The 72089-nt window shown below is 38.2% G+C and overlaps 1 long non-coding RNA gene across 1 annotated transcript; it reads left to right on the forward strand.

Moving 5' to 3' along the window:
• Positions 1-26077: 26077 nt before the first annotated feature.
• LOC130684385 (uncharacterized) lies at positions 26078-46506 on the forward strand. Its single transcript, XR_008998635.1, has 3 exons — positions 26078-26299; positions 44682-44877; positions 45983-46506. It is a non-coding gene; the product is annotated as an uncharacterized LOC130684385 (long non-coding RNA).
• The last annotated feature ends 25583 nt before the right edge of the window (positions 46507-72089 follow it).

The following is a 72089-nucleotide window of genomic DNA, read 5'->3' on the forward strand; positions in this document are numbered from 1 at the left end:
CAGAAATGAAACTTGATGAGAAATGGATCTAAACTGTGATAGATATTTAAGGTCTTCTCAGATCTTTACTGAGTCTGTGCTTTTCTGTGGGCATGCACAGTAATTTTCTAATTTTCCCTATGTATGCAGTTACTTTAGAATGTCCTAATATTTAATTTCCAGCTCCCAAAAAGGGTAACAGAGAAAAATGAAGTGTTTGGGAAGGTAAAGGAGTGAGTCATTTAAGTACCCTGTAAGTCCCATCCGCTCAAGACGGAGGGGCTTGCCATAACAGGGGGAGGTGCAAAAACAATGGCCGCCCACCCACCTGTCTGGACTTCTGTGATCAGAAGTAGCAATCTGAGCACAGATCCTTGATATTTGGAGGACAGGGTCCTTTGTGTCCACCCTGATTCCTGCAGGCTGTCTGCAGGTTGCTTCAGAACACATGCATGTCTGCCTGTCATGGGTCTGCGGGTGGGAGATGGGAAGCTGCTACTGTACTAAGAACCAAAATTGATCGAAATTAACTGCAATTTACTTAAGGCTTCCCCTGGAAGGTAGGAGCCTTCAATAGACTCCAGAGATCTAAAATAATTCTATCAGAGAGATTGTGCCAGTGCAATTGCTGTCTAAGCGGGGAGACTGATTCCTGGGGCTTCCTAATCAGCCATCTTTTTCTCCCTCCTTCCCTCCCTCTCTTCTTTCCTTCATTTTTTCCTGGAGGGCCAGTTTACCAGTACCCCACTGGAAAGGCTGATGATAATGTTCCTTGGGATAGGCTGGGCTGTGATCAACGGCGCCAGCTGCTCTGACTGCTCTTCCCTAATTAGTCTTCCTGCCAGTGCCCCGTAGCTGCTTCAATTCACTGACTTTGGGAGTTATTTTAAACGGAAGTGTTTGCATCCTGTGGTCCCAAATTGTTTTCAAAATCTGGATCCCACTCTTCCCTTACACAGGGTTTTCAAATATGTCCCCTTCCTGCAGACACCCATCCAAACACAGAATTGTTTTCTCCCACCATTACTGGGCTCCCCAATGCTGTCCTGCATCATCAATTTCTCATTACTGACTGAACCATTTCTGTGAGAAAACATAGATACTCCAGGACTTTCTTTCTGTTAAAAACAAAAGCAAACAAACTCTATCTTGACCCACCAACCCTGTCTGGCTACCATGCCATTTCTACTGCTTGTCTTTAACTCCTACTTACTCTTAATCCCCATCCATCACTTCAATGAAACTGCCCTTTCAGAGTCACCTATGGTTTCCCAAATCGGGTGGAGTACTAATCGTTGGACGGCTTCAGGGCTTGTTCTTGATATATGCTGTTCTACCTCTTTCACTCTCTCCACAGTTAAGTTCATCTATATCTATTTTTAAAATACAATTTAGATACTCATGATTCTCAGATTTATTTACCTAAACCTGACCTCTTCTCTGAGAATCTCAGATAGACCTTTATTTGGAATTCTTAGTAACCTTTCAAGCTCTATGCATTCAAATCTCAACTATTGATTTCTTCCCAAACCTATTCCTCTCTTAGCCTATCTCAGATTACCCATCTTTGTAGTGACCCAAGTTAAAAATCAGGGAATTATTTTTATTTCTCCCCTACCATTCATCTCCCACACACAAACCACAAGGAATTATTCTTAATTCCTCTATAATGTATTTCAAAACCATCTCCTTCTGTTCTTCTTCCCTGTATTCTAAGCCACTACTATCTATCTGGAGTGCTGCAAAGCCATCCTAATTGGCCTTTCCATAATTTCTTTACAAACTTGCATGCTCAAAACCTTCCGTAGTTGTCCAGTGCTCTTAGAATAAACTTATGTCTCTTCAGTAAGACCTGAAAGTCCATTCCAGTTGCTTACTTCTCAATTTTCATTGCATATTTCTCATTCCCTTTTCTCTAATCATATTATTTTCTAACTTAGGAACTTTATACTTGTTTTCTCTCTGCCTAGAACTTTCTCTTCTTAGTTCTATTTACAGCTGTCCCTTTTATATCCTTCTGGTCCCAATTCAAAAGTCATCCCTTTAGAGAATTTTGCATTGACCACTTTTTTTTTTGCCCTTTTTAAAATGCTTAGTGGCACTCACTGCTATCTGAAAATATCTTGCTTGATGATGTATTTACTTGCCTTTGAGACAATCTGTGTCTTCAGACCTCAAATTTCCATGAAGTCAGGGATTTTGTTTTATTCACTGTTCTATCCTGAGCTCTAGAATGATATATAGTATTGGTTTTCGAAGTGGAGTACAAAATTCCAAGACAGCCATAAACATTGGCAGTTTTGAAAGAACTCCCCTTCCAGTCCAGCTTCCATAGGTATTCTTCCCTAAAATTGACCAAGTCCATCATCCAGATTCTTGGTCAGCTCCCCTTTAATTATAGCTTCATACTACTTAAAAAATAAAAAACAAAGCCAATTTCCTGCCTATCTTAATAAAATGCATTAATTTAAGATGTAAAACCTTCTGAGTCATAATAAATGGTTCTACTGGAAATGTTAGTGACCAAATTTAGGAAGTAAAACATTCCAATATCCAGATAACTAGTAGTCTCATAATTCAGATGGTTTCCAGTTGATTGCTTTGAAACAAAGCAAAGACTAATTGCAATTAAAAAATAGATAGATTCATATATGGCTCTTTTGCTTGGTATGTAACTCAGAAACAGTTCAGAGAACTGGGTGGTATTGCTAGAGCAAACTTTGTACATTCATTTCTACTCTGACTTTGGAACAATATATTAGTTTTACATTATTTAATAACAAATAAAATTCCTAAAAAAAGAAAAGAAATGGAAATCAGTAGACTTTAAAGTAGATCATGTTTGTGAGCAGAGTGAGTTCTAGCTGACTTACTTAACAACTTTGTGCAATGCCATTTACTGGAGGTCTGTGGCAGTCCAGACATCTAGCATAGGAAGTAGGACCGAACTTCTGGAGTTTGAAGATTAAATGTGCCAAAAGCATAGGCTAAGTAGGACGGGGGAGGGAAGTCAGTCTAGAAAGCAGGATTGAAAAGGAATGGTATCTTCTATTGCAAGAATCATTTCCACAAACTCAAGATATACAGAAAGGCATCACTTCCTGAATTATCTTATATCTGGAGTTAGTATCTGTCTTGAGCCCACTCTGCTTGAAAATAGGACATTTAATCTGTCATTCTCAGGTAAACTGAACAAAGTTCAGTGATGTCTGTATCATTTTTGGTATCTAGCATTATGAGTTTCCATCTTCCCTCTCTAGTGTTACATTTATACTTCAAAGAATTTGGATTTCATCACCACATCTTGGGGTTGAACTTTGGAAAGGGGTACATGGTTTGCACTGTCTCCTGTCCATTCTGGCCACTGTTTGATTTTTGGAAGCTGGCATGTGTCCCACCACCATCTGCTGCTGACATCTGCATTCCCAGCATGGTTTCTGATTCTTTTTGTCCACAGTGCCTCTGCTGACAATGTCCTTTTGTCAAAACCATGAGACCCCTTATATTTCTCCACTTCCTCTGAGTCATCGCTGTGCTCATCTTGGGTGCTCAGGAAACACTAGAAACTTCTCATGTCCCTCTGTGAACATGAGCCAGTGAGGAAGCTACTTTGGTTCCTTTCTCCCAGAACCTTATCTGCCCTCATTTATTTTTCTGGCTGTAGCACCATGTTGGTGCATGACAGACCTCAGGCTGCCTTTTAATCTGCTTTCAAAGCACTCTAAATCCAAATCTATATGCTCTCTGCTCCCAGCACATTGGGCTCAGGAAAGATCAGCTCTTACATTAACTTGCATCCTTCCATATTCTATTATTTATCATTTAAATATTAATAATTTAACTTTACAAAGTAAAAACAAAAAAACAAAAAAATACCTTACATGTGTTTTGCATTGACTCTTGCAATCAAAAGTCCTGGCTTTCAAATGTTTGTATTTGTTAGGTTTCAAGATCCAGAAATTTGACTCTATTCTTTCCTGTATTACTTCCATGATAAAAGTGACTCTAGAGAATTCTGCATCATGGTTGATGGGAAAAGATTAGGGGTATAAAGAAATGAGGAGAGAGTTTCTATTAATTTTTCACAGTGAGAGCAATAGATAACTGACCAATCTGTGAGTGGCAAGGAGAAATGCCCAAACTAAGTTGGTAATGTTAGTTTCAAAAATTGAGACCAGGTGGAAAATATTAGATGAGAAGAGAGGTCTAAGTTTTAAAAAGAGGCTGACAGATCTAGCTTGCAGTTCAAAGGAATAAGGTACACAATAGGATCTGGATGTGGCAGAGTTACCTAGAATGGCATCGTTGGGATTTGAGTGTTGGCTTCACCATAGGAGCTTATTGTTGTTCTCAGCCCTGGTTTGAATCCTGTCATCTTTGGGCAGGTAGGAAGGGGCTAGAAGAAGTAGAATACTTCCCAAAGCAGGGCTTCTAGGTGCTTCTGGCTGGGAATTGCATTTCAGGCAGGGAAGTAGGGCCTGAAGAAATTCTTACAGTTTTAATATCCTGGTATCAAAGAGAATTTTCATAACCTGAGCACATACTTGGAGCAAAATGGGTACCTGGATGACCTCATGCCTACAGTTCATTCCTTACACCTGTGTCACTGTGCTCTGCTAGCTTGGAATTCGGGGATGGTCACTGGGAGTGCAAGCACACTACAGAGAACTGTCCTTGGTAGAGGACTGCATGGTGTGATTTGGGAATGACAACCAAGAGATAGCATTTGTTTTATTCTGTTGCTCAGGTAATAAATAGCTATGAACTGAGTACATATACAGATTATCAAGAAAAGCCAGATTCACCATCTTTCCCTAGTTTTTGACCCTTCATTTCATCACCAGTCTTCCCGACTGCCTATAAAGACCCCTCCGCTGCTTTACCCTCCATGGCTCACAGAAAACAGAAAGAATGAAGATGTGGTACTGGAAAGGCCACACTCAACTCCTTACCCTTTTGGATGTAGATGTATATTTTCATCTATTACATCAAAATCTCCTGTCTGTACTCTTAAATAACACCTGGCTTATTTTTTTAAACCTTGAAGTCAAACATTCTATCGCTCATTCTTACATTTTCTCATTTTTTTCATGTGATATGAGGTGTCTGTTTTTGGACAGCCTAAGATTTTAAAAAATCCTGAGGGTGGGAAAGGGAAATCTAAGAGCTTATGCAATGATTTTTTTTTTTTAGTAGTAATTGAAAATAAATTTTGGATAATTTTATTGCCAGCTTAAGTAGATTTTTATGTCTCCTAAGTAGGGCCATAATTACTGAATGTTTCATAAATATCTATGCACATGATTAGGCCTTTTGAGATAAACCATCATCTGTAGATGAGGGAGAGGCAGCAGACATACCACTTTCATTCCATTTTGCTAAGAGTTATTTCTTCCCTCACTGTCACTGTGCTTATGTAATGTGCTGTCTCCTGACTACTTTCCCTGACACCCACAATCCATTTGTGATATTTAATCCTGCTCAGAATCTTGAACACCAGCCGGTTTTCCTAATATTCTCCACTCTCCAGAAATTAGTCATTGTTCTCATTCCCCCTGTTCAGGCATATGTCCCATGTCACCCCAGGGGTAGCTATCATGTCACACAACATGTTGTTACTGATAATCATGGAATTATCTTTCCCTCAAACCAGTGGCTAATGTAGTGATTATTTTGGAATGTTTTTTCTTAAGCAGTAGCAATGCAATTTATCTTCAACATTATTGTTAATGTAAATGTCCATTAATAATTTACAATTTACTGTTCCTTTGGTCCAAGATGCTATTAAACAATGTTGAGTAATTAGTTTATGTACACATGCCAAGGATTTTGCAAACTTGTAAAATAGCAGCCCATTTCAAGAATTTCTCTCTTGATAGAGATATTTAGAGGTAAAAGAATGGCAAAATCAGAAATAAATTTAGTTCAAGGCCTAATGACATTCAACTAGGGATGCTGGGTTACTCATTTTTAACATCCCGAAGAAATTGCTTGGACACTTCATCAGGAATACCAAATTTTTTTCTTGAGATGAGATTATAAATTATATTACATAAAAGAGTCAGTGCCAGAGCAGATTTGGGATAGTTTTAAAGGGATGTGGGATAAAGTCCTTTTGACTAAGACGATCTAAGATCTGTCCAGTCAAAAAACAGGTTCTCATTATGTATTTGTACTAATATCATTCATTGAATTTTTTTTCTGTCCAATGACCTTTACATTTTTTATGAATGCCAAAAATTAGACATAGGCTTATTAATACAGTACATACAGAGTTCTGTTTACCAGGTCATCCACAGTGTTTCCTTATATATTGACATTCCTTTTCCTATAATAATAGCAATATTTCCAAACAAAATCATATACCAACTCAGAATCAGTAGTAGCCATTTCATACTACCTGTGGACTAAAGCTTATTTTATCTGTGTTCTTTTCAACATGGCCTACTTTATTTACCTAAGTCTAATTAAAGGTGTTGATTAATGCTCTTGCTGTTTGCTTAACAAAAGTAGAGCTATTCTACACTAAGAACAGATAATTAACTTCTGTTCAGAGCTTTCAAAAAAGAAAAGCGATTCCAGGCTGCATTATTGTTACAGAATTTCTTTTTCTCTCCTCCCGTCTGTGCCTTCTCTTCTCTTCTCTCCCTTTCCTCCTCATTCACCACCTCTTTCCTCAACTCTGACTCTCTTTCCTCTCCTCAATATGCTGCTTTCCACTTCCCTTCCATTCACCTCTTTTCCACCTTTAACGTTCCTGTCTTTTTTCCCGTCTCCCTCCCTCCCTTTATTCCTTTGTTCTTGCCTTCCTTGTAACTGCTCTTGTTGCCTTGTCTACTTTGAGGCAAAGAATCAAAGAACAAGTGACTGCTTTCTTCTAGGATTATGCACCATCTCTAAAAATATAGAGCTATTCTGTTTTACCTCTGAGAACCCAAAATTTATCACTGTATCTGGCCTGCCAGGAGCGGTACTATATATACTCCTGTAAGGCTGGAACTCTATTAATCACAGGGTGGGTACCAGGCCAAATTCCATATATGAAGTGCAGTCCTAATTCCTTTTGAGTGGGCTTGTCATACTTAATTGAGCTTTGCCTTCAAGTGTGACATTTCTGGTACAATTATAATTATAAATTAGGTTATCTAATTATGTTGAAACTATGCAAACAACTACATTAGCATGCACAGTAAAGAAATTCAGTAAAGGCACTGTGAATAATATTTGGTCTTGCTATAAAACTATTTAGAAAATAGATCAATCCACATGTTTTTTACAGAATCATCATAAATGTCATCAGTCATTTCGTTATTTACGGATATTTTGTGGTTAGAATAACTTTAGCCAAACATCTTTTAACTAAAAATTGTGATTTTTTTTAGTTCAACCCATTTAAAAATCATGCTTGAACTCCAAATATTAGGGGCATTATACTTAAATTCTTTTGAAAATCCACTAGTTTCGTTTACAATTCTCATATTAAGAACTCATAAACTTGAAAGTCTTTGTTGATTCCTTTTGGTTTCCTACATAAACAATCATATTGTACGTGAATAATGATAGTTTTACTTCCTTTCCAGTATGGATTTATTTTATTTTTTGTTCTTGCCTTATTACTCTGGCTAAAACCAATAGTACAATGTTTAATAGCAATGGTGAGAGCAGACATCCTTGTCTTGTTCTTGATATGAAGGAGAAACATTCACTAGCAAGTATAATGTGACCTACTGGTTTTTCATAAATGCCTTTTATCAGGTGAAGGAAGTTCCCTTCTATTCTTAGTTTGTTGAGAGAGATTTATGAAGAAAGGATGTTCTGTTTTGACAAGTGCTTTTCCCGCATCCATTGAGCTATCACATGGTTTTTCTTTTTTAGTTGTTTAATATGGTGAATTACATCGACTAATTTTCAAATGATAAATCAATCTTGCACTCCTGGAATAAACCTCACTTATTCATGGTATAGTATATATTTAATATATTGTTGGATTAGGTTGTTTAAAATTTTGTTTCAAGTTTTTACATTTATGTTCCTCAAGAATGCTGACCTTAGCCTTCTTTTCTTGTAATATGTTTGTCTGGTTTTAGCATCAGGTAGTGCTCTTCCTTTTATTATGAATTGGAAAGTATTCCCTCCTTTTCAAATTCCTGAAAGAGTTACAGAAGAATTGACACTATTTCTTTCTAGATATTTGGTAGAATTCACCAGGGAAGCCACCTGGGCTTGGAGTTTTCTTTGTCAGGAGGTTTTAGCTAAAAACATATTTCTTTAATACATATAAGGCCACCCAGGTTATCTATTTCTTCGTGAGTGAGCTTTGGTAGTTTGGGCCCTTCAAAGAATTCTAAGTTATTTATTCATATTTATTGGTTTTCCTTCTGTGTCATGACCTAGAAACACTATCAAAGTAGTTGGTTGGGGCAATTATGGGGCTCACCTCATTTATTTTCAGTCTTTCAAGGATCATTTTCTTTCATTGCTTAATATCCAATGTCTTAAAAATTCTTCATGTGTTTGTATGTCTTTTTTTTTTTCAGGCAGGAAAGAAATCCAGTCCTTGTTTCTCCATTTTGGTCAGAAGGAGAGGTCTCAACCCAAGTATTTTAAACCTAAGAGTAACATTTTCTAACAAGTCAGTTTTCTTAGAGAGGAATTACTGTGTCAGCCCTTGTTCATGAACTTGAGTCTATGTCTATCATTTGTAAATGTTATACAATTACTAAATTATATTCATACTAATAAATTTTTCCTGAATGAGATTAACCTAGATTTGGTTGAACTTCTCTTTTTCATTTACATATCTATCTTAATTCGCTGTTAGCATCCCTCCTTTCTAAGGGCCAGTCCTCTGTTAAAAGGAAAGGGAGTCTGTGCTTCAAGGGAGTATCAAGCTGATTTGAGTATCAAAAACACCTGGTCAGTTTATTATTTGGAATTTGGGGCCTTATCCTGGAGATCAACAATAAAATTTTTGGGGGGCAAAATATCACAGGAAATGCCAAGAACAAGAACTAGCCATATGTTGGCTGTGTTATTAATGAGAGTAGTGATATGTCATAACTACCAAAGGAATGTTAGCTTTATAGAAATGAGAAATCCCTTATTTTCCTGTTTGCTTATAATTGTTTATAATCATGACATATGCATCTCTGGACTCAATAAGACTTTTTAACAGTACACATATGCAACAGTTAGGCAGAAATCTCTGACATCTGGGTAGAATATAAAGAAAACATAAATGTTTTTGTACAGCCTCACACTGAAAACAGGCTGCGCACTCAAAGGTCAATTTTCTTTGTAAGCTACCAGTATTCACTTCCTCTGCTATACATAACTTGTCTTAAAATTTAACCTTACTACCTCCAAATGTTTTTATGTTAAATATATACACATATACTACAAAATAAGATATTAACTTTAGCTTAGTTTTAAAATGCATTTGTTCTTATAAACACATTTTAAGACAATATTTTTATTTCACTTATTTTTCCTCCTAAAGTGAATTTTAAGACAAATGTGTTTACAAATAAACAGGAGTACAAAAGTAAAAATTATCATGTGGTGACCTAGTATTTTTGTTTGATCCTATGGCTAGTGTCCTTATTTGCCAAGTACCACATCTTTTGTTGAGAAGAGAGTTTTCTATTTATTTTAATTGCTTAAACATTTCTAAGCCTTAGGTATTAAAGTTAATTAAATCTAAAGTCTTAAAGTTAATTAAAGGTTTTAGAGTTACAATTTAGTTGACATTAAAGAACAATAAATCTACATGGTATTGAACATTTATCCCCAAAATTTTACTCAGATAATACAAATAAAGTAACTCTCTGGATTTAGATAATTTATAGCATTGCTTGAAGTTTATAAGAACAATGTTTAAGATACTCATTATTTTAACTCAATATAGTAGTATATTCATACATCTTTACAATCCTAAAATCTCAGTATAATTAATGATTACTTATCTCATCTATAAGACAATAAATGTAAGTTGTTTCCAATAAATTTGACTCCCTATCAGAAAATGGAGCCATGCATGACTTAAAATGTCATTTGCACTTTATCCTACACTGTGATATTTAATTTGCCCAAGTGTTAACAGTGTTAAATATTGTAATTTCACATCTGTATTTATTAAGTGTTTATCAATAATTAAAAAATTTATATGCTAATTCTAAAAAATTCTTTGGATAATAATAAAATCTTAATGAAGAATGGTTTATTAAGGAGGGCTCGATGTCTATTTATCATCTGTTTTTTTGCCTTAGTTTTCAGGACCTGAACCATTATATTAAATTTAGTTGTTTCCTTTCTGAAGACTTTTCTCCCTTTCTATAAGGGAAATATTATTTTTAGAACCAACCATGGTAAGCTTTCCTGCAACACACTTAACATAGGGGTTTTTGTTTCTGTTTAGGCATTCATTTTTTTCAATGAACTATCTCTCTATAAATATAAAGGGGGATGCAAAGGAAATGACATTTATTGGTGATTTTGAAATGGATTAGGACTAATTTGGACATCTCTGGTATCTATATGCATTTGCATAGGTTTTCTAACTGCTACATTTCTCAAATCAACCCTTATTTTTATAGATTTCTTATTGTCTTCTAAGATGCTATATTGGCAATATTTTCATTCTTCCTGAATCTCGTCCAGAGTGGCTTTTGACAATTAAAATTTTGCTTCACTAACCTTCAGATTTCAGAATGTAATCTTTAAAAGCAGCAGCAAAAATGCTCCTATCTTTGTTAGGGTACCAGAATGTTTATACCAGAGGGCTGTATAAATCTTTACATTAAGGTAACAGAATTTTATGTCAAAGTGTTGTATAAATAACTAATACAGGCAGACTTAGAAATTTGCTGCTGGCTCTCCAGAGTTTTGAACACAGTTATATATTTTGACTGATGAAAAGATAATTTAGATTCTTTATTTTGAGAGGTAATTTCAAAATTGATTTTATTTAATCCTTTTATTTTCAAATTCCTTCAGGAATTGCTGATGAACATAGATACAAAAATCATCAACAAAAATATTAGCAAACCAAATTCAAAAAACAAAAGGATCATACATCATGATCAAGTGAGGTTTACTTCAGGGATGTAAGGATGGTTCAACATAAGCAAATCAGTCAATGTGATATACCACATTAATTAAAGGAAGGATAAAAATCATAATCATCTCAATAGATGCAGAAAAACATTTGACAAAATTCAACAGCCATTCAGGATAAAAACTTTCAATAAAGTGGTTATAGAGGGAACATAATAAAGGCTATATATGGCAAACCCACAGCTAACATACTCAGTAAAGTTGAAGTATACAAAAATCAATATACAGAAGTCTGTTGTATTTCTATATACTAATAACAAACTAGCAGAATGAGAAATTAAAAACAAATCTCATTAACAATTGCACCAAACGGAATAAAATCCCTAGGACTAGTATCAAGTAGATGAAAGATATATACTCTGAAATTATAAGATGAAAGAAACTAAACAAGACAAAGACACAACTAAATGGAAGATATACTGTACTCATGGATTGGAAGAAATAATATTGCTAAAATGTCCATACCAAAGCATTCTACACATTTAATGCAATCCTTATTAAAATATTAATGGTATTTTTGACACTACTAGAACAAATAATCCTAAAAATTTATTGAACCACAAAAGACCCCAAATAGCTGAAGCAATCTTGAGAAAGAGGTACAAAGCTGGAGGTATCACACTCACTGATTTCAAAATATATACAAAGCTATAGTAATCAAAACAGTATGGTACTCCCACAAAAATGTACTCATAGACCAATGGACAGAATAAAGAGCCCAGGAATTAACTCATGCTTGTATAGTCAATTAATCCATAACAAAGGAAGAATATACAAATGTGGAATAGAAAGTTTCTTCAATAAATGATATTGGGAAAAAGAATGGGACTGACCACTTTCACAATCTATACACAAAAAACAAACTCAGGGTGGATTAAAGAACAAATTATAGAGCTGAAACCATAAAAATTCTAAAAGAAAACATAAGCAGTAAACTCTTAGAGAGTAGCTTTATCAACTTTTTTCTGAATATGTCTCTAGGCAAGGGAAACAAAAGCAAAAAGAAATAGGTGGGACTATATCAAACTAAAAAGCTTTTGCACAGCAAAAGAAACCATCAACAAAACAAAGAGGCAACCTACAGAATGGGAGAAAATATTTGTAAATGATAAATCCAATAAGCAGTTTATATCCAAAATATATAAAGAATTCATACAACTCAACATAAAAAAGGAATAATTGGATTAAAAAGTGGACAAAGGAACTGAATAGATGTTTTTCCAAAGACAATATACAGACATATGAAAAGATGCTCAACATCACTAATCACCAAGGAAATACAAATTAAAACTACAATGAGCTGTCATCTCATACGTGTCAGAATGATTAGTATCAAAAAGACAAATGTAACAAGTGTTGGTGAGGATGTGGTGTAAAGGGAACCCCCATGCTCTGTTGGCAAGAATGTAAACTGGTGCAGGCACAAAGGAAACAGAATGGAGTTTCCTCAAAAAATTAAAAATAAAAATGCCAATGATCCAGTAATTGTACTTCCAGGTATTTACCCGAAGAAAAAGAAAACACCAATTCAAAAAGATACATGTTTATTGCAGCATTATTTATAATAACTAAGATATGGAAGCAACCTAAGTGTTTATTGATAGATTAAAGGATAAAGAAGACACACACACTGGAATATTACCCAGTCATAAAAAAGAATGGAGTCTTGTTTTTTGCAACAACATGGAGACCTAGAGGTTATTATGCTAATTGAAATAGGTCAAACAAAGTCAAATACCATACGATTTTACTTATACATGGAATCTAAAAGACAAAACAAGAAACTCCAGAAACAGACTCAAATACAGAGAACAAACTGGGGGTTGTGAGAGGGGAAGGGAATAGGGGTATGGGTGAAATAGGTAAAGAGGATTAAGAACTACAAGCTTCTAATTTTAAAATAAGTCATGGGATTGAAAAGTACAGCATAGGGAATATAGTCATAATATTGTAATAACTTTGTACTGTGACAGATGGTAGCTGTAATTATGGTAAGCATTTCATAATGTACATAAATGTCAAATCCTATTTATGTCAAACATTATTTATCTTCCTTACAATTATGAAAGAACAAGTTGACTTAGCCCCACAAGCTTGGCAAATGGCCTGACCACAGATATACTGAAGTATCATCACACCTCCAAAACAATAAAGGAAAACAGGTCAAATGAAGTTACCTGAAGGATTTCTGCATTTAAACTAATAATAAAAAAAATTTTTAATATGACTTAAAAAATTTTTAATATGACTTATTTCAGGAAATTTTTTATTTATTTCAGGAAAACTTATAAAAATTATACAAAAAACTTATTGTGAAATAGCCTTTTACAGATACTACAAATGTTAATGTTTTAAATCACACTTGCTTTATTATTTTCACTCTATATATATACATAACTAAGTATTATAATTTTGGAAGCAATTTGAGAATAAGTTGCAGACCTCTAACACCATAACACCATAAATACTTCATGGCCTATTTCCTATTAACAGGGACATTTGCTTACATAACCATTGCACAATTATCTAAAATTAGGAAATTAACACCAGTACAATACTATTATCTAATCCAAAGAACTCATTCAAATTTCACTAATTGTCCCACTACTGTCCTTTAGAGTACAGAATCCAATCTGGGAACATCAGTGGCATTTAGCTGTCATATTTTTTCAGTCTCCTTGAATCTGGAAGAGTTTGTAAATCATTATTTTTCTTAATTCCTTTAATATTTTCGAAGAGTACTTTTCATTTGACAGAATCGTCTTCAATTTGGGATTGTCTGAGGTTTCATCTTGATTAAATATCGGCTATGCAATTTGGGCAAGAATATCACAGAAGTGATGTTGTGTTCTTCTCAGTGCACACTGTCAGGAGGCACACAACATTTGTTTTCCCCATTACTGACGAAGATAGCTTTGATCATTTGCTTAAGGTCATGCATGTTTGCCAGGTTTATTCTCTCTGTAATTAAAATGTTTTTTTTGTGGGATCTTACTCTGAGACCATGTAAAAATCCCTTTTCTCATCAAGCTTACACCCACTAGTTTAGTATCTATTAGTGATTTTTGCCTGGAGGAATTATTTGAGGTGGTTGCCAAATTTTCTAGTTTTTCTAATTCCAGTATTCCTTCTACATTTATTACTGAGATGTGAGTGAGGCCATGATGGATCATCCAGCACCGCTGATACTGCAAGACAACTGGCAATATGAATGAGCTCAGGCAAAGCCAGCAGAAGAACCATTTGGCCACACCACAGGATATGAATGACAATATATCTTTTTTTAATCCTTTAAAAATTGGGATTGTTTGTTACTCAGCAAAAGTTATTACCATTGTAAATTCAAATACTCTAGTTAATAAGTCCATGTTCTTAAGTCTTTTAGAACTTTTCTCAATAATGTGAACACATATAAATAGTTCTCCTGGGCCCCAAGGCTGGAATTAGACAGCCTCACAGTCACATCAATGGCAAACCCTGAAACTGGCTGCATTTTTCAAGGATATTATTTTTGCTTGAAAGAAAAACTCAGGTTATTCAAACTCAGGGTAGTTGGCAGATCCTTATTTGAAAATGAATGCAGTGGGTCTGTCACTTCAAGGAAATGATGATAGTATTTGTTGCCAATGATAAAATTTGAACTTTCACATAAAAAATTTGAATTTTGGAAAACATATCTGTCACTAGGAGCTTCATAGCTTCATAATACTCTTTTGAGGTTGCTGATGATACTGATTAAAATGAAAAGTTTTTTTATTTTATAATCAAATTTGTCAGCATTTGGAAGGTCCACATAACTCAGTGAATCCATATTTTCCAAATGACAAATGCATGATGCTACAAAACCACACATGTCAAAAATATCCATTCAAGCAAATCAGAACAATGGATTTTAATGTAATGATATACAAAAATTTTACTCATATAGTATCAGATTCCACATGCCACCTAACCTTTTAAAAACTACCACTTGTAGGGTTTTAGTGTCAAAGAAAAATAATAACAATTTTCTGAAAAACTACTAATGGACTCTCCCTTTTCCAGCTATTTATCTATGTAAGTCCAGATTTTCTTCACTACTTAAACCAAAACAATGTATTGCAAAAGCTGAATGTAGAAGCAAGTATGAGGTACAGCTTATTAAAGACATTAAAGAGTTTTGCAAAAAAGTAAAACAGTGCTAGTCTTATCACTAAATATGTGTTTGTTCTAGAAAATTTGAGTTCTTTTTCATTAAAATATGCTTTTTATGCTAATATGAAATTGTATATATCAGTTTGCTAAGAATTAATAAATACCTAAAATTTTTCTTGGTTTTAATGTGTAATATATTAAAAATCAATGGATCTGGCTTCCCATAAAAAGCTGTTGGCATCCTCAATTTTTTTTAAGAGTGTGAAGAATCCTAAGACTAAAATTTCAAGCACTGTTGTTCTTCACATGTGGGCAACTATGTATCTAAAACATTCCTAGAGAATTTCATTGACCATAAACACAAAGTCCTACAAGCAGCTTCTTCAATACATAGACAAACATACAGAGACTCCAGAGTCAACTACGTTATTCTAGCCAAGAAGCAGACACAAATGTGTACACAAACAAATCCTGCAAGAACAAGACATACTCTGAATTCCTCAAACATCCCTAGATTCCTCAATGTAAAGTGACCATAACTTCAAGGTACCATATCTAGTTCTCCTTCCTCAGGGAATCTGGTATTCCCTACATGTCAAATCACATGCTCTTCACTGGAGGAGGTCACTGACAGGACCCACACTGCAAACCCAAACAACCTCTCCAAGCTCTTACCTTGGATGGCAAGATGTCTCAAAACCAACTCTCTTTGACAGTAACTGATGGACAATCATTTTTTTTTTAATGGCTAAATAAAAGCCTTGCCTCCACAGCAAATTTGTGAATGTCCTGATATCTGGACCCTATGAATACATTATGTCATGGCAAAGGAACAGTGCAAATGTAGTTAAGTTTACAGACATTAAAAGGGAACTTAGCCTGGCTTATCTAGGTGGTAAAATCACATGAGCCTGTCAAGGTAGAGCCTTCCTTTGGCTGGAGATGGAAGGGATGGGGCTCAAAGGAAAGAAGGAATATTTGAAGTGTGAGAAGGACACTTTCTGGTTTAAAGATGGAGGGGGCAACATGACAAGGGAAGGAAGAGCCTGGAGAGGCTGCCCGCTGACAGCTAGCAAGGAGACAGTCACCTCAGTCCTATAACCACATGAGCTGAGTTTGTTCAATAACCTGAAGGAGTTTAGATTCATCCCCAGAGCCTCTGGAAAGGAGTGCAGCCAAACCGGCACCTTGATTTCAGCCGGTGAGTCTCTAAGCAGAGTAACTGAGCCACATTCCGCCTGGACTTCTGATCTAAAGAGTCATGAGGTAATAGATTTGTATTGTTTGAAGATGCTAATTGCAGTAATTTGTTATGGTAGCAATAGAAAACGGATACAATGGCCATTGGACTTGGATCTGTGAACTCTGATAATGAGCCTAACTTTTCACATCTCAGCAACATGGTAGAAGCTCAGTGTTTGATCCTTAACTCTGAGGGGTCCTTCTGAGAAAATTCTCATGGGTCCTCCAAATCTGTTACACTTTCCTGACAATAGTTAGGAGCTGGTGCCAACATTTTACTACAATGTTGCTGCAATTAAACAGATCTCTTACAGGCTATTTAGAGATTTCTCTCAGTACTGATATTTATAGGAAAACACAAAAAAAGGTGTTGCATTGTCATGGGTGGACCAGATAGCAAGGGAAATGAACATCTTGCTAAAAGTCAACTGACAGTCAGCTGGGTTACTAGTTTCCCAAAGAGTCCTAAAGTCAATTAAAATTCGTCAGAATATTGCTTATGCATTTTATCAGCAATGCTAACTCCTTCCCAAATCTAAACTGTGAATTCTGTTACACTGAAGGTTCCGTCCAAATCAGTCAAAAGTGGGACAACTTTTCCCTTTGCAATGCTATTTCCTCCCTCTTCCTTGAATTAAATGATTCACATTTCATAGCTTCTATCATGTATTACTTCCTTGCCGACACCTACTGTGACCTTTCAATTCCTGGTTCTCTATAACGCTCTCTTATTGTACTTCATGCCTCCATAACTCTTCTCACACTTGCAGTTTTACATCTGTTTTGTTGATTATTGAAATGATGCCTCTTTCACTTACTAGACTTCAAGCCCCCATTCGGCAGGGGCTCTGACTGTTTTTGTTCATTGTTAGATCCCCACTTCCTCAGTTCTTAGTAGTGCTGGCCACATAGTAAGTAAGGGCTCAGTGAATATCTTTACATGAATAAATGAGTGCTATGCCTTTATATGTGGTGAAATATATGAATATTCTTAGTAGGAAAATTGAATGGCTTCTGTCTTTCATGGAGTTTTGCTACCACTTGGGAGGACCAATGAGATGTACAGTATGAATGTTTAAGAACAATTACTCTAGTTCATAGTATTAAAAAGAAATTTTGGCTTGATTAAATAAACTTTGTTCTGATGAGAAACTGGTCCATTTTAGAGTTGGAGAAAATTTGGCCTTTGTCAAGTTTACTGACCTCGAATAAAAACAATCAGAGGTGAGATTATAGTCTTTGGTGTCTCATTTATATTTTAATAATTACAAATCACCCTTAAGGAAAGGAAAGTTTTTACATTGCCAAGTAGCAACTGCAGGATGGTAAAAGAGGAATGGAAGTATATCTGTAAACTGAAAAATTTCTGGGAAACAAATAAGATGACATACCTGGGTGCTCTACAAAGCTCATACATGCGGGGAGGGTTTGGAAGCTGTTTGTTTTAGTGGCTTTCTATTCAGGATAAGGAACGCTCATTGAGCCCGCTGTGCCTTCCCCTTCCTTCTCTACACTCCACTCTCCTGGTCGCCTACTTATTCTTTCAGTGAATCACTATAAAATGTGGCCCTTAGAAAAATCTCTTTCTAAATGTTGTGCTTTGCTTCTTTAGCCAGGAGCCAAAAATTTCATGTGTTTCTGTTTTGGAATGTACTGAAAAGACCTTCTGAAAAATAAGGATGGTGTAATTGAGATAGGGTGGCAGTATTTTTTAGAAATACGTTTTTATAGACCCAGATGGCTTAGTATATTCTCAAACAAATATGTCACCTATAATTTGATAAATACCTTCCCAAGGAAAATAATTTTTTCAGTGGATAACAGATGGTATCAGTCAAAAGCATATCGAGGTACTTTAAGAAAAACTTGATGGCTCAAGTGATTTAACCAACAAGATTTTCTCCAACGTACCAAGGGTGTTTTAGGGTCTAAAATTTGTCATCTGCAAGTAATTCAGCCTCATTTTGAAACGTTACTCCATGGAGAATTGAATGCAAGCTGTTTTTTATGCTACCTATAACAATGATGAAAAATTCAAACCTGTTTTCTGGCTGTTTTTCAAGTATCTATTATATTATCTTTAAAGAAAAAGTACACATCTAAATGTCTTAAACAGTTTATACTGAAATATAAAAATATTTTAGTAAGACTGAGTTACATTGGGTGTAAGGTTAAATAGTGGTGAACTTTTGTTAATAGCTATCTCAAAGCTGCAGACATATGAACATACTAGAAAAAATTCTAAAGCTGCATATATGAATTATTAAGAAATACTTAGAGTATGAGTCATTTATTTTGCTCTGGCTTTTGGCAAATCATACCGTAACAAGGCATGGTTCAGAAACTCAACATACTGGGAGGTTGATAATAAGATCTAATGACGTGCACAAGCACGGGAGGCAGCAGGTACAGTGGGAGTCAGAATGTTCATTCTCCATGCCTCATACCTGTACGTAAACCGAAGTAGGACCATGTAATTTATATTTTACTTGTGATATGATTGTGAGTGAAGGAGGCATTGCTTGTGATATCAAAATGGTTTTAGACATACTATAAACCAGGGAAAATTGGGATATATATTCATCCCAGCTGTACCCAACTGGGGCCATGATAAATAGACTACTGCTTTCTGACTGGCATGTTTTGGAGTGTGGCCACGTCTAGGCTACCTTAGACATAGTTAGGTGGTTAATGCCAATGATTTTTCTATGGTCTAGAGTATCATTAATGTTTCCAGATGGTTTGCAACATTACAGGCAAATATACTTGTTTTTAAGACTATTTACAACTGTCTTTTTTAATGTGTATCTCAAATAATTAAACATGCTTGTTTAAATGTAATGGGATTGAAATTATGCTTACAAATATGATGTAAAAGATCATGGGAAAGCAACAATTCCACTGTAACACATGAAAAAAATAAGATAAACTGTGAAATTATGTTTTAAAAAGGTTGGGTTGCTGTATCAGTAAGGAGAATAGATTAAATAAAATTCCAGAGAGGGAAGAGTCTTTCCAAGATGCATTCAAGATTGCTAGCCATTTTCCTCTCCGGAGCATTTGCCTACATAGTCCAGGAAGAAGACTGGCATTGGACTAAACAGATGGTAATCCTACTGAGGGAAAAACTGGAGCTTTTTTAAAAAAAGAATGAAATATAATTGACAAACAACATTGTGTAAGTTTAAGATGTACAACATACTGATTTGATGATATGTTTATTTTGCAATAAGATTGCCATTTTGTAGCATCAGCTGAACACCTATGTCATGCCATATAATTATCATTTCTTCTACTAATGGGAACAATTAAGACCTACTGTCTTAGCAAGCTTAATGTTTAGAATACAGTTTTGCTTTCTCTAATCACTGTACTGAGATCTCCAGGTCTTATTTGTCTACCTGTTGCATGTGTGTACCCTTACACATCTCTCCTAACATTCCCCCAGCCCCTAGCCCCCAGCCCCTGCTAACTACCATTCCACTTTCTGTTTTTTCAAGTTTGGTTCTTTATTTGCAGTTCAGTTATTTTGACAATAATATATGATTAACTGAATTTAGACAAGACTCAAAAGTACAGTTCCTTTTTCCCATGAGACATAGTGTGGGGACTGGGTCAAGACTTCTAAAACACAGTTAAAATTTCTTTCAGTTTCCTCATACTAAGAGACAGGGTCCAGCTAGAGCAAGGTGACTTGACAGGGTCAGTAACCACATCAGAATATTTGACACATTGCTACATTTGATATATATTTGAAATTCTGTGGAGCAGGAAAGTATAGAGGCTAAGTTCAAAATCTAAAATGGACAGAATAGAATCTTCCATGGTTTCTCAGGATTAAAGAGACAAAGACCTTCCAGAGTCTAAAGCAAAGGTCCAGAATGCCCATACCCAAGGAACATTTTTGAACTAGTAGTGGACTACATTTTATAAAAACCGCAACTTAGACCTGACTCTGTAGGTCACTAGCACTGTGGGTAGCATACAGAGGAAGTGAAGTTACAGTCTTTGCCCTTGAGAGGAAACAAGGTTTTCTTTTATGGAAAGAGTTACAAAAGAACACAATCAAAGGCAACGCACTTACTGCAAGATGAACAGTATGGTGATATGCCATTGTGATTTCTTAAATTTACAGACACTTAAACTGGAGATTAAATGCTAGTGTTTTGTTTCCCATATATTTTTATGCTCACTTCTTGCTAGAAATCAGAGGGATTTAAGATTGACATTAGCAGTTTGAGCTCCTGTTCCAAGTATTTGAAAGTCCATTGGCATTATATGACATGTTAGGTTATTATCTTACTTTCCATCAAGTATGCCACAGGAAATTATTCTTTCTCAAGAGAAATATAGACATTAACAGTTGATATCTTTCTCATTTTGAACAGTCAGATATTGAGGCTGTATGATTTCTGAAGGCCTTGACTAGGAAAAGGTTTCCTTCATTTTTAGTCTACAACCTTCCCCAGTGATGCGTCACACTCTGGTGGTTTGCAAATCAATGGCTTTGGTAGGTGTCCTAGGGAACTCGGTGTCCCAGGTCTGTCGTCTTCTCCTCTAGGATGTTGATTCATACTCTTGACATCTACTTCCTTTTTATTCTTTTCTCTCTAGTGGGTCATCCTAGTAGCAGTAAAATTAAACACTGTCTATAGATCTGGTTTTATAAGAACTTAATGAGCTCTCTTGAATCCTCTCAAGAAACAAGGTTCTGTATGTTATACTATGTTCCGTATACCTTTTTCCCCAACTCTGGACTACTAACTTTCCATACACTCTCTAGAGTTTACAGGGGATAATTTAATATTGTTTTCCAGAAGTCTCAGGTTTTCTATTCCACTGGTCTGGCATCTACTACCAAGTAGTTTTCATTCATTAAAGGAATATGTGTGTGTTGAAAATCAGGAATAAGCTTGAGCATTCACACTCTCTCTCTTGGGCAAACATACAATGTGAACTGTAGGATAAGAGGAAAACATAGCTTATTGATTATAATAAGAATATTTTAGGCATTTGCAAGAGCTCAGAATGAATTTGTAAGTGTGTTTTTATTTTATTCTATTACTTAATTTAATATCTTAAATAACTGTGTATTTTCTTGTCCACAGTTTCCAGGGCCTGCCCATTCCTCCAGGGGTCAGAGGTGTTTCCATCACCTTTAGGAGAGTTAAGATCCTTAACATTGGAATGCAAAGAGAAAGAATCAATGGCTGCTCAATTTTTGACTTCTAAAATAGACTCTTGAAATCCACATCAAAATCATTATTTTCAAAAGCCAAAGGTTTTGCTTTACAAGAACTGAGTTTGACTGAAAGAAAAACAGTCTCTAGAGAATCAAGAGGAAAGACTCTGAAAGAGGCAGGCACAGACATTAGGACTATAACAATAAACTGGAAAGAGGGTAGAGAAGAGTCCAACTTCCCCACTCTCTAGGACATTAGATGAGCAACAACTGGCCTAACACTTAGAACTGTGTTTGGTTGCACATAACAGAAACCAGACAAAGATGCCTTAAGCAAGCATGGGTTGCTTTAAAAAAGAAGTCCAGAAAAACTTTCAAAGCACTTCCGTGATACCAATATCCAGGGCTCTATCTTTTTGTTGCTGTTATACAGTTATCTCTGCTTGGTTCTCATGTCCATGGTGATTTCATGGTCTCAGAGTGGCTGCTCCAGCCCCACATCTGTGCTTGAGGCAGACAGACAGAGAAAAGGAGGGCAGCAGTGAGGACAGGGAAAGCGAACTACTCCCAGAAGTGAGCTAAGGTATAACAGGCTAAAGCTGGTTCAGCCACACGTAGCTGCGAAGGAGTTTGGGCAACATACATTTTTAAGATGGAGTTTTCCCAGGGAAAGAATTACACTGGGTTGGGGTGGAGGAATGAAGAGTAGGATGGGAAACATATTAAGGGGATGTTAGGCAAATCAGAAACCAAAGTCCTCCCTGAGGGCACTACAGGGAGATCTGCTGAGTGAGTACCATTGTGCCCATAACATGACTTCAGGTGGTCTGCACAAAGAATCCTCAATGATTTTTTTTTTTGGTAGGGGAGTGAGGCAAGGGAGGGCTTTCTGTTGACATCTGCTTGAAGCTTTTATAAGATGTATTTGAAATGCTTCCTTGGGAGCTGGATTTTTCAATGTTTATTAGACACTCTTAGCCTCAGAAACTGAGGGTGGGTTTCATGATACTTAAAGAAGCAGGCCAGGGTACAAAGGAAAACTGCTGGCTCTAATTCTTGAGCAGGACAGCATAGGAGCAAAATTTCTCCCATTCCCTACTCTGCTAATAATGTATGTGCATGTCTTATAACATGTTTTCTTAAACTCCTGATAGCTCAGATTTCAATTTTAAGAAAATTTCAGAGATGAAAAAATTTGAGAAGGAATGGGAAAAAATGAAGAGGAAATTTCAAATGAAGCTCTGCATGAGCTTTCATACTGCAGCAAATTCAAGAGACTTTGACCAACTGTTCACACTCTAAAAGTACACAGAAGTGCTCTTGAACAGCTTTGTGAATGACTTTCATCATTGCTTTTATTTAACCTTTGTGTCTGTGTGTGCGCTTCCCATTACCTTTGTTTGATTTATATTGTTATCAAAGTTGTTACACTTCTATTGTGGGGACCTGAAGTAATGGATGTTCATGTGCTCATCATTTTTTTTAAGACAGAGTTGGGCAAACAAGATGTTTTGTTTCACAAAGACTCTCCTATAGACAACACATTGTAAATAAGTAATGCCCCCTTAAAAAAAGAAAGGAAAAAAGAATGTGTAGATTTGGAAAAATATAAACCTTTTTAGTTTTACTTCCATAGAATCAGTAAGAGACTAGATATTCTTTCTCTCCTCAAAAGGCATTAGATGGATACTTCCAGAGCTGTGAGCTTTTTATTATGCTATTTACTTGATTCATGATTCATAAAGCACCTTTGTACAAAAGCTGGCCAGTGACTAAGCCGACATACTGACTTTAAAGATGTGCTTTAGCCGTAATTCTCTGTGCTCTGACTAAACCAGCCGGGAATGCCATCAGAATTTAAATTCAGAGTCTTTCAAAGTAAAATTTGATAAAGAGAAGCTTTCCTTAAAATATTGTTGGTAAAAGGAAAAGGAAGACAGTGAACTAGGGGAAAAAAAAGAAACAATTGTTCTCTTGTACAGCTATATTTTAATAGAAACATGGTTAATATTTTCATTCTTGCTATTTAAATCTTTTCCCTACCTTCAGAAGAAATAACATTATCATTGCAGAAAAGGGCAGTCAGATGTTGTTGCATTTTAAACTGGAACCAGAACACTGTGATTCTGATTAGTTATTACAAGTTTTAAAGTCTGAGAACCTCATTTGAGCCAGGAGTACATATGGGCTTTTAGTGGGTGGGGGAATCGGCCTGTTTATGTTCTTCTCGACACAATTCCGAGAGTGCTGGGTTCCAGCAGTCGTGGTGAGCTCTGCTCTCCATTTGTTTTCATGAGCTGGGCAGTTCGCACAATACCGATAAATTCTTTAAATATTTTTCTTACACAATGGGCTTTTACTATTTTCAGTAACACAGTCAGAGCAGTAAATAAAAGCAGAGCAGAATGAAGCAGTGTAACCAAGGGGAGACCCCCCCCCATTACTTTTAGTGTTCTATCCCACTAGAGCTGAAAACTTTTAGATAAATGTTTTCAGAAATTATTAAAATCTCCTACTCATAAAAAAATGACCTCTTCAGGGGATAAGCTTCATGGTAAATAGTCACTTGATGTAAATAAGGGAGGAGGCATTTTGTGTTTGACACAAATGAAATTCTTTGGGCTGTATGTCTAGAGTTCGATTAGTAGTTGATATCATTGGTGAAGGATATGAAATTAGACTCTCATAAATTCTACTTTGCTCGGGCCTGTTGGGAAATGCCGCCTCAGCCTATGACCTTTTCTCTCTGCAACTCAGGCATGAAACATGGAAATCACCATCTAGGGCCTTCTTGATTAGCATGCAAGTAACTCTTCATTTTTTTCCCCAAAATAATAACCACCTTTAAATCATACATACCTACATAGCACTTTTATATTTTAATCTTTATAACAATACCTTATGGTAATCAGAGTATGTGGTCTTATTATTATTCCCATTTTGCAGCTGCATATGAGATCTTCAGATTTGAAAAGGTTAGATGACTTACCTGTTAGTTAGAACTTTCTATAGCAAAGACCAGAGTGTCCTCAAGTCCTCTTCTTGCTGTTAATATTGTACAGCTTTCCACACCAGCAAGATTGGATAACCTCCAGAAGCTTAGCTGGGCCAATGCCCAACACATCAGGCCAACTGGCTTGATTTCCCGTCTTGGTTGAGCCCAGCTGCTCCCTCACCAACCTGAGGGAGGGGAGATCAACAGAAAGAGAAACATCTGATTCCCATATGGAGCTCTCTCCCTCTCTTCTATAGCACTGGCTGTTTGAGAGTAGAGATCATGTCTTCTGTCGTAGTTTTATGTTTGGTACAGGTTCTGGGAAGTGTTCTAATGAAAGACTTGTAGAAAAAGAGAAAGAACAATTTACCTGTCCCTGTAGTGCTCAGATCATTCAGTTGTGTGTAAGCAATGCCTGCTTGCATGGAGATTGCCATGGGGGAGTAACTAAACCAATTCACTTGTGATGCCAGAGAGCAAAGATAACAGCAATGATATACTATCCAGTCAAGTGTAACAGTCAGTGCTTTTACCTCCCCTGCCCTGATGTGGATGTGTTGATAAAAATGACTTTCTGCTATGAGGTGTCTGTTTCAGAAGAAATGCCCTGTAGACAGGGGGACTTTTATAGTTGATTAATGAGGTGCTACTATATAAAACATTAAGAAAATCTCACTAAGGGCTCTAAAAGAATAATGTTTTCCAGCTAGTGCTACTATCAGATGGTGTCATCTCAGAGTTGGGAAGGCCCTAGGTTGCGTCAAGTGTCTGATGACATCCACAGCGTCCTGCATGCACCATCCCCAGCCTCCACCCAGATCGCAACATGGACAAAACCGTCTTCTAACAGCAGTCAGTCAGATGGTGGGATTGCTGTTAATTGTCACAGCGCTTTCTAATACTGAACTTAAATCACCTCCTTCTGGTTTCCACCCATGCCATTAGTCTTTCTTTTTTTAGTAGAACAGCTCTAAACTTGCTGGGCTGGCATCTCAAATTAAATTGAAAAATCAGTGTGTGGCGTAAAGCATGTGAGTGTTTAAATATGTGAATAGTCGTTTGAACTGGATCTTTCAAAGAATGTAAAAGGGGTAAACAAAAAACAAGAATATTGTATTTTTCTCTGCTATTTCACTTATCTAAGTAAGATAGGGAATCTTGGTTTTGATCTAAACTGGAGTTCACACATGTGCGGGCATGGTTGTCATGTGATGGGTGGGTCTGTGAGAAGTTCATCTGTATTTTAAAAAATTGGGGTGTGTGGGAGAAACTGGTTTGTTCTGCCTGGGCACCTGACTGGGGGATTGCCTGGCAGAAAGTAGCTTGGCGTTTGCCTGTCATGCTGCCCAACATGAGTCTGTAGAGCTGCAGTCCGAGGCAGAAGAACTCTGCATGAAGGCCTCCAGGCAATACAGAAAATGTGACAGTGCTTTGGCTTTACCACGAGTTATAAGTGTGACCAAGTCTTGGAGGAAGGCCTTCTCTCCACACCTCTTTGAGCCCTGGAGATTTACTGCTCTGAAAATTTTTGGGTGGGGCCACCTTTGGTTTGGAAAAATTGCACTGGATGGAATTAAACAGACCAGGAAGTCTTTATTGAAAACCATCATAAAATGGGAGAGAGGCTGAACTCAACTCTACTGAGACAACAGGTGGGAGAGTTTTTGTGCACTGGGCTGAACTAGTGGAAAAGTAACTAGAGGACATTATGGGGAGGTTGGTCTATGTGGTTAGTCCATCTGTATTTGCCAGTGGGCACTTACCTAAGTAGGTTCCTAGCCTCTCATAGAGGCAGGGAGGCAGGTTTCCTCTCTTTCAGGATGATTCTATTTCAAAGGGATGGCTCCCTAGTCCTTTAGAAAGACATTCCTGGATTGTAAAATAGGCAAGAGGCTAGGAGAAGATTTACATCTCAAAGGGGTGAAGGAAGAATTGCAAGTTTTCTAAAGTAAATACTCTAACAAGAGGGAGCTCAGGGAGTGAGAATCAGGAAGAAGTCTGTCTAAAGTTGAGTCAAGCTGAGGGAACAGTGAGGACATCGTGGGCAGACATCAGTATCTCATGGAATATGGCTGCAGCCCTGGGAGGCACTGCCCTCAAGTGGTGTCAAGGCAGTGGGCATCACTGAACAGACAGGGCTGTCTAGCACATGGTAGTGCATGAGGTATGCCCAGGACTCACCAAAGCATGGGGTGGGGTGTGCAAAGGGCTGAGCCTATGTGTTATGTGATTAGAGGCAAGACTGGTAAAATTTGGGTTATTGCCAGTAATGAGAGCCCACAGATAGCCAGCAATTGCCAAGGCCTGGGGAAATACAGATTACTGAAGTAAAACTTTTTAGCCTGATTTTGAAACTTTTTACACCCTTCAGTCCAGGAGTGCATGTACAGTAACATCTTGCTTCTCTGTCCTTTGTAAAAAGGTTGTTGTGATAGAGTAGAAACAACACTGGATAGACAGCTAAACGATGTGAGGTTTCTGTTTTGTTTGTAAAATTCTACCATTTACTAGCATAAAAGGTTTATATGAGTCACTCCTTTACTTCTTTATTAGGAAACTGGGCATAACACATCTACATTACAGGGTTGTCTGATTGGGATGAAATCATTGTATGTGATATCTTTTGTAAAGCACTATGCTGACTTTTGTTTGACCTCTAATGTCTCATTCATTACTTAAACACGGACTTAATGTCACTCCAATCATCTCTTTAGGACATTTCCATAATTGGATTATTTCTCTTCTCTTCTGTTTCTGCAAAGTCTTCCCAGTTCTCATTAATTTAAGCAGCAGGTATATGTTTTAAATAGATTTTTTTTTCTATTTCATCTGTCATGCTTTATCTACTTCCTATCTCACCAAGTCTGGACTTGGACTTCCTTCTTTTCTACACTACTCTTAGGAGGTCTTTTGTGATGAAACAGAGGTCAGTGGATTCTTCCCCACACACTCCTACCAGAATACACATGTTACTGTTCATTTCAGTGTTTGGTTAGAGGTTTTCGTGTTCTTTATGCACCTGCTTGAATCTGTCTCAATTATACCAAGTAGCCATAAGCTTCTTTGCATCAATATGTATAAATCATAAATCGATCCAGTTTATAGAATATCTAGAAAAGATGCCAAAGAAAAACTTGTACTCTTTGGTAGAAAATGTGGATGTTGATAAGGGAAAAAAAAATCATTATTTGGTGGGAAAGTTTAACACTTGCTTACGAGAAAAGAATCAGTTCCTAGCTTCAAAAGAATTGCTTATTTTTCCATTAAATCCTCAGGACAAAAAAATAACTATTTTGAGAGGACTATCTAAAGATACAGTCACAATTACTTTGGTATTTGGCCCTTGTTCTGTAGTAATTTAGTCTGAATAAGACCCAAGTGTGTGCTATTCTTTGGCTTCACAGTCCTCTAACCATAGGCACTGATGGCATTTGCGACTATGGATTAAATAGGGCCAACTCTTGTCGGTGATTTGTTAGAAAACTTCCATTAAGATTCCTATTGTGCTGCTGAACAAAGATGCTGGTAGTGTGTTATTTTGCTTTCAGAAAAGCTACAGCATTCCAACCTGGGGTTCAGTGCCTGGAACTGGAAGCCTCTTCCCTGATGAAAATTAAGCCTTGAATACACTCTGAATACGCTCTTGAATACACTCCACCTGGTATTGTAATTACCATCTGGGGACTGACCAAATTCTAATTTGTGCAATTGCAGATTATTTACCACTGGATAAGAAATATACTCTGCCATATCCTTGCTTTGTTATATAATTTTGCCTGAGGTTGTTAAAGCACCATGGTTTTCTACCACTGTGTGCAGCCAGTGGGCTTTTAGTAATTTCATCATGAAAGGCTCTCAAGAAAACATGAAAATCTTGTAACATAAGGTGATCTCCAGGAGACTATTTTTTGGTTTAGTTATGTGATTGCATTTGAACAAATATATTTTTCTTTAGTTCTACTTAGGGTTTTTTAAATTACTGGACTTTCATGATAGGTTTTCAGATCTTGTGCTTTCAATTTAATTTTGGGATATAGAAGTTTCAGAGTATAATATAAAGCATTTTTTGAGATGAATGAATTAAAATATTATCAATTAGATGGTATTTTGCTGATCTGATTTTTTTCTGGAAATAAAAAACAGTAGAAAGCTAGTATTCTTAAGAGAAAAATAAAATTTTTGGAAGACAGCTGCTGGATAGTATAATATTTTATTTCTGGATGGAATTTTTCACATTTTGAAGAAAGTAATAATTGATGTTCAGTTGAGTTCTTTGTGAAGTGGCAACAAAGGGCAGCTTGTTTATACTGGGGTCAGCAAACCATAGCCCACAGCCCAAATCAAGTCTGCCACATTTTTTTGTAAATAAAGTTTCATGGGAGCATGGCCATGCCTTTTGTTAATGCATCTCTATGTCTGCTCTTGTAGAGACTGTATTACCTATGAGGCCAAAAATACTTACTATCTGGCTCCTTCTAGAAAAAGTTTGCCAGTGCCTGGCTTACACCATTAACTTTATTTGTAATATCAGAGTTGAGTGTGCACATCCTCTAAACTATGGAAGAATCAAACCACCTATTTGACAAAGACTTTTAACCTGGGATTTTCCCATTCCTTGGACTCTAGGCAGACATTGGTGGCATCCAGAAGCTTCTCTTTGTCTTTCCTTTCTCTGTCAGGTTGCTGGGACCCAGCTCTCATCTGTGACTGTGGCACTAGCAATTTGGGCTTGGTTGACTATTGTTGGATTGATAGTGTGCATTTTTACCCAAGACCTTGGAGTTATATTTTGAACTCAGTGAAAACACTGTGCATTTTTGCAGCAGCTTTACATTTTAGGCTGCCTGTTTAGAACTGCCTCTGTGCTACAGTTTGCTCTTACACTATAATATAGAACAACATACTTCTCCTCTTTTACATTGACTAGAACTGGTCACACTTTTCTAACCCATTACTATAGACTAATCAGAATCTACACCAGCATTTTGGAATTTACCTACCCATGCATCACTTGAGAGAACAGGGGATACCTGGGATGGATATCCTCCTTTTACACCAAGAGCTACCTATTCTCTATTTGGCCATGTGTTTCCCCAAAAGCAGAACATGAGAAAAGGGATACATGAGGAAGTTACTTTGGGAAATGATGTGAGGGAACAGGTGTCAGGTGATGGAGTAGAAAAACAGAGGTGGTGGTAAAGTTAATCCAAAAGTGGACTAATTAAAGTTGAATGCTAGTTACTGTTATGGGCAACTGGGGCTCAATATGAGAATGATATGAAGAACTGTGTAGTCCCATCTCAGAACTGTTTGCTCAGGACATGGAAGAGGGTATACTTATGTGCTGGCTTCCAACCCTGATTGATTACTGGTTGCCCCAGGGGCCATTTACTTCCTTGCACAGACAGTCTGAGCATGCTGCAGATGGGTAAGCAGGCTGGTCGCATGAAGGTGGCCCACAGTGTCTTCCATGGTGGAGGCAAAGGATGCCTGAAGAACAAGGAAAATCCTGGGCAGCTGAGTCACAGGCTATTGCTGAAGCTGGTTGACATAGCAATGGCCAGAACAAAATGGTGGGCTGAGAAAAATGCAAGACAGATGTAAAAGACATGTGCTTCAGTGCCCTTCGTGACCCGCTCCATACCTCAGAGGGCTGGTCTCTGTGGCCTACATCACCTGAGCTCCCTTGCCACCTGGCTTCTCATTGAGTCTTACACCTGGTGGCATGGCAGGAAATCTGAAGGCAGGAGAATAGAATAGCTGGGGTATTTATCTCCCCAGCTTCCTCCCTCCCTGCACTGCCATCGGCTGCAGATCCTGCCGATAGTCCTGCTTCCTGCTCTGGCTCTCTTTGTGTTTAGGCAACACCACCCTCTTTATACCAAAGGCCACGCTCCTTCCATAATGCCATCTCCTACAGCTGCAGCTCTTACTTGGATTCAATAACCTCTTGTCTTTCTTTTCCTTCAGGCCTAGAGTAGGTTTTAGCTTTCTGCTGTTGCTCATCCTTGGACCCTGAGCAAACCAGTCTGAACAGTCCTTCATTGAACTTTCATCTGTTTAATCCTTTGATTGCACCTTCATTTTCTGCCTAAATTAAATTAAGGTTTTGTTAGCAGTAAAGAAGGAGGAACATTTTTGGGGGTAGCACCTAAAAGTGTCCATTATTCCTATTACGAGGCCCAAGGCTGATAGAAAGCTAGCCACCAGTGTAAAGGCTTCAGCACACTTTGAAAAATGGCATAGAGATGGAATTCCTCATCTGGGACAGCTTTCATTTCAGTGGCCCCTACCGCCATATTTTGAGTTGTTGAACCAAGAAGGCTATATTTTAAATTTTTATTGCATTACTTTTTTCTTCCTGTAACATTAATGTCTTTTCAATCTAAAAGATTTAAGCAACAAAAAAAGGCATAAAGATAAAAGTGAAAATCTCTAATTCAATCACCCATAGATAATATATCTAAAATAACATTTTGGTATGTGTTGCTTCAGACTTTCTTGAATGGGTCTATAAAATAAGAAAACATCTCAAAATATAAATAAAATAAGCACCTCAAATACCTCTGTCTGGAGGGAGGACACTGTTAAAAAAGTGGATGGGGTGAGAGGAAAGAAGGAGTATTAAGTCACCTTTTTGCTGGGGAAACCCCACATTTGGATATATCATTTATTATTCAAAGATGTGGAAAAAAGAAAAAACAAAACAAAACAAAACAAAAAGAATAAGTATTTACAATTTCCCCTCAAACACAACTCAAGAATCAAAGGAAAACCATGCTTTTCAAGAACATTTTCCATGGTTAAATGCCTGTGACAACTTGAATGTCCATTATGGGGTAATGAGTAAATGAATTATAGTGGATTCATTCAGTGCTACTTGCTCACTACTTTGAGAAAGGTGTTATTTCAGAAAATGGATGTAATAGCCATTCTGTGATATATGTAAAAAAGTGTTCATACACATGTAAAAAAGATGTATGAATGTCACTTGCACATTCCTTTTGCAGTGCTATTTTTCATGTTAGCAGAATGAGGTAGAATTCATTATATGCTAATCTGAAATGATCTTCAAGATATTTTAAGTGAAGAAACAAGGCTTATTATATACAATGATCCCATTTGTATTAAAAACAGAAAACATAAATATACATTTATATGCTTGTGTATATATAAAACATTCTGGAAAGAAATGAGAAATTACTAACAATGTTTGATTATAGGAAAGATGTGGATATTTGGGATAACAGAGGGATTTACTTTTAATTACATGTATTTCTACCATGTTTGATTGTTTCTCCTGTTCACATATTACTTATTGAACTAGAGAAGATTTACTAGAGGGAATACAATTATATCTTAATTGTGTACTCAATTAACTTCAAGAAGACACAGACCCACTGAAATCAGAGAAGAAAGATGACATAAAAAAGTGGAAAAGGGGTTTCTACACAGTTGTAAACATAAAGGGAACTGGCAAGAAAAGTTTAAATTGTAAATCAATTACAAATGTAATGAAATAATTAAAGTCTAGGTTAGATGAAGTGCAGATAAGAATCATCTCTTCAGAGAAGTAACCAGAGACTTGGAAGACATCTTTCAGCAATTCTTCTGGAACTCAGAGGAAAAGAACAAAGAGAAGAAATTAATGAGAAAGAAAGAGGACAGGCACGAAAGGCAAAGAGCAGAAGTTCAACCTACAAAAAATTAGTGTTCTGAGAGAACAAATTGAAAAGAGCAAGAGTCAGGACATAATGGCACAAAATCTTTCTGAGATGAAGAATAGTCTGAAAGCAAACTAGGAAAAAAGAAAACATCTAAACATATCCTGCTGATGGCAAAAACTTTGAATTTCAATACTAAACAAAGGATCTTCTGTATATCCAGAAAGAAAATGTAGAGAAATTCAACTGGTCTCAGTCTTCTCCAGCAGAACAATGAGCATTAGATGCTAGTGGAGTAATGTCTATAGAATTTTGAAATAAGTAAAAATAATTTGAGATCTAACCAGGTTTCCTTTTCAGTCATAGCATCTTTCATGTGTAAAGAGAGACTTTTTATTTAGTATATATTGATATGATTTATTATTAGCTTTAGAAATATATCCCACCTATTATTCCTGATGAAAAAAATTACTCAAAGATACACTTAAACTAATAATTTAAAAAATTTTTACTTTTAAAAAAATTCAGGGAACTTTCATTTTTAAAGAAACTTGGTTCCTGGGAAGACAGAGGAGATACACTTTTCATTATTTTTCCTACTAAGTACAAACAGAAACACTGGACATTACGTATGAAACAAACATAACAAGACTTTGAAAAGTGGAGAGAAGAAGATAGAAAACTGGGGACCTTAGAAACCAAGGAATAACACAGTGGTAAGTCTCCTGAATTTTCTTATTGCTCGTATATCCCAGATCTGGTTCCAAAGAAGCCAGTAGTCGAGAAAAACCAATAGACACAGATAAAAATGTCCCAACAAAAGCTGCCTCCTTCTAGCTAAAGGACCAGGAAAAGGACAGCCTAGAACAACAGAAACCTTTTGGACAGAATTGCTTTACTGAAGCCAAACACCTGAGAAGTTCTGTCAGCCCATGGCCACCCATGCCAACAAAGGTTGAGTGGGACACCTAGCCTTCAGCCCTCATCAGAACGTGATGAGGTGTCTCATTTTTCCTGTCATGTCATGGTGGTGCTAGGAAAGACTCAGATGGAGCCAAAGCTTTCACACCTGCTGGGCAGAGAGGAAATCCACCCACCCTTCTGTGTCAGTGGATATCACATAGGGATCTTGGACCCCCCAGCCCCACCCCGCAGTAGTGAGGCACTTCTATCCCTCCTCCTGGAGTGGTGTCGGAGGAGGTCTAGTGGAAAATCAGGGCTTTCATCACTGCCCAGTGGCAAAAGGCCACTTACACTCCCCACAATCTTAGTGGAGAACATAATGAACATAAAATTTACATACATAAATGACAACTTAGATGAATGGACCAATTTTTCAACAAAACAATACAAAAACCCTATTACCACAATTCACCCAATGTGAAATAGATAATTTGAATAGCTGCTCTGCAATTATTAAAGAAATTGAATTCATTATTTTAAAATTTCCCCATATAGAAATTTCCAGGACTAGATGGCTTTACTGGAGAAGCCTACCAAACATTTAAGGAAGAATCAACATCATTTGTACATAATCTTTTCCAGAATATATCTCAACTTATTTAATGACACTAGTATTACTATGATAAAAAAAAACCTAGACAAAGACAGTGAAAAACAAAAACAACCCCAGACTACAGACCCATATCCCTTGTGAGTTTAGATGTAAAAGTCTTAAGAAAATAGTAGCAAATAAAATACTGCTAAATATAAAAAAAATCATACACCATGAATATGTGAAGTTTATTCCAAGAATGCAAGGCTGGTTCAATATGTGAACATCAACCAGTGCAATAGAGAAGAAATCACATGCTCATAGCAGGCAATGCAGAAGAGCGGTTTTCATAATTCAGTACCCATTATGACACGGTGTAATTCAATACACATTCATCACATGACTTTCAGAATAAATAGAAATAGAAGGAAAATTCCTAAATCTAAGATCATGTACAAAAACCCTACAAATAATATTTTGCTTAATTGTGCAGGACTAAATGCTTTCCCTTAAGATTGGGAACAAGGTGAAGATATCTGCTCTCACCACTTTTTTTTAACATAGTACTAGAAGTTTTAGTTAAAGCCACAAGGCAAGAAAAGGAACTAAAAAGAACTATAGATCAGAAAGGAAGAAAAACCTGCTCCTGTTTTCAGATGGCATGATTGTCTACAAATAAATCCCAAGGAATCTACACAAAACTCCTGGAACCAATAAGGGAGTTTAGAGGATTGCAAGATACAAGATAGACACAAAAAAATCAGATACATTTCTATGTACTAGTAATGAACATGTGGAAAGTAAACTTAAAAATAAAATACCACTAATAGCAGTAGACTCATAGACACCAAGAAAGGACTAGTGGTTACCAAGGGGAGGGGTTTAGGAGGGTGATGGGGGAGGGAGAAGGGGATTAAGGGGCACTATAATTCACAATCACAATATAGGTTGGTCATGGGGAGAGTAGTACAGCACAGAGAATACAGTTAATGATTCTGTAACATCTTACTACATTGATGGACAGTGACTGCACTGGAGAGGATGAGGGCTTGATGATATGGATGAATGTTGAACCAATGTATTGTGATTTGGAACCATCATAAGATTATGTATCAATGATACTTTAATTAAGAAAACATGGGGAAGGATAGCACAGAGAAGATGAGTAGTGACTCTGTAGCATCTTACTTCACTGATGGACAGTGACTGCAACGGGGTATGGAGGGGACTTGATAATATGGGTGAATGTAGTAACCACAATATTGCTCATATGAAACCTTCATAGGATTGTATATCAATGATACCTTAATAATAAAAAAAACACTTAAATTCACTAAAAAAAGCCAGAAAGAAGTATTTAGGTGTAAATCTATTAAAACATAAAAAGGACTGAATCCTGAAAACTACAGAATGCTGATGAAAGAAATTAAAGGATAGCTAAACAATTGGAAAGATGTACTGTGTTCATGGATTAGAACAATCAACTTAGTAAAGATGTCAATTCTCCACAAATTGCTAGACAGATTTAATGCAACTCCTTTCATAATCTCAGAAATGTATTTTCATAATCCTAGTAGATATGCACAAGTTTATTCTAATATTTAAATAGTTAACTCAAAGGAACTAGAATAGCTAAAACAATCTGAAAAAGAGAAATTGGGAGAAATCAGTCTACTCAATTTCTAGAACACTAAGACTGTATATTATTGTTAGAGGGATATACACAGGTCAATGGACAGAAAAGAAAACCAAGAAATAGACCCACACAAATATGCCCAGTTGATTTTTAGCAAAGGTGCAAAAGAAATCCAGTGGAGGAAAACTAGCCATTTCAACAAATGGTGCTGGAGCAAGTAGACACCAATGGACAACCAGAGATATATGCCTTGGAAAACTAAAGGTAATCTACTAGTGGAAGAAGAAGTAAAACAAAAAGTATGATCAATATAGCAAAAAATAAAAAAGGGGATAAAAAAAGAATAGGCAGAAAACAAATCCTACCATTTGCAACATGGATGGAGCTAGAGGGTATTATGCGCAGTGAAATAAGCCAGGTGGAGAAAGACAAGTATCAAATGATTTCACTTATCTGTGGAGTATAAGAACAAAGAAAAAAACTGAAGGAACAAAACAGCAGCAGACTCACAGAACCCAAGAATGGACAAAGGGAAAGGGACTGGGGAGGATGGGTGGGAGGGAGGGATAAGGGGGGAAAGGGGGCATTATGATTAGCAGACATAATGTAGGGGGTGCACGGGGAGGGCTGTACAACACAGAAAAGACAAGTAGTGATTCTGTAGCATTTTACTATGCTGATGGACAGTGACTGTAATGGGGTATGTAGGCGGGTCTTGGTAATGGGGGGGAATATAGTAACCATAATGCTGCTTATGTAATTGTAGATTAATGATCCCCCCCCAAAAAATTGCTCCCCTCGCTTGTGCTCAGGGCTCAGACCTTGGGAGCTTACTCCCCTCTGAGCCCGCCGGTGTGAAACAAACCTCAACACTCCAAAAAATAAAAAAATAAATGCTTTGCTAACAATGATTAAAGAACATGAAGTTTAATTCTCCAATGAAGGAAGCAGCAGCCGACTGTTCAATAAATCCAAATCTACTTTCTCATTAAAAAAAAAAAAAGAGTAAGCCTAGAAGTGCAGGCCTTATAGTAGAGATAGGCATAAAACATATTGTATTACAAAGGGAAGAGAGAAAAGAGCAAATATACAAATTATGAAAATATATTTAAATGGATTAACCTTTCTGTTAAGAAAATGATGTTAAGGTATGATTAACAAGCATATATCACACAAAAGTAAAAAACAAATTCTAAAACGTTAAGTTAAGTGCTATATAAGAGATATATGAGGAAGGAACATTTCAAAACAAAAACTAGGGACAAGATAAATTAGCAAAAATAAACAGATAAAAGCACAGATAGCATTATTAATACCAAGAGAAATAGAATTCATTCCAAAAAATGACTAAATGGGAGGGTCTTTTTGTATAGGTGTAATAGTAACCAATTTCTATGTATTGAAAAATAACATCAAAATATATAAAGCAAACACTAAAAATATCAGGAGATTTTTGAATAAACTTCTTTCAGTTTTTGACAGATTAAAGAGTCAAACATAATGAAAAGAGTATTTAAATAAAACAATTTACAATAGCATCTAATACTATTATAACATATTTATAATATAAATAATAAATATATTATGTAGTACTATAGTGTGCTAATGTAGTCTACAAAATACTAATGTAACAGAATCTAAATAAAATAATTTATAATGTATTTCATTGGCATATTTCAAACTTTGTCATTCATTACTAACAGAATATACTTCTTTTTGGTTAACTTACAATAAAACATTTACAAAAAACTAAAAACCTAAATCCACAAAGAAACCATAATAAGTTCTAGAAAACAGAATTATAATGGATATATTTTGGGGCCTAATGCAGAATAAACCAGAAATTAATAATAAGGAAGCAAAATATATCCAAGCATTTGAGATTAAGCAAACATTAATGCAAACTGGCCTCCTGTAAACTCTTAAGTCAAAGAGAAGTTTAAGTCAGTTATTAGAAAAAACAGTAGCAAGGAAGACATTAAGAAGATTAATGGCATATTATCAAAGTTGCAATCAGAGGCAAATTCATAGGCTAAAAATTTTTCACTTAAAGAAGAAAAAATAAATCAATTAATTCAAGAAATTATTAAAGTAAAGCAAATAGTATGAAGTGAGTTAAGCAGGTACATATATTTGCATAAACTTCACAAGGACATAGGTCTTGTCTGTTCTGTTCAGACAGAACAGGCCTGTGCCCTGCACCTGGGGCAGGCAATCAATAAACGTTTGTTAAGTTGATATGTGAATGAGTGATTAAATAAGAGGATCAATAAAAATAGAATTTGTGGAATAAAAAGAATATATTAATAGAACTGAAAATCTAAGACCTCTTAAGTTCACTGGGGCTGCATTCTTGAAGAGGACTCTACCCTTTGCCTGGTGGAGCTGTGAAAATGGCTGCAACAGTGCAAATGCCTGTTTACAGGGCAAACAGGTGAGCTGAGCCGCATGTGTGGCTTCACACAAGTAGGGAGTGCCAGAGGCCTCACTGTTCACTTCTGGAATGTTTGGCACCTTCTGGGGGCAAAATCTGTCATGGAGTGAGGCTTGCCTTTGGCTGGGCCTGCATCATGGCAATGTAGTGGCGCTGAAAAAGAAAGAAGCCCTCCCTTTGGTGGTGGTCGTCTTGGAAAGCCTTTGAACGGGTGCCGAAGCTTTCTGTTTCAACCCGAAGCTAAAACCACTGCAGTAACCAAGTGATTTGGGTTTACTTGGAGGTTTGCTACTGACAGCAAAACATGTCCTGACCTCAGAGTGTTATACAGGAGAAGCTTGCCGCTCTGCTGGGTGCAGAGACCGTTTTCGTTGCTACAGGAAAGAATGTAGGGTCCTGAAAGACGCTTTCTGATTACTCAATACATTTTCCCAATTTGAATCCTCCAGAAAAGAAAGAGGGACAAATAGAATCTTAAGCTAACAACACTGTTGAATACATTGAGTGTAGAGAAAGTCACTTTTTATCATTCCTTGGTTCAGGTCACTAACTGGCTTCCTTCACATGCAACTTCCCTCGGTGTTCTGATGTTGAAATGAAATGATAAATCTTTATCCACTGTCAATCTTGAGTCCTCGAAAAATTTCCACTTTTTTGACCTATGAAAAGATCAACTGAATTGAAATGAAAGCCTTCAAATTTCAAAAATATTAAACAATGCAGATAATTAAAATTTCCTGTCACAGGTCAGGCTAAGGTCCCACTTAAAGGAGCCCAGCATATTTATCTTAAATCAGACAGTATTTCCCAAGGTACTGTTTAGAAACATAGCCAAACCTCCTAACTTCTCAGGTGCTTCACACAAAGGACTCATTTGCCTTTGCGCTTTTGTTAAGAAGGTCACCTTTATCAGGGCTATAATTAATTCTTGCCAGGCTAATAGGGTTCCCTGTGAATCACACAGGTCTTGAGGAGAGAAAATTGATAATCTAATAACCATAGCAAAGTGAGACATCTTCACCTTCCAGACCAGGTATCTGGCTCTCCCTCTTTTTGGCTTACAACAGCTGTAAGCCTGTAAGTTATGATTGCTACCTGCTGTAAGAGAAGTAAAAATAATTTCTTGGCCTTCTTTGGTTAGCAGCATCTTCTGTCCCTGTTTTCAAGTACAAAGTCAGATTCTGAGTCAGCCCATCCCCTTACCTAGAAGCAAAGGCTTTTCATGCAATGAGATACAACAGCTTAGCTTGCACGAGGTTTTTGGGAAAAGGCCAAATATTCAAAAAAACCATCTGCTTGCACTCCTCATAAATCACAGTAAAGATTGCCCTTGATCTGCAGCCATTCCCCATTATAGAGGATATTGGTTTCCAAAAGATGTCACAGCATATTGAAATGAGATGGTCTCTTCCAAGCAGAAAATTCCTCTTCACCATTACATTACATAGTGAAGTAGAATTATGTCATGTTAGCTCTCAATGGCAGATAGGATCTCAGAGAAGATGTGGGTGGAGGGGTGATTGTAAATTTTGCAACTAGCATAAAGGACAAGACACTAAAATTTTTTATGCTTTGCTCTGGTCAAATGCTGTTAAGAGTTTGAAATGATTAGGAGCACAGAGTTCTATTTCTGAAGATGTCTTTTAACCAGGTGTCCATCTTATCACATTGTAACACTGTTTTTCACCAAGAGCAGAGACAATGGCAGTTAATAGAATGAGTATAAAGACTGTACTGCAAATAGCCCATGAAAGCTAGACTGTTATTATTTAGCACTTAGGGAACCATCTGCAGAATACTTGGCATTGAACAAAGACCAGGGATGACAGGATGTCTGGCCAATGGCTTTGATGATCTAAATGAGACAGACCTTCCAAGGAGCTGGCATGGCACATGCATCCTCCACTCATTTACCCTCTGTTGTAAGAGCCAGTCAAGTGCCTGGTCTGAAATCCACTAAGCACTGAGAAATACCTGAAACATTCTTTAACACTCAGGGTTCATTCCAGCTGGGCTGATCTGACAGCATGTTTCTCAGTGATCTACAAGGAACTGGTTGCAGTTACAAGCTCATGAGTGGAAGCTTTGCTGAGAAAATACTTGTAACGTGGGCTCCCTCATTCTGAGCTTGCAATGCTCCCTCATCTGGTCTGTGATCAGTTATGCACTATGGACTTATCTTGATTGACATGAAAATTCTATTGTTACTAAGTGGTGATATGTAACCTCAGGTAGGTATAGATTGTCTTCAATTAGCATTAAGTACTGTAAGTGTGTCAAACTAATCACTTTTGATTTTTGTTTTTCACTTGTAAATTTTTCATGGCAGTCCTATGAGATCTTGTTAACCTGTTTTAGCTACTGAGGATGTTGGGATATATTATGGCTCATGTATGGGATTGGGAAGTTGGGGAAAGTCCAGAGAGGAGAGTAAAGGAGAAAAGAGTGGTTAGATGAAACATTTTGGTGTTTGATACACCTGGGTTTGTATTCCAGTTCTGCTACTTGGTAAATATATTATGTTGGACAAGTTATCTAAACTCTATTTTCTTCTTTGTTAATAATAGTACTACCTTCTAAAAATGTGCATGTGTGTGCATGCACACATATGTACATATGTGCATATATGTGTCATACATGGCTATGTGTATGTATGTGTGTATGTGTGTGTGTGTGTGTGTGTGTGTGTGTGTGTATACTGAGCCTGAATGAGTACTCAATAAAAGATACCCATTATTACTTCCATTCAGGAAAGTAATAATTCCAGGTCAGAATTTGGTAGAACAAAGGAGTTAGTAGTTGAAATGGAACTGAGCCAGAGGGCACGGTGATCCCATACAGCTTGGCGCAGGGCACTCCCTTTAGCCCCCAGCTGGTTGTGTGCTTCACCAGTGTTATGGAGGACAGATCAAAAAGTTCAAATCGAATCAACACTGAGCATTGTGTGTGTGTGTGTGTGTGTATGTGTGTATACATTCACATTCACATGCTTCCCTGTGTGTGTACCCATACTTCAGTTTGCAAGGAAAAGATGAAAAGATACAGGTTCAGTTACCTTGGGGATAGGGATTTATTTCAAGGAAACATGGGAAGTAAGGAAATACAGGGAGCTCTGTGCAGCTTCCCTGGGCATCAAGAGCCTGGAATGAGGTTCACAGCTGTTTAGGTTATAGCAACAGCTCCAGGGACTGCTGTGTGTATGAAGACTCGATTGTTTTTTTCACTCCTCAGAAAGAGAAGCCTTTTGCCCACCATCACCCTACCCAAGCAAGCACAATTGTCTTGGCTAAAGTCATAGCTTCCCTTGCTTCTCTTGACCTGCAGAATAGCTAATTGCCTGTCTATTGCTTCTCTCCGAGGACTGGGTCTCCAATTGTACATGAACTGCAAGCCTTCCTGGCATGGCTGACTGATCCAGGGGTGGACACTTGGCCTAAGCTGGGACTTACTATTCTCTCTCACAGGAATTGTGAAATCAGAATAGACAGCCAGGGAGGAGCAGCTGAGTTTTCTTAGTAGCCTCTCTAGAGCAGGACTCCCCAACACTGGCACTCCTAGCATTTTAGGCTATGTGGTGTGCTGTGTGGGCTGTCTTTCATGCTCTGCAGGATGTGCGACAGCATCACCCAGACCTCTACCCACCAGATGCCAGTGGTACTCTCTCTCCAGGCCCTTTCCCCACCTGCTGCACTGTAACAGTGAAAATATATCCAGATCTCGCCAAATGTCCCTTTTGGGTCGGGGGTGAGCCCTCAAACTGCTAGTGGTTCTGGCTCAGAACCACCACTCCAGAGCAGTGCTGGAAAAGAGCAGAGGTCTGTGGACTGGCATAACCAGCACCCCCTGGGGGCTACTTAGAAAATGTTGGACATCACTGCCGAACTGCTAAATAAATCTTCTTTCCAGGTAACTCTCCTCCTTTTTAATGAGCTCCTGGCTTTTAAATAGATGCTGGTGGAGACAAAGCTGGTCTTGGATAGCTATAGGCTTTGAGGTACTCCCTAGCAACTAGTGCTATTTGATATATCTAGCTTTAAAGCAGGGTATCCCTAGTAAAATTCCATCACCAAACCAGGCCCTGAAGGCACAAAATAATCATGCAAGCAGGTCACAAGCACTCCCATTGTCCACATGGCCATAAACTCCTCAGTCCATACCTATGGATGGTTTCTTGGGTAGCTTCCTATGACCACTTGACTAAAGATAGAACACTCATGGTTGGAGAATACAGCCAGTGATTCTGTAATATCTTCCTGTGTTGACAGATAGTAAACACACTACTGGGCAGTGGGGATTTAATAATATGGGTAACTGTTGAACCACTGTGCTGTAAACTTGAAACCAATATATGATTATATATCAACTATAATTCAATAAAATAAAATAAAATTTAAAAACACTCGTGCTTAGCTCTCTATGAAATGCTGTCATGAATTCAAATGGTCTGCAGTGTTACAGGTCCAGACAGGAGTGGCCCTGAGAGACAGTGGAGAAAAATCAATCAACACTTTTTTTTTTTTTTTTTGGCCAGAACACCAAGCATAAAATTTGTTGTTTACTTTGCCTAAAAGGAAATTCGGCCTAAAATCAGGGTCTGTATTGATTTCTAGGCAATTGTCATTGGCCTGTGTTGGGGAAGAGAAAGATGAGAATACTGGTGATAGGAAGATTAAGGGCTGATGTGGATGAGCAGGAGAACAATTATATCTCTTGGATGCCTTTCAGAAGATTTTCACCTAGAAGAGACTCTTAATCAGACAGTCCACATGGACCATATATGTCCATCATTTTCCTTTACTAGCTTGTACTATATTTAGTCAGTGGGCTTAAATACAAGGCAGGCATGGTGGCAGAGATAGGTGACATGCTGTTTATAGGCTCAACTTCATGAATTTTCCCTCATTAGATCTGATTTGCATACTTAAGATCATTGCTGGGAGTGTCCAATTTTTCAAGCAGTGGGATCTAATCTTGAACCACAGTCTGGTACCAAACCTCAGGGGTGTTTTTTGCGTTCCTGGTAATTAGGTTAACTAAATTGGGCCCCTGCCATTAGTGATTAAAGAAATCAGAGTTTTTTGTTTTTTGTTATTTACTATCAGTGTTGATAATGTAGGCTCTGGATCTGGATTTTCTTTTCCTCGCCTTTATACCTATGCTTCTCTTCTGTGAATTTATTGAAGGTCATATACACTGGCAGAGTAAACATATTACCTCCAAACTCACTTTGCAGCAAAAGTGGCCAGGCAATGGGATGACACCCAGGGGATTGATGGGCACTGTCCTATGCCCTATCATTCAGAAAACACTGGCCTCATAGGATGATTCAGTGACCTAATAAAATCACACCTGTGACATGAACTGCCAGGTATCACCTTGTAATTTTAGCGTGCTATTTTGTAAGATGCCCTATGTGGTCAGTACCTGTTATTGGTAGATTTGTAAAGAAAGAGTCTCATACATCCCTGGAACATCCATATTTCCTTTTCTTTCTGAGAACAGGTTATTCACACTTTTCTTCACTCTTATGAAATGCCCTTGCAACAATCTCCCTCTGCCTTCTTTTTTTGCCTCAGCTTGTCAGTTGGTTTCAGTGGCCTAGAACCAAAATCTTCTTAATGAACACATACTACTACTGAAATATTGCTCTTCTTTTTTAAAATATCAATGAAGAAGCCCTAGTGATCATTTTCATTGAGGCAAATAAAATAGTTGGCCAATTTTCAAGAGTATGGTGGACCTTCTATTTGTATATTAGTATCCATTCTCCTTTATTTCTCAAAGAAATTCTGGTATTCTTTAAGAAAGCAAGGTACCCAGCTAAACAATTTATATTGCCCAGCCTCTTCTGCAGCTGGGGATGACTGAAGAAGGACATGACTGGCAATGTCATCTAAGGAAATGCTATTTTCAGGAAAGCCTTTGAAAGGGGAGAGTAAACCTTTCACCTCCTGTCCTTCACATTCCCTTGTATCCTTGCCTAGAGTGCAGAGTGGGTTGAAGTTGGAGTGGTTATCTTGTATCCATAGATTAACCATGTTAGGCAAAGACATCTGCTGAGGATGACAGAGCAGAAAGAAAGAGTTGAGACGTGGATGTCATGGTGATGTCCTTGGGCTACCTGGATTGCCTGCCTCTGGACCTACTCACTCAGAGAAGAACTGAACTCTGCTTGATTCAGCCGCTATATTCTGGGTTCTGTTACATTTAACTGAATGCAAGAACTTGCATACACAGCTTTCCTTCTTTTTATTACAGTTTCAGGACAGAACAAAACCCTTTCTATTTCCATATGGATGGCAGGACTCTACAGATGATTTCAGGCTACTGAAAGTATAATTTATGGTCATTTTTTTTTTGTCATAGGGACTCAAATAACTAATAACTTTTTTAGGATTGCTATGATTTTAGCTGACATAAAGGAACACAGATGAGGGATTTAGGACAAAGTAAGTTTTGATGTGCCTTGTGTATCTTCAATGTATTTCTCTGAACATAGAAATTACCTTATTTTTTTTTAAGTGTTATCTTTTCTATTACCAATAATTTCCACCATCACCAGGGAATGTGTTCTTCCCTCTGGTGGTGCTGATGGATTTTGTTTTCCCTTCAACCGTGCAGAACTGTCTTCAATTTTCTTGAGGAATATTCACATTTGCCTCTATAAGCATTTGTTGGTCCTTTGTGAGGAAATTTCCAGGGCTGACTCACGGGTCTTTTCTTTAGTGGCTCTTGCTTTCTTTCTTACTTAATCTTTGATTTTTTGTACATGGCCCTCTGGGGGTTTTCTGTTTTGGTTGTATAGGATTTTGTGTCAATGTATCTACCATGTCAAAACACAAGAATGTAAACTTCAAGAGCCCCAGAAGTTCACACTGCAGTATCGTTGCCCAAGTCTCAACAGAAGTTTGAGGATCCCAGTACCCTAAAGCTGGAGGCAATCCTCAGGATCATATTGCTTAAAACCTCCTGTCAAAGATGGCTGGATCAAGGTTAACAAGGTGAGTAACCTACCCTTCGGTGTAAGTAGAATCAGGGAGCTGGGAATAGAACCCTAATTTCCAATTTAGTGCTGTTTCGAGGACCTAACTCTTCTTCCCCTCTGTGTTCAGTTCTTTACCCTTCATACTTGGTTCCTCTTCAAACTTCCTCGCACGTGACCATTCATAGCCAGTCCTACTTCTTTTGAACTTTTTCCACCTAAACAGATAGGATTTGCATCTAGTTGTTCAACCATGAGGTTCTTCCTCTGTGTGTGTCTGAAACTGCTCACCAGCATCCACGGGTTGGCTGACACCGTGACACACCTTCTCCGGGCTTCTTATGTGATGATGGGTCAGAGACTCACCAGGAATTCCCGTCATAGGCACTGTGTTTTAAGACACACCCCTCCTTGTATTTTAAGGGCTTGTATTATTAATTTCCCATGACTGCTACAATAAGATACCACAGTCCTTGCTGGCTTGAAACAACACAGATTTAGTGTCTTACAGTGCTGGAGGCCAGAGATCTGAAATGATTTTCAATGAGCAGAAATTAATGTGTCACCAGGGGTGTGCCCCCTTCAGTGGGGAGGAGGGAATCCGCGTCCTTGGCTTTTCCTGCCTCTGGTGGTTGCCTGGATTCAGGGCCGTGGCCCCTTCCTCCATCCTCAGAGCCCATCATTCCAGCCTTTGCCTCCCTCTCCTCTAATGGACTCTCCCTCTGCCTGTCTCCTTCCTATGAGGACACTGTGATTACATTTAGGGATCACTGGGTGATCCTGGATTACCTTCCGTTTCAAGATCCTAAACTTCATCACATCTGCTAAGTCACTTTGGCCACACAGGCCACGCCCAGGGTTCCAGGGCTTAGAGCCTGCATCTCTCTGGGGCCACTGTTCAGCCACAACCACCCTCCCCCTGTCTGACCCTTCTTGGCCTTCTGGTTACAGAGAGCGCTGGCGACTGGGTACACCTGAACACAGTTCACAGCCTGAGGGTCAGGTGCCTGCGGAGGCAAATCATTTTAAAGTTTGTTCTGAGAAAGATAATGCTGCATTTGTCCAGGTCATAGAAGCTACCCCGTGTGAAACTCAGACTGCTTATGATTGTTTTTCTGCCACAGGAGCAGAGAAAGTGATACAGTTGAGACAGGAAGAGAGAGAGGGTGAGCCAGAGCTGGAGAGGAAGACGGAAGAAACACAGCAGAGACGTGGGGGGAGCCCGTCCACCATCCTGCTCCAGTTCGCCAGGCCCGTCCGCCACTCTGCTCTTACCTTGGTCTGCTGGCCACTCCTTTCTTGGTGTGAGACTGTGGAGAAAGTGAAGGTTCCTGCGGCCAGGATTCTCACCTGGCCCTGGTTGGCTCACTCACTACACACATGTCGGCAATGCGTCGTTATTGACTCTATATAAAGAGCCCCGCCCAGTGCTCTGGGCGACATGGTGGCAGGGCTACAAGGCTGCAGGAGAGCAGAGGCTGGAGTGGTGGCAGCGCCGAGGACAGAGACTGGGATGGCTGTGCCGGCAGAGAGGCCCAGAGGAAGGCTGTGCGGGCAGAGAGGCCCAGAGGCAGAGACCGGCTTGCTGCACGCAGACTCGCTCTGAGTGAGTGGGATTTTAGTGATTGACCTGCCACTGTGGAAATAAAGTTGGGTATGACCCTTTCACCCCAAGAATGTTCTACCATCATTTCTTTGGTCACATTGAATCCATAGTGAAGTTGCCCGGGACTGAAACCCATTAGCAAGACAGGTAACTTCATATTTTAACAACGAATTCCTTTTCTTTCCCCTGAGTATGATTTTGCCCCTCTCCACTAAGGGCCTTAGCAAATGCAAGATTACAGAGGCTGAGAGAGAACGGGCTGCTCACAGGGCAGAGAGGGCAGACCTGAAGATGAGAATCTGACTCTGATTCCTTTGATCTTGGGCAGCTGGAGGGCTAACCACTGGGAGGTGAGATAGATCTACCAAGGTGCTCTGTCAGCATAACATTCCGGCTCCGGAGCAAGGGTTTTAAATGTCTAGGTGCTGTGTAGTGAAAGCAGGTGATGTGTGCAACCTGAAAGGAGAGAGGGAAATATTTGTGGCCTTTAAAGAATAGTCCTTTTTACTCCCCAAAGCCCAGTTGCTTAATCTCTTGAAGATTCCACAGTTCCAAATGTTTTAGAAAAAGGACAAGCATTTCATTAGGAAAAAGCTACTAGAGTGAAGGAAGAGGAGGACATGAGTAAGGTCCCAGCCCTCCGGCAAGTCCCTAATCCTGGACAACATCCTTGAGGTCACTTTGGAGATTTTATTTGGAAGACAGGAAGGCAGACTTCCAAGTTACAGAGCAGGCCTCTCTTGTTTCTCACTTCTCAATTGCAAACCTTCCTGGAAATGGCCTCAGTTTAGCTGGTTTTAATGATCTGTTAGTTGACAGCAGGTAGTCAACCCAAAAGAAAAAATGGCAAAGAAAAGCTGCCTGGGGAAGGTGGACTGGTAATGGCGGGGGTGGGGTGGGGGTCAGTTTCACCTGGGGTTGGCTGTACCGCTCGCGGTCATCTTGCAGGCAGGAAACCTGTAGTTTTCTTGAATATGATGAATAGAAATCAAGTTTTGTTTGTAATGCATATATGCCTGCACTTTAGTGGGATTTGAGGAGCTTAGAAATCATGTGCAGTGATCAGCCTGGGAGGACACACACCCTACGAGTAGCATTCTCACATCCTTCTTAGCCCAAGAGCCACCAGATTTATCGATTCTTTAATTATCCAGGTTTCTCAGGAGGAAACCAACAATTTTCACCCACTGTCACTACATCCAGTGCAGAATGAATGAATTACGGCACTGAAGACACTAGAAAAGTAAAAGGGATTCTCTTTCCTATGGAAGAACAGGGGCTGGAAAAAATTCCCAAAGGCACTTCCTGCAATAAAGGAGGGGGTGGAGAGAGGGAGAGAGAGAGAGAGAGAGAAGGTGCGTGGAGCAGGAGGTGGAGGCAGAGGCGAGGGAAGAGCCGATGAGAGGGTCCTGAGAGCAGTGGAAAGCCTCTGAAGGGAACGGAGTGACAGTGGAATGCCCCCTCCCCAGGAGGAGACGGTGCCCCGAGCAGCCCAGCGTGCTTACTGGCTTCCTACGGGAGAGGGGGACGGCTTCTTGCTTGTCACATTATAAATGCTAGCTCAACTCGCATGCCATCTCTTAATAAGGGCCAGGCCTTTATGTATGTTTGATGGAGCACCAGTGACAAAACCACTCCCAGCTTAGCAGAGAAACACTGCAGGAGTAAATTGTCAATGACAACATCAATGTCCTCCCTTGGCTTCAGGGAATTAGGGAACACAGCCTTGTACCCAACATGGCTTTAAGGCATCTTTAAAAAAGGCAACTAAATTAAAGCCTCATGTATGAGGGGAGGAAAGCCTCCTGCCCTGACGGGGAGATACCTTTGATTAAAACTCAGTCTGACCTTCCTGCTTCATCTACACGGAAATTGAGACACATCTAAATGGAGGGACTTTACAGAATCATAATGAACAAGGACCACAATGCTTTGCGCTACATTTCCATCTTCATTCCTGGATCAGGCAAAGGAGAAAATCAGGCATGGTCCCTATTATTTGTTATCAAAAGAACAATGCAGTCCCTTTCCCCTGTTTCTTTTGTGCAGAGGCAGGATTATCTGCGGAACAAGTCATTCATTCCTGGACACTTGAGATTGCTTTCCTGCACGGCTGGATTCTTAGGTTACAAGAGTTTAGTGGATGCCAATAGTTTGATGGGCAATCTTCTGTTTTCAGTGTGATATTTTATCAGTGCTAAGAATTCACTCTGAGAAAGCAACCCAAGGCTCAGGGAATTTTAAACAGAAACAAAACCCAACAAAACAAATTTGTTTCATAGTTAATGAGGGTAAAATAAACCAGAGGGTTTTCCTTTTAGGTTCTTCGATGTTCCATTAAGTCACAATTACTTAAATTGCAAGATGCTCAAGTAGTCTATGCAGTCAGTAAGGCCTTCTTGTTTTTATCACATTAATTTTGTGAGGTTTAAACAATTTCTATTAACTTGGAAAATATATCCACTGTAATAGTGTATTTTTCTTGTTGTGAATTAAAATAAAAAATTAATTAAAACTGGATTCTTACATTATTAACACATTCCATTGAACTTGATTTTCAATATGAACAATAGAACCTTGCGCCTTTTTGGTACATTGTAAAGATTGAAAACATTGTAATATACTATCTGTATTGGAAGCAAGGTTCCAAAGAAATTATATAAATATTTTTTAAACTTGGAAAACAGTACCCCCAACCATCAGCTCTTTTCATAAGCAGTATATGTTGCTATATGATGTTGGTGAATATATACTCACCCAAGAGAGGAGGATAGATTTTCTGAAGGTAAGCAGTGATTATTAAAGAGAAAAATTCTGCCAATTTGTGTAGAATGAAATTACATAATCTCAAAGAGCTTTGCCACTGTCTCCATTGTCATTTAATACGTTCTTGAGGCCATGTCAGGACTGCTTTCCTGCAAACAGTGAGCCTGTGTCCAATAAAATCGCACCTGTGCCTGCAGAGGGGAGAATGTATTATGTTCACATCAAGGTTCCCAGATGAAAGCAAACACGTTTATGTTTAGCAGTTGTCTGCATAAGGGAAAAAAAGAATGTCAAGAGTGGAATGGAAGCAAAACACATCCACACACTATTCAAAACTGAGGACATGCTGCCCTCTTGTGGAAACCTGTAGTGCTAACATGTGAGCCCTGGCGGGACTGCTTTTTATTTTTTTTAAGAAATGGTTTCAAGTGGGTCCCTTGATTAGATCTCAGAACAATATCTGAAAATACTAGTGGCATCCATACACTGTCTTTATTCTTTTAGCACCCTCTTGATGCAGAAGATCAAACTGAGACCCAATGACTAGACTTTACTATTGCTCTTTTAAAAAATCTTGGATACACCTTCCCCTGAAATACAAGACCAATTCCTTTCCTTTAATTACCTCCTCTTCCTCCTCTTCACTATCTTCACTGATCATGTTGTGAATAGTTTGCTTTCTTTGCAAAATAAATTAGAGAAATCTGGACATTTCAAGGTTTTTTCTTTTTTTTTTTTTTTTTGAGTAAAAGCTAATTCATGCACAGAAGGTGGGATGAAAGCAAGCAAAAGCTAAGGAAAATATTGGTGCCAAACTGGAGATGAAAAAAACACAGTGAAATGAGTTTATCCCCTTCTCCCTCGAGTTGCTTTGTTCTACTGTAGGAGAGGATGCTCCTATCTCCTACTGTATTGAAAAAGTAGAAGACAGTACATTTATCTGCCTTAGAGTTATCATTTCCCTCCTTTACTTACCAACTTCTCTGGGCCCACATGCCAAGCCCTTCCACTAACTGCCAGTCACCCCTCCTCTAGGCAAGGCTAATCTTACCCTCTCTCAGGGATGCACACCTCTTTCTCAGTTGTATTTATATTTTGAAATTCTGCCCTTCTACCAACTCATTCCCAATTACTACCTACAAACATATACGTGTCTTTCCATATCACAAACAAGAACAAAAACAAAACAACCTCTGAACAAACAATACAAAACAAAACTCACCTGCCCCAAATCCTGCATTACCTCTATCTCTGATGGGCCTTCTGGACTTTGCTGAAAGTTTGCAGCCCCTTATTTCTTTGTTGTGTTCTTGTTGCTCAACCTCCTTAACCACCAAGTTCTCAGAGCCTACCATGCTACTAATGGAAAGAGGTCTCAGCTATTTTTTCACCCTTAAGTGGCTCAGCATCTTCACAGGTTCATTCTCTAAACTACTAGTTCCTTGTGTCCATAAAAGAAGATTTTAGTGGAGGCCTAAGTTTGGGAGTGCTGCCTGCTGAGGCCCTCACAGACTCAGAGTGCAGAGTCACCCATCTGAAACTCTGCGAAATCCCAGAGTAAGGAAGTCTGGTCAACTTAACTAAGAGTTTTCTCAACCTACTTGACTGAGAAATCCTTTTCTGCTAATACCTATTCAGCACCTGGAGAAATAATGTTTCATTGAGTACATTTTTTACCATACAAACAATTTTTAACTTTTTTGAATGTGGATGTGTATCCTTTGGGATGCATGACAGTCTTCCTCCAGTAGATTCAGAGGAGCGGTTTACGAGTCTTAAGCAATTTCAAACAAACTGACCTTCAAAGCAGCTGTACCAATTTAAAGTATCTATTTTCTCACACCATCATCAGATCTTGATATTATTAGGTTTTTTAATTTGATGGGTAAAAAAGAAATATGACTGCATTTTAATATCTAATTCTCTGATTTCTAATGAGGTAGGAGGCACATTTATACTTTCCCCTTGAGAGCTGCTGTGTCAAGTATTTTATTTTTAGGGAGTAATTTTTATTTTTCATATATATTCTGAATTCTGATCTTTTGACTTTTATGTATAATGGAAATATTTTCTCTCAATTTGTTACTTATATTTTAATTTTAATGGTGCCTGTTGCAGCATTTAAGGAAAATTTCTCTTTGCAAAATTTTACATTTTGATATTGTCAAAATTATTTTCCTCCATAACTTTCAAGACCTTCCCTATTTCCAAGAAAAAAAATTGTCTTATATTTTCTATATCAAACTCCCTAATTCAATATTTTTATTCAATCCATTGATATTATCCTCTTCCTCCTGTTCACTATCTTCACTGATCATGCGTGAATAGAGTTTGCTTTCTCTGCAAAATAAACTAGAGAAATCTGGACATTTCAAGTTTTTTTCTTTTTTTTTTTTTTGAGTAAAAGCTAATCGTCTTCGCCCCTCCAATCAACAAATTGTTTGTTTTATAAATTTATTTTACAGTGAATTTTGAAACACGATACATAGAAATCCTTGAAAAGGAAACTTTTAGTTGCATATTTGGATATATAATAAAAGGACAGTTTGAACTTCTATGTTATTGGTAATGTTCTATTACTCAATAATCTTTTTTTCATTTTGGCAGTTAGGGTTATCTAAATTTAGGTTGTTCTGAGCGACTATTCGTTAGAATTAAAAATCTGTGTCCTGAAATTCAGTCCAACATTCATGAAAATGTAACTGGCTGTTGCCTGACAGTATTTGCTTTCAATAGTCAGGAAGTCTCCCTGTTTTGCTAATAAGAATTACAAATATTGTGCTAGCTGAATTCTGGATGGGGCAGGCTAAAGGATTACAGTGTTTTGTTGAAGAATGAAATAAAGTGTCACTATCCTTCCTGACCCAGCAAATGAATGCTATTAGGTGATTTCTACTCAGTCTTTGCACCAGTAATTCAGTCTCAATTAGTGATGATTTTAGTGGAAGGATAAGGACCAATTACCAGAGACACAGAGACATTTCTTTGTCCGTGGGTGCTCAGGTGGTTTAGAGCTGCTGATGAGTTGGTCTGTGGCATTCTTGAAATAACTGGAGATTTAATTCTGTTCCCAGACCAGCAATGAAGAGGGAGTAAGGGTCCAAAGAGGAAAAGCACATTAAACAGTGACCTGCAATCTCTAGGCTGATGACAGGCATGGGGTTACTGTAGCACATCCTCTCCATTCTAGGGAAAAAGGAGTTTATAAACTTTAAGGCCTTGCAAGGCCTTTCAGCTTTTACTGTAGCCAAAAGGAATCAGTGAACTGGCCTCAACTGTTGGGGTTCAGAAATGGCCTTATTTAAATTCAAAGTAATTTTCTGTGGAACAAAGAGGGGAATCATTCAATTACCATAAATTAAGGCCATGTCTAGAGAGGGGAGGAGAGATAAAGGTGCACAATCAATCTGCCATCTTGACTTGCAAATTTGTGTCTTTGTTTATCCTCTCTACTTTCTCTTTTCTTTCAGACAAGAAGGAAGCAACTCCATGTATTTCTTCACCCTTAATTTTACTTGTCATGCATGTGAATCGTCCAATCAAGATGATTCTGTAGCCAGAGAAGATAGCCATCAGCAGGCCACACTGAATCTGACCTCCCACTGATGAGGCTGGTTCAGTAAGGATCTGATTTCAGCCAGTGAACACCATGGAGGGACACTGTGGGTACAGCTCAGACCCGTGGCAGGAGCATGGCCGGACATTCACCCCTGCACCGCAACAAGTGCAGACTGTGGCCACGTGGAGGCTGACAGAGGAATAATCATTGTTGACTCTGATCAGATACTCTGCATGTCACCAACCACAGTGACGGGAGTTTTCCGGAATTTCTCACAGTCTGGATGGAGGGCAAGGGTCATCTATGCTAAACATAAAACCTGATTATAGGACATTGGAACAGATAACCCTTAGGAGGAGAATTGTTCCTCTTTTAGTCACAAAATGGAACGTGCACATGAGAGTTTACTTTTCAGGCAGACTTCTGAGTTCAAATGCCTTTAGAAGATGTGGTCTCTGGACAGAAGCTACAGTCAAGTCCAGGAATGTCTTAGCTGTCATTAGAATATCACCATCTATGCCAGTGTGATGGCCTTTATTATGCTCCAATTTATTTTTCCAATTTTACTTCCTACTATTATCTTTGTGTGTTATCTCAGGACTTCTGCACATGCTATTCCCTCTACTGGAATGCTTGTCCTTGTCCTTCTCCTCCTTGAGGTCTCTGGCCTCCTCCAGCACATCTACTCCTCTGTTTAGACTTTCTTTGCTCATATTGCCATCACCTGAATATTGTATATTTTACTTATTTGTCGCAGAAGCAGGAATTTTTTTAAAAAACTATGTTGTTTACTGCTAACTTCCTAGAGTCTGGAAGAGTACCAGGAATATAGTAGATGCTCAATATATGTTGATTTTCAGTTAGTAGGTAAATATTCACATTAATCACTCCAAATTACTCACATTTCCCTCTGCCTAATCCACGATTTCTGGCCTATGGCCCTGCCCATTACCACAAGTTCACATTCTATTCACCCTTAGGGTCCACTCCATGTCACCTCTTTGCATCGACTTTCCACCCATTCCTCCCAGTTAACAACAATGTCATCTTTCTCGCCTCCCTAGAACTTAATAATACATATGCTTGTTTTTCCCTATTATTAGATTGTGTTTTAAAGAGAAGACAAATTTCTTATTAGTATATGATCCTAAGAGCTTAACATAGTGCTTTCCACAGTATGTATAAGATAACCCAGAGCTGAAAGAAAGCCATAGGCTTTGCAGTCAGATAAATGTGCATGGGGTATTTGACAGCAGTACTTTCCCTCTGACGGACAGCTTTGTGTTCACACACCCAGCTCTGTGCCATGAGGCTGGGTTCTCACTGTGATATCATGAGATGTGGTACCACAGCTCCCCACGCTCTCCATTCGTCCCTTCTCCCCTGCCCTCCTTATTTACTAGTTATAGGTCCAGAGGCAATAACTTTTTCAGCCGAATCCAGCTGAATGCCTAGGGTGAGGTAGAAATTCAAGACATACTTGTGCGTAAAGTTGCAGTATTTCCAGAATCTCTTGCCTGGCTTTAGTGCATCTCCATACAAAAGGTGTTTCCAGGGGTTGGAGAGGAGTAGTCCATTTCTATATGAATAGGTAATGATGCAAGAGGGCTTATCTGGACCCGAGAGTTGGGTGGGGTCCCTTCTTCTGCAGCCAGGTCTCAAGAGACACAGGTGACCTGAAGTGGGTGACTGCTTATAAGAAATAAAATTCATTTCTCCCTTTGACTGATTTTGGTTTCAAAGGTATTTGTCCAAGAATTCCCTCCATAGTTACACTTGTAAAAAAAAATGAAACAGTAATTGTGAGAACTGGACTTTTAACAAACAAATACGTTGCCCCTTTAGACAGCTGCTTGGTGAGCTAAGGTGTAATGATGGTGAATATTAGAACAAGTCAGCCTGGGAATAGCATGTTCTCTGCTACGTCACACATCAGAGACTGGCAGAGTGATGGTGAGAAATACATAAGGTGCTTAGGAATGGAGTTCTCACTCTGTTGCTGACTTGCTGGGAGGCCTAAGTCATGCTATCTTTTGGGGGTGGGGTGCTCACTCAATCACTGATAGAACAGGATTGTGGAAAGCATACATTTTAGGGCTAAAATCTGATTGCAGAGTAGCTGTGCAGAGACAACCGCCAATGTTTGTTGAATGAAAGAAAAGTGAATGGATCATCATTAGTGGGAACAAAGATAATATTATTAATATAACCACTGATATCCAAGAATTATTTTTCATTGATACATCTGTGATTCATACTCTAGAACATCTCAAAATTTAGCTGCCACTCTTTCTTTGTGGGATGTACATTTTTTTTCCCTTTATCAAATAAATCAAAGTATGGAAGGGAGTGAGCCATACACTGAAATTGCACACTTAAAAAAGAGAGATGAATCATTTTTTATTTCCCATTATTAGTCTTCAGCTGTGATTATTAAGTATTTCCCCTTTGCTTGTTTACACTCCCTTGTTTTGGCATTTTCAACCTTATTTTACCTTCTTATGGTCTTGCTTTTTGTTAGTCTTTTCAATCATTGTTCAGAAACTGCTCAATTTGTTACATGTAGCATCCCAAGTCTGCCATCTAGTGGAATAAAGTGGTCAAGACAATTTTTGATGGTGATAGTTGAAAACGTCTCAAACAGGCACACATTGCTTGGAATAATAATACTCTTATCATCAGAGTTCAAAGCAATGCCTGGACTCCAGTTTACCAAATTTGTTTAGCCAAAGTTTTCATTTAATTGCCTACAATGGTTGCTGGATATGTAACTATGTTTGCCATTTTATTAAATTTTGCAGAGCACCTGAAGAGTAACCAGAGGCAGCTCTGTTCAATTTGAGGTGAGAAGTGTGTGTGGGGAAACTCATGGCAGAAATTATTTTAGAAGAAAGGCTGAAGTTAAGAGCAGGTGTCTTTTCTGGGGACCAGACAATCACAGCCATTGTGTCTTAGAAAAGACAATTATAAAAATATGCCAGTAGCCTCCTTATTAACTGTATGGCAGGGAGTATTTTAGGCTGTGACAGCTGCTCTTTGGAGGACAAAGGGACTATAAGGTCATTACTATGGAACAAGATAGTATCAAATAGTTTTACTCATACTTTTCCTGAATAGATGAGTGAAGAACACATTATTTTTACCATCAATCTGTTATTTTTGAAATATATTCTCTGATTATGAAAGTGACACAATTTCATTATAGGTAATTTAAAATTCAGAAATACATAAAGAATAAAAAGAAACCGTAATTCTGCTCTCCAAACAGTCACTTTTTACCATTTTGATGTATTTCATTTCAACCTTTAATCTCCTTATAGATGTAATGTATTTATAAAGTTTCCTTGACGAAATTTTAATCAGTTTGGTTCCATTTTTTAAAATTAACATTACAAGCGGAACATTTTCACCTATGTGATTTTTATGCACAATTTTTAACGACTTGGAAATATTTTTCATAATTATGTAACAAAGTAATTTAACCAATCCCGATTATTAAAAGCATAGGTTGTTTCCAAATATTTCGCTCTTAGAAATACTCCACCTTGAACTCCTGACATGTACATATCGGTAAGAATTTGTTTCCTGAGGATAAATTCCCTTGAAGTTTAAGGATTCAAGATTATAAAACATTCTAAATCTTTTGATTTAAATAGCAAAGTTACCTTTCATAAAGTTGTAATAATTTTTTTTCATGCTAGCTCTGTGCCAGCAGATTCCTTTCATCTCACCCTTGGCAGCATCATTTCCACTTGATTAAGTAAAGGTATAAAGAGTATCTCGTTGAAGAATAATTTGCATTTCTTTGATTATTAAACAGACTGAATTCTTTTATGTTTACCAGGAATCACATTTCTTAAGTAATTATTTGTACTTTTCCCCTCTTGTGGCATTTTTCTTGTTGATTCGTTAGAGCTATTTTTATAAAGTTAGGCTATTAATCATTTTTCATCATGTGTACTTTCAAGCATTTCCCAGGTTCAGTGTTTTATTTGGTTTGTGAAGTTTTAACTCTTTTGTGTGTAGTCAAAGTCCCCAGTCTCCTCCTGTACACTCCCTTTTCATCTTTGATGTTCAGAGATGTCCCTTTCATTTTCAGCCTTCATCTCTGTGTTTTGCTAATGATTTTCCCTTTCTGTTTCAGAGAGGAAATGGAAATGGAACCTTTTTACACCTTTTTGAGAGTGTCTTTTGGAAATGAAAATCATTTTCTTTTGGGTCTTTTATTAAATCATTCCCAAAGTAATTTTTTCCCTTAGTCTTTGAGCGAAATGAAGCAGCATTTTCCATAGTTCATAATTAGTGAAAATTTCCCTCCAGTTGTAGAAAAGTTAATAAGACTTAATTTTCAGTAACTCTATGAGGTTTTCCTTTTTTTGCTGTTAGATATTTTGGGATTCTGGGAAACATTAGGGCGTGAATTCTTGCCATCTGAACCCTACATCTATTTGTATGTTCATTCAGTGAAGGTCAGGAGAGTGGGAGAAACAAATGAAGGCTTGGAAATGTGGAAAGTAATATAATCTTAAGTGATACTAATTCATGTCTGATTCTGAAAACACTTCCTGCTGGGACTGTGGGTCAAGTCAACTCCTCTGATAACTCAAATACAGAGTTCTGGAGAAATTGAGGCCATCAGAATGGCTGGTGTTTTGATCCTTTAAACATTCTACCACCTACACCCTGCTCAGCAGTTACTGAACCCCGGCATCTCATTTTTCACCAGCCCCTACTCATTAAAGTGACAGGTAAATGAAATTGAACAGCATAACATTTCAGGCCACAGTGTGCCCTTTCCCTGTTTCTATCTGGTGACCTGACTTGTTTGCCCTTTTGCAGTAGGAAGCCACCTTGAATGGCATTGCATTCCTCCACCTGTGGTTTTACATCCTAATCCAAAACGAAGGCACATGAAGATAATGCCTCTTAGTTACTTTTATTTCCTTTATTTTGTCTTCTTCCCCTCCTCCAGTTTCTCCTATACCAACACGGTAATCTTATATTGAAAAGCATGTAGGTGGAACAGTAGCTTACAGCATCTCTCATAGTAGTGAAGTGGGAAAGGGCCAGGCCTTCGCAGACCACCACGCTTGGTCCACATTTTACTATCTGTGGGAAAGTCACAAAACTCTCACTGTGCTTCCCTTTTTAAGACCCCAGTGTGGTTACAATTACACCTTTGTCACTGAGCGGTTGTGAGGATTAACTGAGGTAACCCGTCTAATGTATTTATAAGAGAGCCTGAGACATAGAACTCTAGAATGTTCCTGGATGTGTTACAGATTTGACCTCCTTTGAACAAAATGCTCAACATGTCCAAGTGGAGCTTCATTAAATTAAGCGGAATCTAAGGGATGATAATTTTACTCTTCCTCTAGGGTCATCTCTATAACTGTATTCAATTGTTAATTATCAGGGGACAGAAATTCAAGTGTTAGGAATTACAGATAATTTTAGATTAGAAATGTATATATTTTTTCCCTAATAATAACACAGATCTAAGAATTTGGCGACTGCAATTACAACCACTTAAAACTAGCATAACTTAAAATGGGGCGAGGGTTAGTAGAGCTGCACCTGAGCTTCAGGATCCAGGAAAGCTAGTACCTGTACACCCTCAGGATTGATTTCCTTCCCTTCTGTCTCTGGCTTTACTCTTCTCACTGTTGACTGGCCCTGTCTGCTTCTCAGGCCACATGCTCAAAAATATTGCTCCCAAGAATTCCAAGTTTATAAGTTACTGCTGCAGCAGAATGAATCAATTCTAGGTCCACCCGTCCCCTAGATCAATAGACTGGGATCCTTTGTGACCCTATTTGGTGAGTTTGTTTCCCACCCGTGGTCCTAACAACTGTGACTCCTTAGTGAACATGTCTACTGGGAATGCTCTACCCACTGTGTCCATGGAGGGAAGGAGAAAGACTCCGAAAGGAGGGGCTGGGAGTTAACCCAGAGGGAGTCCACTATATGTTGGTCTTTAAATCTCCATTGAGGCAGAAAAACTAGAAGTGCTAGAAACTAGAGATAATAAAGATAGAGATCATAGGAAGTGGTAAGAACTCTGAAGTAGCAATTTAACAAAAATTTTATTTATGACTTATGACTATGTACCTTTCTTCCAAAAAACTTTTATGAGAAGAAAAATAATTGATTTACAGAATTTCAACAAACAATTTTTTGATGGGGACACATTCATTAATAAAGCAAATTAGCATACCTGTGGTTTATGTCCAACCATATTCACATTTTGCTAGGCAGAAAGACAGAAATGAGCGAATGAAAAGGAGAGATGGGCCGCCCAAAATGAATAGAGAATTGATGAGATAGAGCCAGAGGGCCAGAAATGGCTCAGATAGCCAGACGAAGCCATAGGGCCCAAGGGTGACTCAGGAAACGTGCAGGGTCTCCCCAAATAAGAAACATCAGCCACACAGGCACAGCACAGCCCCTGTCCTCATTGCACCAATCAGAACAAGCCTAGAGGGCTAAGAGCTGTCAGTCAGGGACCTCTCCGCCCTGTCAAAACCACATAAAAGGAGCCTCAGCACAATCAAAGGGACCTGCTCACCTGAGGCAGGCCTCTCTGTGACTCTGCAGAGTGCATTACAACTTTGCTTTCTTGACTTTGGTTTCTCATCTCACTAGATGTGACTTCCCCGCGACACCTACCCGAGTTCCTTCCTTCCTAACAACTTGACTATTCTTCGTATCAGTGTTTATATGAGGAGAATCATTAATACAATATTTAGAACTGAGTTCTTTTTTAAGAGGCTATACTTCTCCTGGTAGCTGATGCTCAGCAAATGATTTTATGAATAGATTTAACTTATCCTGCAACTATTAACTAGGAGATTTTGAAAGCCCTAAGATGTGTTTACTGCAGAGATTGATGCCTATTTTCATCATACAAGATCTAAAACTGAATATAAGGTTCCCTGTCTCTTGTAAATAAGACAAAATAGCCAAGTTTGGCTTTTTCTGGAGCTCCCCACCCCATTCTACCTACTTCTGTCAACCTTCAGCCAGCTAGTGTTCTCTGGTGCCACCTTGAGGCTGTTGATCTTGGACAACTAGCTTTCAGAATTGTTCAAAGTATACTAGCTAGTTCCTTTCATTTTCAAAAGTTATGGATTGTTTGAAATTGCAGAAAAATAGTCATTAATAAAAGCCACTTATTTATTCACCACTTAGATTTAACAAATGTGATATAATGAGTTATAAGAAATATGATTTGGTCACTCAGATGACCAAAATACGTTTCTCAGATATATTTGGTTTTCATCCACAGTTCCTGAAAATGCTTCAGAGCCACTAAGGTGGAATGGGTGTCTCGTTATGTTAAGGAACTTTCGGACCCCATCCAAGTGCCAGGGCTTTGCCAGGGTTACCGATCCTGTGATCAGAGGGTGGGAGCTTTCAGCTCCCAGCCCCCAGCCCCCAAACCCTGGGAGAGAAGGCAGAGGCTGGAGGCGGAAACAGCTAATGGCCGATGATGGCCAGTGACTAAGTGAATCATGACTTTGCCGCGAAGCCCTCACAAAAACCTGTAAGAGTTTTGCTGTTTCGCATCTTGCTCCCCTGACTGAGTGTTTCTACACCCGGGAACAGACCGCTTTCCTGTGCTACCGAGCCAGGCCCCAAGCTCCACGAGGACAGAAGCGACTTCATATGGGACCTTGCCCTATGTATTTGTTCAACTGGCTGTTAATCTGAATTCTTTATACGATTCTTTATCAAACTGATAAACATTGTTTTCCTGAGTTCTGTAAGCAGCTTTAGCAAACTAATGAAACCTAACCAGGAGGCAGCTGGAACCTCTCATCTGTAGCTGATTGGCGAGAAACACAGGGAACAGCTGGGGGCTTGCGACTGGTGTCTGAAGTTGGGGCTGGAGGGCAGTCCAGTCTGGTGCCCTCTCCAGGTGGACAGTGTCAGGACCAAGTTGAATTCTCAGACACCTGCTGGTATTGGAGCATTGCTCTGTGTAGAGCGCAGGATGCACCCACCTGCCCACCACCGCCACAACGGAACTGGGTCTGGCAACCCAAACTGAGCTGGTTTCTGTGCAGTGTGGTATTTGCTCGAATGGAACAAATAATTAATGTTTTGCTTGAGACCTTTCTAAGTTGATGTAAAATTTACATACAGAATAATGCACACAGGTAAGTGTAAAGTTAAATCAGGTTTGGCAAATATTTTTCATGTAACCCACACTGCCATCAACAATATAGAGCTTTTCCATTTTTCTAGAAAGCCTCCTTCTGCCCCTTCCCAATTAATCCCAAACCCCCAGAGGTAATTCTGTGTTTTATTAGAATTATTATTCTAGGGTTTTGTATAAATGGAATGATCTGTAAGGATTCTTTGGCTTAGAACAATGGTTTTGAGATTCATCCATGTTGGTGCATGCGTTAATAGTTTGTTCCTTTGAAAAAACTGAGTATGCCACTGTAGAAATACAGCTATTTTATTTACCTATTCTATTGATGGACATTTGGGTCATTCTCAGTTTTGGGCAATCATGAATAAAGCTACCATGAACATTCTTGTACAATTCTTTTTGTAGGCATGTATTTTTGTTTCTCAAGGTGAATGCATAGGGGAAGAATTGCTGGATTATATATAGGGTAGATTTGTAACATTGTAAGAAACTGGAATCAGTTTCCGAAACAGATGAACCATTTCATAATCTAATCAGCAAAATATTAAAACCCCAGTTGCTCTGCATCCCCACCAATGTTTGGGGTTGTCAATTTCTTAAAATTTATATTTTAGCCTTTTAGTGTATGTGTAATGAAATCTTGTGGTTTTACTTTGCATTTCTTTAATGTGCTGCTACGTAGAATAACTTTTTTCACTTGCTCATTGATATTTTTATTTTCCATTCTGAAGGTTTATCCCTGTTCTTTTGCCAATTTGCTTTTAATTATTCTCTCTTTCATAGTGCATTTGAGCAGTTATTTATATATTCTGGTATTCAGAATTTGTGACATAAAGAAGTAAAACTCCCAATTTTCCAATGATAAGATTATTTACATAGAAATTCTTATAGCAAGTCTTGAAATCAGACAGTGTCTTTGCAATTTTTATTTTTCATGACTGCTTTTGATGATTCTATGTTCTTTGTATTTACATATAAAATTTAGAATCAGCTTGACAGTTTCTTCCAAAAAAGCCTGCTGGAGTTTTAAATCGATACTGCATTGATTGAGAGAATTATCATTGAGAGAACTGATATTTTGATAATACTGATTTTTCCAATCCATAAATAGTGTATCTCTCCATATATTTTGACCTTTAAAAAATTTCTCAGTAATATGTTACAGTTTTCAATGTATGATGCTGTTATCAATGATTTAGTTTCTAAATTTCATTTTCCATTTGTTGCTTGTACATACAAATATAATTAAATATTGTAACTGACCTTCTATCTTGTGAACTTATTTAATTCATCTATTAACTTTTGTAGTTGCTTTTCTAAGTTACCTAGGAATTTCTATGTAGACAATTGTTATTTGCTGCAAATCAAGACAATTTTACTTCTTCCATTCTGATCTTTACGTTTATTTTTTTCCTTGCCTTTCTGCACTGTCCAGGTCCAATATAATGTTGAATAGAAGTGAAAAACCCAGACATCCCTGCCTTGACTTTATTTTTGGAGGAAATTATTCACTGTTAAGTATGACGTTAAACGTAAGTTCTTCATAGATGCCCCTTTATTTAAGGAAGTTTCCTTGTATTTTTAGTTTAATGACTTTTTCTCATGAAAAGATTTTGAATTTTGTTTGCTTCTTCTACCTTTATTGAGATAATCATGTGCATTTTCTTCTTTAGTCTGTTAATTTGGTGAATTATTCCTTGTTTAACACCTTCCCTTCATGGGATAAGCTTGATTTTGCCATCATGCATTATCCTTTTCATAAATTTCTTGGTTTGATTTGCAAATATGTAAAAGCATCTTTATATATCTGTGAGATACTGATATTTACCTTTAACTTTCCTTGCTTTGACTGTTGTTCTCAGGTCATTACATTAATTGAAGTTGGTCTGGTCAAAATTGCTTGGTTATGTTCTGTCACATATTTTTTGTTAGTATAGATAGATACTATTTCTTCCTTAACTATTTAGTAGCATTCACCAGTGAAGCCATCTGGGTCTGAAATTTTCTTTGTGGTAATGTTTGAAATAATACAGCCTATTTCCTTAGTATATAGGGGAATTTTAGATTTTCTGGGGATATTTAGATTTTCTATTTCTTCTGTAAGTTTTGCTAATACTTGTCCTTCAAGGAATTTATCCATTTTATCTAAGTTGAATTTATTGGTAGAATGTTGTTCATGCTATCTCCTGATTATCCTGCCAAAATCCAGAGGTTCTGTCAGGTAACCTCGTTGATTCCTGACGTGAATAATTTCTATTTTTCTTCCCCCTCACATCATCCTGGTCCTAACTGAGCATTTGGGCTGGGCTTTAATTTTATTCATCTTTTAAAATAATTTGTTTTAGATTATATTCACTTTCTCTATTGTTCATCTGTATTCTATTATTGATTTCTGCTCTCCTTTTCTTCTACCTACTTGGCATTTAGATTATTGCTATTTTTGGCTTCTTAAAGTTGTGTTGTATTTAGATCGTTATTTTTAACCTTTATTTCCTATTATTAGGGCTTAAACCACAACATTCTCTAAAGCTCCACTTCAGCTGAGTTCCAAGAGCTGACCTGTGTCGCACTGACTTTCTTTCCTTGGTGTTACCTGGGCTCTGCGACAAGAGTGACCTTGTCTTACTTAGTGTATCCCCAGGCCCTCCCGCGGTGTGCGGTAGGAGCAACACTCAGCAACCCTTACAATAACAATACCTTTCTTTACCAGTGTTCTCTGCTCACAGGCCCCTTCTGATAGCTGCTTTGTCAAGGGTCCCTTCGTTCTCTGTCAGCATATAAAGTCCTCTCTGAACACACAGAGCCTGTGTTACTTCTGGCTCCCATCTCCTCGGCTATTCAGGATATTTTTATTTTTCATTTGTACTGTTAATCACAATAGATAAGATACCCAACATCCCTTTCCAGTCATCAATGAAATACCCATAGCTCTGTAAATGAAAAACTAAATGCAAAACAACATAAGCAGGTTTATCTCATGGATGTTTTTTCCCTCAAAACCTATGGCTTTTGTCCTCACTAAGTGCTCATTAAACCACCTCTTCCCGAGCCAGACGATTGTATCATCTACCATAGTTCACACGCTCACTTCCATACTGCAGGACACAAATTACCTCTATGAAAAATGATGCAGAAACAACATTCCTCTCTTTTGGGATTTATCTACATTAAGAACAACTGGTGGAAACAAAGAGTTCTTAGCATTAGGTGACTAAGTTTTAAAATTAACATTTTCTGAAACGCCCTGGTAGTCTATTTTGAACTTTGTTGCTTTAGACAAGCTCAACCTCATCAAAGTGTGCATATATCAGGTTCCTTATTTTTTTTTTTTTTTTTAAATAATTATTTTTTATTGAAGGGTAGTTGACACACAGTATTACATTACATGAGTTTCAAGTGTACAACACAGTGGTAGAACATTTATATACATAATTCTAGGTTCCAGCTATCACCCTACCAAGCTGTTACAATATCTTGACTATATTCCTTATGCTATACATTACATCCCGGTTACTTATTTATTTTACCATTGGAAGTCTGTCCTTTTTTTTTTTTTTTTTTTTTTTTTTTTTTTTTTTTTTGTGAGGGCATCTCTCATATTTATTGATCAAATGGTTGTTAACGACAATAAAATTCTGTATAGGGGAGTCACTGCTCAATGCACAATCATTAATCCACCCCAAGCCTAATTTTTCTCAGTCTCCAATTTTCTGAGGCATAACAAACAAGTTTTTACATGTAGAACAAATTCTTACATAATGAATAAGTTACATAGTGAACAGTACAAGGGCAGTCATCACAGAAACTTTCGGTTTTGCTCATGCATTATGAACTCTAAACAGTCAGTTCAAATATGAATACTCATTTGGTTTTTATACTTGATTTATATGTGGATACCACATTTCTCTCTTTATTATTATTATTTTTAATAAAATGCTGAAGTGGTAGGTAGATACAAGATAAAGGTAGAAAACATAGTTTAGTGTTGTAAGAGAGCAAATGTAGATGATCAGGTGTGTGCCTGTAGACTATGTGTTAATCCAAGCTAGACAAGGGCAATAAAACATCCACGTATGCAGAAGATTTCTCACAGAACAGGGGGGGTGAGGTTCTAAGCCTCACCTCTGTTGATCCCCAATTTCTCACCTGATGGCCCCCCTGCGACTGTGCCTGTCTTAGGTTGTTCCTCCCTTGAGGAATCTTACCCGTCTCTGGCTAACCAGTCATCTTCCGGGGCCATACAGGGAAATGTGAAGTTGGTAAGTGAGAGAGAAGCCTTATTCTTTGAAAAAGTTAGCTTTTTACTTTTTTGCATATTTATGCCCTGTGGCTTCTATGCCCAGCATTTGTCTTGAGGTATCTTTACCACTTGGAAGAATTATGATACTCGGTAAATTTGATATGAGGCACGAATTCTATTTAAGGGTTGTAATTAGGAAGGAAGAAGAAAAGCTATAGAAGTAGCAGGCGGAAGAAAACATGGGAAGATTGATTATTTCTTTGATATATCTTTTTGTAGAGTAACTTCAGCATGTACAGGTTTTAAGCTACTACTTAAATTGCACACACACATTAACATAATAGGAGTATAGTTACATAACCAAAGCATATCTGTAATTACCAGCCGTCTGCAGTGAAACCAAGAAAACCAGTTAGGCACCTTAGGCATTTGTGAAAACTTATCTATGATATGGTGGATATTGTCCAACTGAACTTGAACAGTATGAGAGAAATCAGACAAATTAAAACAACCCATTCCTGGGGACTGTTCACATGCCATATGTTCTTTTAACAGTAAATAGTTTGTAGTTGTAAGACTTTGGAGTGCTACAATTTGCACTTCTCCAAATTCTTGGTTGAGTTCCAACAGTATAGATCCAGTCCAATTTTGTTGTTTTACTGTATGCACAGGCCAGCTTAGATATCTCCTTCCTCATTCCCATGGCAAGTCCAGGAACTGGTGGGATGAGTGTATCTACAGCTGTAGCAGTGCGTGGATCTTTGTTGCGGTTTTTTGATGATCATCTTCTGGCATGAGTCTTCCAGAGAGTGCTGATGTTGGAAGTTCTCTTTCATATCGTATCTTAGTTCATTTTCGGGGTAGCCCAATTAGGCTTTGATCTTCTGTATAAACACAAACAGACCCTTTGCCTACACTTTTATATGCCCTTTATACCCTTGTGTAGAACTCGTTGGAGGTTACCACACAGGAACTGCCCTTTTTTTTTTTTTCTATCACTAATCTACACTTACATGACGAATATTATGTTTACTAGGCTCTCCCCTATAAACCCCTTTACAGTCACTGTCGATCAGCATAGTAAAATGTTGTAGAATCACTACTTGCCTTCTCTGTGTTGTACAGCCCTCCCTTTTCTCCTACCCCCCATGCATGTTAATCTTAATACCCCCCTACTTCTCCCCCCCTTATCCCTCCCTACCCACCCATCCTCCCCAGTCCCTTTCCCTTTGGTACCTGTTAGTCCATTCTTGAGTTCTGTGATTCTGCTGCTGTTTTGTACCTTCAGTTTTTCCTTTGTTCTTATATTCCACAGATAAGTGAAATCATTTGGTATTTCTCTTTCTCCGCTTGGCTTGTTTCACTGAGCATAATACCCTCCAGCTCCATCCATGTTGCTGCAAATGATTGGATTTGCCCTTTTCTTATGGCTGAGTAGTATTCCATTGTGTATATGTACCACATCTTCTTTATCCATTCATCTATTGATGGACATTTAGGTTGCTTCCAATTCTTGGCTATTGTAAATAGCGCTGCGATAAACATAGGGGTGCATTGATGTTTCTTAAACTTGATTGCTGCATTCTTGGGGAAAATTCCTAGGAGTGCAATTCCTGGGTCAAATGGTAAGTCTGTTTTGAGCATTTTGATGTACCTCCATACTGCTTTCCACAATGGTTGAACTAACTTACATTCCCACCAGCAGTGTAGGAGGGTTCCCCTTTCTCCACAGCCTCGCCAACATTTGTTGTTGTTTGTCTTTTGGATGGCAGCCATCCTTACTGGTGTGAGGTGATACCTCATTGTAGTTTTAATTTGCATTTCTCTGATAATTAGCGATGTGGAGCATCTTTTCATGTGTCTGTTGGCCATCTGTATTTCTTTTTTGGAGAACTGTCTGTTCAGTTCCTCTGCCCATTTTTTAATTGGGTTATTTGTTTTTTGTTTGTTGAGGCGTGAGAGCTCCTTATATATTCTGGACGTCAAGCCTTTATCGGATGTGTCATTTTCAAATATATTCTCCCATACTGTAGGGATCCTTCTTGTTCTATTGATGGTGTCTTTTGCTGTACAGAAGCTTTTCAGCTTAATATAGTCCCACTTACTCATTTTTGCTGTTGTTTTCCTTGCCCGGGGAGATATGTTCAAGAAGAGGTCACTCATGTTTATGTCTAAGAGGTTTGTGCCTATGTTTTCTTCCAAGAGTTTAATGGTTTCATGGCTTACATTCAGGTCTTTGATCCATTTTGAGTTTACTTTTGTATATGGGGTTAGACAATGGTCCAGTTTCATTCTCCTACATGTAGCTGTCCAGTTTTGCCAGCACCACCTGTTGAAGAGACTGTCATTTTGCCATTGTATGTCCATGGCTCCTTTATCAAATATTAATTGACCATATATGTCTGGGTTAATGTCTGGATTCTCTAGTCTGTTCCATTGGTCTGTGGCTCTGCTCTTGTGCCAGTACCAAATTGTCTTGATTACTATGGCTTTATAGTAGAGCTTGAAGTTGGGGAGTGAGATCCCCCCTACTTTATTCTTCTTTCTCAGGATTGCTTTGGCTATTCGGGGTCTTTGGTGTTTCCATATGAATTTTTGAATTATTTGTTCCAGTTCATTGAAGAATGTTGCTGGTAGTTTCATAGGGATTGCATCAAATCTGTATATTGCTTTGGGCAGGATGGCCATTTTAACGATATTAATTCTTCCTAGCCACGAGCATGGGATGAGTTTCCATCTGTTAGTGTCCCCTTTAATTTCTCTTAAGAGTGACTTGTAGTTTTCAGAGTATAAGTCTTTCACTTCTTTGGTTAGGTTTATTCCTAGGTATTTTATTTTTTTTGATGCAATTGTGAATGGAGTTGTTTTCCTGATTTCTCTTTCTGTTGGTTCATTGTTAGTGTATAGGAAAGCCACAGATTTCTGTGTGTTGATTTTGTATCCTGCAACTTTGCTGTATTCCGATATCAGTTCTAGTAGTTTTGGGGTGGAGTCTTTAGGGTTTTTTATGTACAGTATCATGTCATCTGCAAATAGTGACAGTTTAACTTCTTCTTTACCAATCTGGATTCCTTGTATTTCTTTATTTTGTCTGATTGCCGTAGCTAGGACCTCCAGTACTATGTTAAATAACAGTGGAGAGAGTGGGCATCCCTGTCTAGTTCCCGATCTCAGCGGAAATGCTTTCAGCTTCTCGCTGTTCAATATAATGTTGGCTGTGGGTTTATCATAGATGGCCTTTATTATGTTGAGGTACTTGCCCTCTATTCCCATTTTGCTGAGAGTTTTTAACATGAATGGATGTTGAACTTTGTCAAATGCTTTTTCAGCATCTATGGAGATGATCATGTGGTTTTTGTCTTTCTTTTTGTTGATGTGGTGGATGATGTTGATGGACTTTCGAATGTTGTACCATCCTTGCATCCCTGGAATGAATCCCACTTGGTCATGGTGTATGATCCTTTTGATGTAATTTTGAATTCGGTTTGCTAATATTTTGTTGAGTATTTTTGCATCTACGTTCATCAGGGATATTGGTCTGTAGTTTTCTTTTTTGGTGGGGTCTTTGCCTGGTTTTGGTATTAGGGTGATGTTAGCTTCATAGAATGAGTTTGGGAGTATCCCCTCCTCCTCTATTTTTTGGAAAACTCTAAGGAGAATGGGTATTATGTCTTCCCTGTATGTCTGATAAAATTCCGAGGTAAATCCATCTGGCCCGGGGGTTTTGTTCTTTGGTAGTGTTTTGATTACCGCTTCAATTTCGTTGCTGGTAATTGGTCTGTTTAGATTTTCTGTTTCTTCCTGGGTCAATCTTGGAAGGTTATATTTTTCTAGGAAGTTGTCCATTTCTCCTAGGTTTCCCAGCTTGTTAGCATATAGGTTTTCATAGTATTCTCCAATAATTCTTTGCATTTCCGTGGGGTCCGTCGTGATTTTTCCTTTCTCGTTTCTGATACTGTTGATTTGTGTTGACTCTCTTTTCTTCTTAATAAGTCTGGCTAGAGGCTTATCTATTTTGTTTATTTTCTCGAAGAACCAGCTCTTGGTTTCATTGATTTTTGCTATTGTTTTATTCTTCTCAATTTTATTTATTTCTTCTCTGATCTTTATTATGTCCCTCCTTCTGCTGACCTTAGGCCTCATCTGTTCTTCTTTTTCCAATTTCGATAATTGTGACATTAGACCATTCATTTGGGATTGCTCTTCCTTTTTTAAATATGCTTGGATTGCTATATACTTTCCTCTTAAGACTGCTTTTGCTGTGTCCCACAGAAGTTGGGGCTTAGTGTTGTTGTTGTCATTTGTTTCCATATATTGCTGGATCTCCATTTTGATTTGGTCATTGATCCATTGATTATTTAGGAGCGTGTTGTTAAGCCTCCATGTGTTTGTGAGCCTCTTTGCTTTCTTTGTACAGTTCATTTCTAGTTTTATGCCTTTGTGGTCTGAAAAGTTGGTTGGTAGGATTTCAATCTTTTGGAATTTTCTGAGGCTCTTTTTGTGGCCTAGTATGTGGTCTATTCTGGAGAATGTTCCATGTGCACTTGAGAAGAATGTATATCCTGTTGCTTTTGGATGTAGAGTTCTATAGATGTCTATTAGGTCCATCTGCTCTACTGTGTTGTTCAGTGCTTCCGTGTCCTTACTTATTTTCTGCCCAGTGGATCTATCCTTTGGGGTGAGTGGTGTGTTGAAGTCTCCTAGAATGAATGCATTGCAGTCTATATCCCCCTTTAGTTCTGTTAGTATTTGTTTCACATATGCTGGTGCTCCTGTGTTGGGTGCATATATATTTAGAATGGTTATATCCTCTTGTTTGACTGAGCCCTTTATCATTATGTAGTGTCCTTCTTTATCTCTTGTTACTTTCTTTGTTTTGAAGTCTATTTTGTCTGATATTAGTACTGCAACCCCTGCTTTCTTCTCACTGTTGTTTGCTTGAAATATGTTTTTCCATCCCTTGACTTTTAGTCTGTACATGTCTTTGGGTTTGAGGTGAGTTTCTTGTAAGCAGCATATAGATGGGTCTTGCTTTTTTATCCATTCTGTTACTCTGTGTCTTTTGATTGGTGCATTCAACCCATTAACATTTAGGGTGACTATTGAAAGATATGTACTTATTGCCATTGCAGGCCTTTAATTCGTGGTTACCAAAGGTTCAAGGTTAGCCTCTTTAGTATCTTACTGCCTAACTTAGCTCGCTTATTGAGCTGTTATATACACTGTCTGGAGATTCTTTTCTTCTCTCCCTTCTTGTTCCTCCTCCTCGATTCTTCATATGTTGGGTGTTTTGTGCTGTGCTCCTTCTAGGAGTGCTCCCATCTAGAGCAGTCCCTGTAAGATGTTCTGTAGAGGTGGTTTGTGGAAAGCAAATTCCCTCAGCTTTTGTTTGTCTGGGAATTGTTTAATCCCACCGTCATATTTGAATGATAGTCGTGCTGGATACAGTATCCTTGGTTCAAGGCCCTTCTGTTTCATTGTATTAAATATATCATGCCATTCTCTTCTGGCCTGTAGGGTTTCTGTTGAGAAATCTGACGTTAGCCTGATGGGTTTCCCTTTATAGGTGACCTTTTTCTCTCTAGCTGCCTTTAACACTCTTTCCTTGTCCTTGATCTTTGCCATTTTAATTATTATGTGTCTTGGTGTTGCCCTTCTTGGATCCTTTCTGTTGGGGGTTCTGTGTATTTCCGTGGTCTGTTTGATTACTTCCTCCCCCAGTGTGGGGAAGTTTTCAGCAATTATTTCTTCTAAGATACTTTCCATCTCTTTGCCTCTCTCTTCTTCTTCTGGGACCCCTATAATACGGATATTGCTCCTTTTAGATTGGTCACACAGTTCTCTTAATATTGTTTCATTCCTGGAGATCCTTTTGTCTCTCTCTATGTCAGCTTCTATGCGTTCCTGTTCTCTGATTTCAATTCCATCAATGGCCTCTTGCATTCTATCCATTCTGCTTATAAACCCTTCCAGAGTTTGTTTCATTTCTGCGATCTCCTTTCTGGCATCTGTGATCTCTTTCCGGACTTCATCCCATTTTTCTTGCGTGTTTCTCTGCATCTCTGTCAGCATGTTTATGATTCTTATTTTGAATTCTTTGTCAGGAAGACTGGTTAGGTCTGTCTCCTTCTCTGGTGTTGTCTCTGTGATCTTTGTCTGCCTGTAGCTTTGCCTTTTCATGGTGATAGGAATAGTCTGCAGAACTGGGACGAGTGACGGCTGGAAAGACTTCCTTTCTTGTTGGTTTGTGGCCCTCCTCTCCTGGGAGAACAGCGGCCTCTAGTGGCTTGTGCTGCGCAGCTGCGCGCAGACAGGGCTTCTGCTTCCTGCCCGGCTGCTATGGAGTTAATCTCCGCTGTTGCTGTGGGCGTGGCCTGGCTCGGGCAGCTACTCCAAAATGGTGGAGTCGCGGTGGAGCAGGAGCTGCTGGGAGGCTATTTATCTCTGTAAGGGGCCTCCCTGCTCCCTGCAGCCCAGGGGTTAGGGTGCCCAGATATCCCGGATTCCCTACCTCTGGATTAAGTGACCCGCCCTGCCCCTTTAAGACTTCCAAAAAGCACCCGCCAAAACAAAACAACGACCAAAAAAAAAAAAGAAAAAAAATTTTTTTTTTAATTAAAAAAAAAGGTGGTCTTTCGTTTTTCTTTATTCTCCGGTGCCAGCCTCAGGCCTCTGCTCACCGGTCTTGCTGCCCTGTTTCCCTAGTATTGGGGTCCCTGTCCCTTTAAGACTTCCAAAAAGCGCTCGCCAAAACAAAGCAGCAAAAAAGCAAAAAAAAAAAAATGGTCGCGCGCTTTTCTTATGTCCTCTGTCGCCCAGCCTCCAGTGCCTGCTCACTGTTCTTGCTGCCCTGTTTTCCCAGGATCGGGGGCCCTGCACTCTGGCCCGGATGGCTGGGG

The sequence above is a fragment of the Manis pentadactyla genome, chromosome 7 (assembly GCF_030020395.1).
Source record: "Manis pentadactyla isolate mManPen7 chromosome 7, mManPen7.hap1, whole genome shotgun sequence".
Classification (NCBI taxonomy): domain Eukaryota; kingdom Metazoa; phylum Chordata; class Mammalia; order Pholidota; family Manidae; genus Manis; species Manis pentadactyla.